This window comes from Sarcophilus harrisii, chromosome 4 (assembly GCF_902635505.1).
Source record: "Sarcophilus harrisii chromosome 4, mSarHar1.11, whole genome shotgun sequence".
NCBI lineage: Eukaryota > Metazoa > Chordata > Mammalia > Dasyuromorphia > Dasyuridae > Sarcophilus > Sarcophilus harrisii.
The window spans coordinates 428,077,184-428,149,272 of record NC_045429.1 but is presented as its reverse complement, the minus strand read 5'-3'; the positions used below and the strand labels follow the sequence as shown (position 1 = coordinate 428,149,272).

Here is a 72,089-nt window from a genome sequence, read left to right as displayed (position 1 = left end):
AGGGAAGTCCAGAGGACATACATTCATGTCAGTTTTTTTTTATTATGACTGATGAAAAGATTGCAGAACTTTTCAGATTCATTGAGAGGCTGGAAAAAATGCTTCAGGAACTGGTGATTAAAGATGCCATGCATACAAAGCATGCAAAATATGATAGACTGCTTTTAGTCATGGAAATTTTAAAGATGATTTTAATATGTGGCAACTATGGTTGCCTGAGAAATCAAGCCAACAGTATACATAGCTGCTAAGTGTTATGTAGCAAAGGAAGAGTCAAGTTAAGACAAGAGAAGCAAATAAGAAAACTCCATCACCTTGGTCACTGATTACACTCAAGTAATAAGTTATCAGAGATGTTTAAGCCATGATAGAGTGTTTTCCAGCAGTTTACTCCTCACCTCCTTTTAATGAATTGAAAATTTGAGCTTTGAAGGTGACTGTCATTTACAGAAATCAGTCTTGGGGTACTTTGTATTCTTTATTTAAAAGTTTCGTGTTGGTTAAGCCAACGACTCTGTTTGGAAATAAGCTTTAGAAAGAGACAACCACTAATGATGGTAAGAAATGTAAAGATGGATATCACCTGCCAGGGATGGCAGCCACCCAGGTCAACAGAATTTTTTGTGTCCATTGCAGAATAGGAAAAATGTAATGTGGCTACAAATGTTCTGTTCCACAGACCCGTGGCACCAGTGACTAGGGAACTGTTCTACAGAATTAGCTAATGTGATAAATTAAGCAAGGGATCAAAACAATGACATAGCCATGAGGCAATGTTCTAGAATCCAGATGAATCCAAATGACTGCAAAGAAAGATCATTTGTAGGAGGATCATAGGAATTGTGATGCTGAACAATGGGTAGGAACTAAATCCCCTAAGAATTGAGCTTAAGTTAGTGGAAATCAATTCACTGTTTTGGGAAAGGTGTATATCAGAAGTCATTAAGCAGAGGAGTATTGTATCTGATAGTGACAAAATCCATTTAAAGTAGGTGAAAGCAGTAAGTGTTATTCGAGGTTTACAGATATGTCTAGAGATTCCTTTGCCCTTCAAGATGGTTCTGGACAACTAGACACAACAATAACCTGTGTTTCTGGCTTCCTGAATTTCTTAGGGTACAAAAAGAGGAATATTCAAAGGAAAGTACCACTTAACTGAATCTTTTTTTTAAAGGTTGTATATGTAGGTTTATTCCTTCTAAGAAGGCAGACATGTATACATGGCAGCACAGTTAGAACAGAGCTCAGGGTAGATATAAGTAGCAGGAATTATAAAGACAAAAATCAGTAGGGGTGAATTGTAATCATATAGTTAACAGGACAGAAAAAAGAAACCGTGAATGTGTCTTTTAAGCAGGCAAATTTAAAATTTTCCTCCTTTGTTTCAGGAGGAGGAGCAGAACCCAGCAGAGAAGAAAAGACAATTACTAACAGACAAAGAGGACTGTGAATGTAAATTTAATGTTGCATGTGGTCTCTGAACAAAAGAGAACAGTGGGAGGGAAGTTAGGCAGATGAGCCAAAGCTCACTGATCTGAGATCAATAAGTGTTTTTGAAGAACCATTTCTGTGCAGGCAAATTCCATGGCAGTTGCAGATGAGGTGGGTGATACATTGGTCCTGGGTTCCATTTCACTGATTCTTGGTGTAGAGAGAGCCAGATGATCAGCAGCAGCCCCCAGAGCTCCCACAGCAACCTCCAGAGCCACCACAGCAGCCTCCAGACTGCTGGCTGTGTCCACTGCCACTGTCACAGCAGTCATTCCTCTGGCGCCTGCTCCTGCGGGATCTCCTGTGATGGGAAAAAAGGCAGCAGCCTCCACCAGAGCCACAGCATCCTCCAGAGCTGCAGCATCCCCCAGAGCTGGACCCACAGCATCCCCCAGAGCTGCAGCATCCTCCAGAGCTAGAGCCACAGCAGGAAGAGACTGGAGGAGAGCATGGAGCCTGGGGAGGGCATTTAAGGGGACATTTAGGAGGACATTTGGGTGGGCACTTGGGTGTCTGGCACTTAGGAGGACACTTAGGGGGGCACTTAGGGGCCTGGCATTGCTGCTGGCTTTGTTGGCAGGACATCTTTTTGCAAGATCACTCTGAAAGATAATAAGAGAAGGTACATCAGAACAAGGCTAAGAATTTGCTTTCATTTGGGAACAATGCCCATTACAATGGCAACTAATTTCTAGGATTCATTTGTATCCAGAAAGAAAAGTCCTCCAACAAAAATTGCATGTGTTAGAGTATGAGTTCCAAGAGCAATTTTGGAAAAAAATCCAAGTCTAAGTCCATGCCACTCAAGTCAATAAAGTCTCACTGAGCCTGAGGGATAAAGATCCCACTTATAGATCCTTATTTCATGACACTCAGGATGCCCCAATCTGCTCCATGATACTGATAAATGGTTATTGCTTCCCTATTCTCTCTCTGGACATTTTCTTCCCTTGCTTTTTTTGTCTCAAGGTAACTATGGCTTTGGAAATCAACTATTTAAAAAATCTATAATATAAGAGAACATATTTGGAAAGCTTGAGGGGGCTAAATGTTCAAAACAAGATAGAAAAAAAGATCTTCTCTAGAATCACCATCATCATTCAACCTTACTCCAAAACATATACCATATGCAAATATCAAACTTATAGAGCTGATCTGCAAAAATGTTTCTGTTTCAGTGAAAAATGATGCATTTTTCATCTGGGACAGGGGATCTAACTGCTTCTTTTTGGCTCAGGTATCTGGAATAGGGGAGCTATCACACATATTATGATTCACATCACATCCCTTTTCTCAGTCCTTTTAATCTTCTTCCTCTAAGGACTATCTCAAAAGCCTTTGAGTTCATCTGTCTTTTGTTTAGTCCCACCCAATTTATTGGTTGGGTTTTTAGAACAGATGCATTTATAGAATAATATAAATAAGTTGTATGAGATACTGAGTTTAAGTGAATACAAGGTCATGTAGCCAGGATGTACTAAGGGGATAGACTTGAACCTGTATCTCCCTACCTTAAAGGATACTGTCTATCTACTGCCCTATGATACCAGACGACTATTATTAGAATATAAGCTAAATGATGCGGACAGTGCCATCCGTACATATACATGTATGTATATATGCACATATAAACATATACACATAAGATACATATGTTCATATATGCTTATATTATATTTATCACAATATACTATATTATTATAGTAAATGCTTAATAATTAAAAATATTCATTTTTTCATTCATATTCATTTTTACTAACAATATCTAACACCCAAAGTTTATAAAAAAAATCTTTACAACATTTTATGCCATTTCAATTGTAAATTTAACATTTTATTATTTTATATTATATGATTACATTATATTTATATATGTATATACATATACATAGATATAATATATATTTGCCTTATATATTATGCAGGATCTCCAATTATTCTTAAGAATATAGGTTATAGATTTCCCCCCAATTTCCTGGGTACATGTTTAAATATTCTGGTCATTTCCTAAGCTCTCTATTCCTCACTGGCCTCCCTTCTTACTCTGGTTGATTGAACCTTCCCCCTTTTCCCTAATTTCTTTATCTTTTTCTCATTTCCCCTGACCTCTCTTTTTTTTCCTTTTTTTTTTTTTCTTATAGCTTTTTATTTACAAGTTATATGCATAGGTAATTTTACAGCATTAACCAATTGCCAAACCTTTTGTTACAATTTTTCCCCTCCTTCCCCCCACTCCCTCCCTGAGATGGCAGGTTGACCAACACATGTTAAATATGTTAAAGTATAAATTAAATATAATATTAGTATACATGGCTGACCTCTCTCTTTATATCGTTAGGGCTTTTCTTGTTCAAAGTTCTCCCCGCTGAGATTTGAATCACTTACCTAATTACAGGTTCTGAAAGACTTCTCTCCCAGGAGGCAAATGGTGTGAAGAGCCAGTTCTAAAGACACCTTATATAAGGGATTCCCAGGCTCCACTGCTCCTAGAAGACAAGGTTCTGGTGGGAGGAGAATATACTCACAGTCATGTGCCAAGCAAGCCCCATGTGGCAGACAATTCTTGACATTTCCATCCCTCTTCCTTCATGATTTCAGATCAGGCCATCACCATTCTAAAACTGCTTTTCTAACAAGTGGCACATCTGTATGGTGCCTACTGGTAGCTGAAATATTTGCTAGTTTGGAACTCACTCTTGCCTTTTCCCCACTGTACTATTTCCCTATCCAATTCCAAAGTGACTGGAAAGACTACCATGACAACATGATGGTGAAAGATCTCGTGTGTCTTGAGAATATGAAGGTTTTGTGTTTTTTTTGCCTCACTACCACCACCAGGCACCCATCTCTGGGATTATGGCTGATTCCTCCCTGAGGGAACCAAGTCCTTCATGCTTTCACATGTGTAAGATGAAGCTGTATTTTTAGGTAGAGTTTACACAACAGAGCTGTATTGGTACCAAGAGCTGCCAGTACTAAGGTAACTACATTATAATTACTTGTCAGAGTCCTATTCCTCCCCTCATCCATCTTGAAAATTTCAAGCTGTATTTCAGCATGGTTTATGATTCATTCATGGGCAGGTGGTGCAGTGGATAGAACACCAGACCTGTAGTCAGGATGAACTGGGTTCAAATTCAGATAATTACTAGCCGTGTAACCCTAGGGGACTCATTTAACCCCTATTTACTTCAGGTCCTCATCTGTAAAATGGGAACATATTGGAGAAAGAAATGACAAACCACTTCAGTATCATTGCCAAGAAAAACCATGGATAAGTCCATTTTGGACATGACTGAACAGCAATAAAGAAACTTTCACATGAAATCACAGATTACAAAAATTAGATGGGATCTCAATGATCATTTAGTTTAAAGCATACATAAAAAGAACTTTCTTTACCATGTAATAGAGGAGTAGTTATCCAGTCTTTGCTTGAACATTTACAACAGTAGGAAAGTCTTCTGCTTATCTAAGGAAGTTTTTTCTCCTTTTATATTAACAGTATGATTAGGAAATTGTTCTTTCTACCAAACCTAAATTGTTAACTTAAAAAAAAAAACTTATTTATCTATTTGCTTGTCTTATTTTTAATTTATGGACTAAAACAAAAATTTTCGTAATATAATCAAAAAATTGGTTGTACATGAAACTGCAAAACTATTATTTACAACTTGTTATTCCCTTAAAATATATAATAAAATTATCTAAATTTCTTATTTTTCTTTTTTTATCCCTCCCCCTATGAGATGCCTACCATTAAAAAAGTATGTATCTATACATATGTGCATATATGAATATATGTGTATATATACACACACATATATATGTATATACCACACATTTTTATACACACATACATATATCTATCTATATGTGAGATAATTCTATACATGCTTTTATTTGTCAGTTCTTTTTCTGGATACAGATAGTCCAAATTAACTACAAAGGATATATGAAGGAAGACACTAAATTGCTGTCTTTGGGGTTTTAACTTCTTACTTATTGTCTACTCTCGGACCAAACCAAATATGTCCAATTTACCATCCATCTAGCAGTTTGTAAAATATTTAAAGATAGCTATCAAGTTTGTTCTCCTTGAGTCTACATTTTTAAGGCTCCAATTCCAATTCACACCTCCAATTTCTTCAACTGATACTCATCTAGCATGAATTCATGGCCCTTTGTCAATCTCTAGGTCTTCCTCTAGGTAAATTCTTTCTAGATGTTAAAGCTCTTCCTAAAACTTGGTTTTCAGAACCAAGTTCTGACCAAGCCAAGAGGATAATGGGGCTATTACTTTCCTATTTTGAAAACTTGAATTGTAGTTAAATATGCCATTAACTTTTTTTTTGTATTATATGTCATAATAAATTCATTTGGAGCTTGTGGCCAATAGCAAATATAAACCAAACAGATCCTTGAATTCTCAATTGAAAACGTCTCTCTAAGGTGATTGTAAAACTTAATGACTAGATCTTGGATCAGACTATTTGGACCCTTCCAATTTTTTCAAATTGCACTACTGCTACTTCAAATTTCTCAATTTTTTACTCTGAAGAATACTACAAGGAATTTGTCAAATAATGATCTTAAATCTAGAACATTCCTAAAATTACATGTTTAGTAACCTTGTTTTTAAAAAAGGATATCAAATGATTTATGTAATGACTTATATAATGATCCTAATGGAACCATATGAGCTTTTTGCAATAACTTCTTTTTTCTAGGTTTTACGTCTTATCCTTTTAGTAATGCATTACAGAAATTTCCCAGGAATGAAATCATCTGATTTGGAATGGACCCTGGGTAACAGGACTTCATTCTCTTAAATATTTTGAAATTTGGGAGATTTTTCTCCTTTTGCAATCTGATGGTACCTCTTTGATTCTTCATGACATTTCAAAGATTACTCTCAGCATTCTGCCAGTTCTTCTTGTTACTCTGGCCATAAAGCTTTAAGTAGGTAAATTTACCCATTCTTAATTGTTGTGCTTTTCTTTTAAACCAAAGATTATTATCAGTGATAGAGCAAATAGAAACAAAATAATAGGCAATTCTTAATTTCTCATTATCATCAGTTATCAGCATCCGACCTACCCTAAACTGTGGTTCTATCTATTCTTTCATTATATTCTCTTCCCTAATAACATTCAAAGAAATTTAAATGATTGTGTTCAGTCCTCATCACTGCTTGACAACAAGTCTTCATACCTAAATGACATCATAACTCATAGATGTGGAACCCTGGAGTTGGTCATTTTTTTATTGTCTGAGTTTTCCTGAAATCTTGTATTTTATTAGTATGTAGTGCTCATCAGGACTTAATACACTATCTTAGGACTGAGGGAGGGGGCGGATAGTGTGTGTGTTTATATGTTATACCTAAATCTTTAGTTATGTGTTAATCTGGCTCTCTTCTATTCAAAGCCTTTACTGAAACTACATCACCCACGAATAGACAAACATATGAGTCAGTGACATAGAGGAGTACTTTTTAATCCACATGCAAAGAAGGTTGTTCTTTTTCTAAGTAGCTAACTTGGAAGATTTGGCATTTATTCATTGTCACTATTCCAAGCATTCTTAGAAATCCTCCGTTAGAATTGCCAAGATAATGATGATGGCAATTATGTCAGCAATGATGTAACTTATTTATATTCATATGGATGCTGAGAATATTGAGTATGTAGATAGTGAGGATGAGGATAAAGATGATGGCAATAAAATATTCAAGAAAAATTTTAATCTTCCACTGTGACCAATATGTGCCTCATGGACATTTTTTTTTTTAAGGCACATCCATGACCCCTACTGAAGATTATAGGAGTTTGTTGGTGGAATAGGGAGTTTTAGAAACATTACTCTACTCCTTTATCATATCTTAAATTCAAAGACACAAATAACGAAACACAGTGGCAATTACAGTACAGTGTCCTTGGAAAGTTTAACTCAGCTAATTAGTTAATAATACTTATTAGATACCTATTCTATGTAAGAATTCAGGTGAGTCACTAGGGTCAGGGCTGGGGACAACATTCACAAATAATTAATATTTATTCCCTGTTCACATGGAGCTCATATTCTAGTAAAACAGAGAAGATGTAAACCCAGGAGAAGATAAATAACCACATAAGGTAACAAAACATAGGAAATATCTCAGGATGGTAATAGTAGTTAGAGTTGCAAAAGATGGGAAATCACATGTGGGAGAGATCAATAAGTTCTGGAGTGATATATGGAAGACATAACATTTCTCAGCTAAGTGTTTGTAGTGTGGATTCTTTCTTTTTCTGCCCATCACTCTTCTTTCCTACTTTGGGATAAAGCTGGAGATTTGCCCTATGTGCTAGGTTCTGACTCCCATTATATGTCTTCTTGGGACCTTTATACAAATATGAAACAATTTAATATATACAGTACTGAACAAAAACCTCTTGGGCTGAAACTTTCTTTTAGAAACTTGTAAGATAGAGAAAGAAATGCTATAAATAGTAGTGAGTATGAAAGGTACTTTGTACAGTTTGCATGAGATATTATCAATGAAAAAGAAACATTTTTGTTTATACAATGTCTTCCCTTGATAAATGAATGGTCAAAGGACAAGGACAAATGGTTCTCCAAAGAAAAATCACAAGCTCTTAACAATCATATGAAAGAATGCTTCAAATCACTAATAATACAGGAATATAAATCAAAAATGCCTGTTTCATCTCACATCCAGCAAATTGAAAATATTGAGAAAAGATGGGATTACTAAATGTGGAAGGAGTATAGAAAGGCAAGTATACTAACTCTATAGATTGGTACAACTATTCTGAATAGCAATTTGGAATTTTAAATTAATTTGGATTGTAAATTAAATGATTAAAATCTTCATGCCCTTTGGCCCAGAAATACCCATGCCAGGTATACACTTCAAAGATGGCAAGAGAAAAAGAATGCAAATATTTACCACAATATTTTTGTAGCACTAAAGGACTAAAAAGTAAGTGAATGCCCATTGGTTGTGAACTGACTAAAATTGTGATACAAGAATGTCATGAAATATTAAGGTGTTCTAGGAAAAAAGAAACAAGATAGACACAGAAAAACCTGAAAACCCTTAATAACAACAACTAGTGTTTATATAGCACTTTTAGGATTGCAAAATGTTTTACAAATATTGTTTCATTTTATCCTCATAACAACTCTGATATGTAGATGATGTTGTTTCTACCTAATTAGTGAGGAAACTGAGCCAGGCAGAGGCAAATGACTTGTTCCTATAACTAATAAGTATCTAAGATGAAATTTGAACTCAGGTCTTCCTGATTCCAGTGCTGTATTCACTGTGCTACCTAGGCATCTCTTTGTTGGTGTTGAGGTATTTTGGTTGTGTCTTACTCTCCATGACCCATTTGGGATTTTCTTGGCAGAGATACTGGAGTGGTTTGTTATTTCATTCTCCAATTCATTTAACCAATTAGGAAATGATAAAGAATAAGTTTAATTCCCCCAAGAGATTTGGGTTCTTTAATAGGGAATATTACACATAATGTCAAATCTTTCAATTTGCTGATCGGCTATGATGGATATTTTTATCTTCCTTTTTTATAAAACTCTTTGATACTAAGAAGAGGGCAAGATATAGGGGAGATATTTTAATGCTGAAATGTATTTCATAGAAGCTGATTGACTATTTGGCTGTGATTATCTTAAAAGAGATGTTTGAGCCCTAAGCATTACTATTCGTCTGCTGTGTCACTCTAACCTAAGGATCATGGGATCTTTTCTAACTGACTTGGAGCTGAAACCATCCACATATATTATCTCTGGCATTAGAGTGAGAATAGGAACAGTCTTACTTTTCTCTATGTATTCCCAGAATTTATCATAGTGCTTGTACATAGTAAGCACTTAATAAATGCTTTCTTCATTCATTCATAAATCAGAAATTATTTATTGAAGAATAGATTAAAGATAAAAATTTAACTCAAGGGACCTTAGAGGTTATTTAGTTCAGTGTTCTCATTTTTTAGATGAGGAAATATTTTGCAGAGGGATACTCAGTGCCCAGACATCTCTCCTAGGATATACATCACCATCAAGTAACCAATCAACTACGGAATATATTTCAGCATTATAATTCAAACACTGATAAAACCATAAGACATTTTTCTCTAATCTCCAAGAAATCCCCAATATAAAACAAAACTAGTGACCTAGAGGAGTTAAATGACTTGCCTAGTGATAGCTAGGATTTGAACTCTGGTAGTAAGACTTTTTTTTGCAATCTTTCTACCACCCCAACCCTGCCTCCATGAATCCACATTAGAAGTATGAGAGCAGTTACTATTGCCCAAATCTTCGCACTTGGTAACATCATCTGCTCCTATCATTTCAATTAATATCTCTGCACCTGTGATTCCCAGATCTTTCTAAATAGCCCTAGTACATTACTTGGAGAAGGAAATAGCAAACCATTTCATCATTTTTGCCAAGATAATCCCAAATGGGATCACAAAGAGTAGGGCACAGCTGAAATGACTGAACAACAAATAACAATGATATCCTGACTCCTGGCTTCTGGCTTCTTATCATTAACTTCTTATTAGAATCTTCAAAATAGAATGGAAATCTCAAACTCAGCATATGCCTAAAAGAGAACTCTTTCCTCAAAACAACTCCTTTTGTCTATCTGTTGAACGCACTAATTAATCAGCCAATCAACAGGCACTTAGTAAATGACAGCCATATACCAAGTTCTGGATTGGGCAATAGGGATACAAAAATTGGATCATTCTTCTAGTCTTTCAGGTTTGTATCTCTGAGTTAACCCTTGACTTCATTCTCCCTCACTTCATTCATCCATTTGTTTCCTGAGTATTTTGTCATTTCCATCTCTACAATATTGTTAGTGTCTGTTTCTTCTGCCATCCTAGTTCTGACTTCAATCACCTATTACCTGGTATATCACAATAGCCCTCTAATTGATTCTTCCCTTTACAATCCAATTTTTTTTAAATAACTTTTTATTGACAGAACCCATGCCTGGGTAATTTTTTTTTTTTACAACATTATCCCTTGCACTCACTTCTGTTCCAACTTTTCCCTTCTCTCCCTTCAACTCCCTCCCCTAGATGTCAAGCAGTCCTATACATGTTAAATATGTTATAGTATATCCCAGATATAATATATGTGTGCATATATCTCTTGTTGCACAGGAAGAGTTGGATTCAGAAGGTAAAAATAATCTGAGAAGAAAAACAAAAATGCAAACAGTTCACACTCATTTTTCAGTGTTCCTTCTCTGGGTGTGGCTGATTCTGTCCATCATTGATCAATACAATCCAATTTCTCTCCAGCCAACAATGAGTTTTCTATCTGATCAGCAATTTTCCTTCATTTTAAAGTCTAGCCCTGCCCTATTACCTCCAAAATGTAAACTTTGCACTGATATTTCAAATCTTTCAGAATATAGTCCTAATCTTCCCTTTGAGATTTATTACATAAATCACTATCCTTTGTGCATTCTTTGATCCAGTCAAATAGGTTTTCTTATTTTTCCTCATCTCTGAACCTCCATCTCCTGTCCCCCATAGCTTTGGATGGGCTGTATCTTTCCTGAAACACACTCTCCCCTTAGCATACATTCTTCTCTCTAAGAATCAGCTCAAGAGTCATCTTCTACAGGAATCCTTTCCTGATTTCTCTGGTAGTTATTGTGCATCCCCCCAAATTACCTGTATTTATTCAACTCACTCTACATAATCTTACTTATGTACATGTTTTCCCCAGCAGGATTGAGTTCCTTGAGAATAGGGAGTGTTTCATTTTTGTTTTTGTATTCCCATTGCCTGATACAGTTCCTACAATGTAGTAGGAAAATGAAAATCCTGCTTAATTGATTAGAGATCCCATCACGCTGGTCTCAGACACTAAGGGATTGTAATAACTCTCTACCAGGGACAGAGCAGATTCTACTGGCCTCTTCAGTGAATCACAATTCCTATAGCATATCAAATATGAGATCAATTCCTGCTCTTTTGGAGACAAGAGCCGCCAACTTGGACAGCCTGGAGAGAAAAAAAAAATGTCTTAGTCTCTTAAACCAAAACACTTGAAACTTTAGATACTTGGCCAAAGAGCATGGTCCAGTTTTGGAGAAAAAAACTATCATCACCAAAAAAAGAAGATCAGGAGTTATGTTTTATTGTTGAAAATGTCAATCAAAAATTAGATCTGATGTCAGGTAGATTCAGGTGATAAAGTCAATAATGGCTTTGGGAGAGCAAGATGCATAATTGGAAAAGAAAGGCTACAACAATCTGAGGGAAGAACAGAGACTTTTGGTTCTACAATTTGGATTGTTGGTGTAGAGAGAAACATGATCAGCAGCATCCTCCAGAGCTTCCACAGCAGCCTCCAGAGCTCCCACAGCAGCCTCCAGAGCTCCCACAGGAACCTCCAGAGCTGCCACAACAGCCCCCAGACTGCTGGCTATGCTCACTGCCACTATCACAGCAGTCAGACCTCTGGCGCCTGCTCCTATGGGATCTCCTGTGATGGGAAAAGAGGGAGCAGCCACCACCAGAGCCACAGCATCCTCCAGAGCTGCAGCATCCCCCAGAGCTGGACCCACAGCATCCCCCGAAGCTGCAGCATCCTCCAGAACTAGAGCTACAGCAGGAAGACACTGGAGGAGGGCATGGAGCTTTGGGAGGACACTTGGGGGGACACTTTGGTGTCTGGCACTTGGGTGGACATTTAGGAGGGCACTTAGGAGCCTGGCACTGCTGCTGGCTTTGCTGGCAGGACATCTTGGTGGGAGTTTAGTCAACCTAAAAGATATAAAGAAATTCAACTATTCAATTAGATCTACGTTAAATATTTGTTCATATTAGGAATCAATGCTTAATATGATGGCAATTTGTATCTGCAAAAAGGAATTTCTTTTTTGTCTTGTAAAATTTATGTTAGAATTTGAGACTTGGGAATGACTATCTGCCAAGAAGAACCAGAATCATGGAACCTGAAGCACCTAGACAATGAAGGCCTATATTGACCCTGCTGGGAGAGGATCCCATAATTTTTTCTCTTGCAGGGCTCAGCCCTACAATACTTTCAGAACTCATTATTCCCTGTCAGGTTACTGCCAAATGGTCACTGTCTTCTGAAACCTGTATCTTTTCTCTATTGTAAACCTTCACCTTCTTTTCCTTTCCTTTGTCCCAAATCATTGACAATTTTAGTATCTATCAGTAATAGGATTCAGATTTATGGACCTATGAAAAAAATTTTTTAAAAAGGATAGAAAATTAGAGAAGGCTAAACTTTTATCCAAAACAAGATCGTTCAAAGCCATGTCCTCTCTAACATCATTGTCTCAATTTTAACATAACAATTCTTTAAAACATAATAGTATAAAGTTTTCTATCTCAGTGGAACATTGTTTCCGAACTATGAAAGGAACTTTTCTTACCTAGTCATGTATTAGTGATTCTAACATAAGGAACTGCCACACATTTTGTTTATTTCTTAATACCTGAACACTTTCCCCCCCAAGGACAATTCCATAAGGTGGTTGGTTACATTTTCTTGGTGGTCCAAATAATGATTGGATTTGAGAGCAGGCATATTACCATTCAATGGGGCCTTGCATCATTAGGCCCTTTCTATAATGCCATGCTCAAAAATCATGAAATATTTGCATCAGCAGCTACTTTAGATGCCCTCCACCCACTTCCACTTCATTATGTATTACCATCCATAATGCATGGATAATGCATCCATAATCCACCAAGCCCAACTCAACAATTTGTTAATTATCTTATCTCTTATATGTGAAGTCATGGGTATAGAAAACTCCTTCTAGCAATCCAGATTATCAATTATTTCAAAATTTACAAGATAAAATGTCTACACAGGATGCTCACAGGTTTTGTCTTGTCCAGGGACACATAGCCAGCATGGATGAAAGTAAGGGATTGAACCAATCACAAAATATGGCTGTCTTTTACATGTCAGTAACCAAAATTTCCAAGGAAAAGTTATTATTTATTAATAATAAATAAATAAATAATAAATAATAATAAATAATAATAATAATAAATAATAATAATAATAAGTTATTATTTATTAATCAAACCTCATAACATAAACATAAAGTTAAACTTAACAATTTGTCAACCTACATCTGTCATATACATATTTTGATGAAGGCAAATTTCCTAGAATTTCTATCAATATGTAAATATAAGTGACCTTCTTTCTTGAAATGGGACCAATTGCATTCTTAAATATCTCAATCTTTGGCAAAGTTTCCTGGAATTCAGAATACAACTACTTTCTCTCTTAGGAGATACTAGACCCATTCCTTCTGTCTCTAAATGAAAATCAGCTAGTTCTTGATCCAGAACAAATACAAAAGACAATACACTACTATTTCTCTTTGGTTCACTTATATACCTTCCTTACCCTTCCCTATTATTCTTGGATCTATAAAATTCACATCATCTCTCTTCTCTCCCTTCCTGCTCTTTTCCTCCTCCTTCTCTTGAGTGCTGTCAATTTTCTTGAAACCATTTGTTCAAAAGTCTACAACTAGTTTTTGAATCACTTACCCTGATCACAGACACTGTAGGATTTATCCTGATGAAGGTAGGTTATCTGAAGAGCCAGTGCCAGAGACAGGGCTCTCTAGACTTTTCTGATGTCATGAAACACAGCTCTAGTGGGAGGAGAAAACTCTTGCAAAATTCAAGGCATGTGCCAGGTAAGTTCATATGCCATGTACTTCCTCCATGGTAGTCAATTCTTGATGTTCCCCATTCCATGCCCTCACAACTCCCAATTAGATTATCATTATTCTGAGGTTGCTTTCCTACCATCAAGCTATCTCTCCATTCAGTGTTTTTTGATAGGTGAAGTCTTGGTCAAATTTGGAACACATTGTCCCAACCTCAAAATGCCTTAGAAACCTGTTATAGAGCTATGAAGTTGAGAGTTCATTATTTTTTTTTAATTTTATTATTTTTTAGCACAACTTTTTATTGACAGAACATATGCCTGGATAATTTTTTACAACATTATCCCTTGCACTCACTTCTGTTCCGACTTTTTCCTTCCCTCCCTCCACCCCCTCCCCTAGATGGCAGGAAGTCCTATACAAGTTAATATGTTATAGTATATCCTAGATACAATATATGTGTGCAGAACCGAATAGTTCTCTTGTTGCACAGGAAGAGTTGGATTCAATAGGTAAAAATAACCTGGGAAGAAAAACAAAAATGCAAACAGTTCACACTCATTTCCCAGTGTTCCTTCTCTGGGTGTAGCTGCTTCTGTCCATTGAGAGTTCATTATTTCCTAAAAATCTGGAGTTCAGAGTCTCTGACACTCAAATTTGTCTGTCTGTCTTTCTAGTCAGCAGGTGACTAGAGTAGTGAACTCTGCGTTTCAATCTTCCCTCATATACTTCCTAACTGTGTGATCTTGGTCAAGTCATTTAAGCTCAGCCACAGCATCCTAATCTATAAAAGAATAATAATAATGTCTACCTCCTAAGATTGTTGTATAGCACTTAGCATAACACCTGGCACATAGTAGGCACTATATAAATGTTAATTATTGTAATTATTTTTATTATTAAACAGTAAAACTAAAACCAGACAGAGCCAAAGAACAGGGTCAACAATGACTTCTGAAGCCCACAATCTATAAAACAAATATCTCAGGGAGATGGCAGATTAGTTAAAAAAAGGCACTTAACTTCAGCCTGATATAGGGTCATTAGCCTTTGGTTCCACCTTGCTACTTCTTAGGAGAGAACCAGATCAGTAACAACAGCAGCAATCACTGTCAGAGAGCTGGCTATAACCACTGCCACTTTTACTAGCGTGTGGACAAATCTTCCATGATGGGGGAAGGAGAAGCAGCAGCCCCCTCTAGACTATGAGCCAGAGCTATGGCCTAACCTCAAAATCCTCTGTTCATCTTGAGCTAGCACTGTAGCATTCTCTAGAGGCAGAATCACAACATGGACAGGGTGGAGGCAGGCACGGGGACTGTGGAGAACATTGGCACAGATACTTGGATAGATACTTGCTTTGTGTCATTTGCTTCCATCCATTTCTTTCTGTCCTCTAAGGTTTAAGATGTTATTCCAAGTCCTTTTTCTATTCCTTATTCCATGTGATAACCTATAAAATAACTGAAGACAAAAATCATATCTGAACTTTCCAAATTCTTTCCTTTTCTAGGCTAAACACCTTCAATTGCTCCAACTAATCCTCAGGAATCCATGATCCTTTATCAACTTCATGTCCGTACTCTGAACATTCTCTAGCTTATCAATGATTTTCCTAAATTGGGGTATTCAGAATCAAATAAATGATTTCTGACCAGGTTAACAGTATAGTGGGACTATCACCTCCTTATTTCTGGAAGCTCCATTTCTTTCACTGAATCTTAAGAGAGGATATGTTTCTTAATTGCTACATCTCATAATATGTTGAGCTTAAATCAACCCTCTGGATTTTTTGAAGATTAACCACCATTTGGCCATATCTTCTCTGCCTTCTTTTTTGGAAACTGACTTCTTGAACTCAAGTGAAAGACTTGACATTTATCCCTGTTAAATTTAGCCTTAATTGATTATAACTGTTGTTCTTATTCTTCGAAGTTGTTTCTGACTTCTGACTCTCTTCCAATAGGTTAGTTGTGCCTCCAAGCTTGATGTCAGCTGCAAATTTGATAAAAATGCCATTTTATCTAGTTCATTAATTTAAAATAGAAATGAGACAAAGAAGCTTTGTTGGGATACACTAGAACACACCTGAAACATATTTTCTAGTAAGTCTTTTCAAATTTCTTTTAGTTCTAGTGCCTTCCTTCCCTCTTAATTTGTTTTGTTGTTGTTTAGTCATTTCAGTTCTGCCCAACCCATTTGGGGTTTTCTTAGCAAAGGTAAGGTATTGGAATCATTTGCCATTTCTTTCTCCAGTTTATTTGACAGATGAGGAAACTGAGGCAAATATGGTTAAGTGACTTGCCCAGGATCACATGGTAATAAGTATCTAAAATTGGATTTGAATTTAGGTCTTCTTTACTCTAGGTCTGACATTCTATCCATTTTATCATCTAGTTACCTCAGTAGTCCTTATGCTTACATCTATGACAGTGATAATGAGGCCATAGATGATAAAGATGACGACAATATAATATTAAGAAGAACTTCTGACATATGGCTCATATATCTTCTTCTTTTTCAGGAACTTCTACTGATAACACCCAGGAAAAAACAATCTTTTTTTGAGATCCATGGTCCTAAAAATATCTGCCTATCTATCTACTTTGTCACCTCTATTATATAGAGTGAGCAATAGCAGAACTCAGTACCAATCAATGTTGACTATTACAGACATAAGGTCATAAGAGTTCAATTCTGTCATTTAGTCAATTAATAAGCATTTGCTGAATGTCTTCAGTCCCTGAAAATTCCTAGGCCAGACACTGTGGAGTTGGGAAGAGGGAGAGAGGGATCAAGGTATAAAGATAAAAAATATTTGATCCCTGAGAACATGGAGTTTAGACTCCCATGTAAAATAAGGCATGCACAGAAAAGAGAAATAGCTATACAAGGCAAAAAGAGGGAGAGATCATAAGATAGTAAATGATTTGTGGACAATTGGGAGGATGCTGGAATGGCTCATTGAGAGTAGGAAGATGTAACTAAGAAGTGAAATGTTTTATGATGACTTCCTGAAGGAAGTCTTAGGTTATGTTTTAGTAACATGGAACATTTTTCTTCTCAGCTCTTCTCTTTCCCATTTTGGGATAAGGATTGAGATTTGCCTATTTTGCTTGTGTAACAGATGCCTTCTTTGTTCCCTGCTTATATCAATTACATTAATATGAGAACCTCCAATATTTCAGCTAAGTGGTACCATAGATAGAGTATTAACCTTGAAGCTGGGACAACCTGAGTTCAAATTCAATTTCAGATGCTTGCTAACTCTGTGAGCTTGAGCAAGTCTCTTAATCTCTGCCTCATCAGTAAAATGGAGATAATAACACTTAATCCCAGAGTTTTAAGGACCAAATGAGATAATAATATTTGTAAAACTCTTTGCAAACCTTCAAGTGCCATCTCTATGTTACTTATTATTACTATTACTAAACAAAATTTCACACTCTATTTAAGTGAACATTTTCTTTTAGAAAACTGCTATACAAAGAGAAAGGAATCTCTACATACTTACTGTGTAGACAAGCATTTTTAAATATTTTTCTATGAGATGCTTTCAAATTAAAACGAATGAATGAATGGAAAAATATTTATGAAGTATTTATTTATGAAGTATTTATTATATACCAAACACTATGCTAAACACAGTAGATACAAATAGAAAAATGGTAAAAGTCCTTGGTCTAGAAAAGCTTACTCACTAGTGGGGGGAGGCAACAGCAATTTCATGATCATCATAATGATAATAGCTAATATTTCTATATAGCACTCACTATATACCAGGCACTGGGCTGAGCACTTTACAATTATCTCATTTAATCCTAAAAATAAGTCTAGGGAGTAGGAACTATTATCACTTCCCACCTTTTACAGAGGAAGAAAATGAAACTAATACTAGTAAAGTGATTTGCCTAGGGTTACATAGCTAATAAGTATCTGAGACCAGATTTGAACACATGAAGATGAGTTTCTTGGCTTCAGGCTTGACACTCTATCCACTGTACCACCTAATTACTCTCCTATAACTAATAGCTATTTATATCACTGCAATTAAATGGCACAGTGGATAGAATACTGGGCCTGGAGTCAAAAAAATTCCTACCTGAATCATTTATTAGCTGTGTGATCTTGAGCAAACTCCTCAACCTTTTTCTGTCTTAGTTTCCTTATCTGTAAAACAGAGTTATTAATTGCACCTATGTCACAGAGTTGTAGTGATCAAATATCAAATGAGATAACATACTCAAAGTTTGTTATAACATCAAAGTGTTATATAAATTTTTGCTATATGAAGATGTTACAGAAAGAGGGTTACTTAATGGTTTGGACAAATACATAGATAAGAGCATGTTGCATCCCCAAATCAAGGCCATTGACAACAAGTATCAAGCATACTCATATTGATTTCAGGAGTCTCATTTTAGATAGTTATTAATTTAAGACCTTCTTGATTTAGAATTAAAAAATAGATAGGCTATATATTTCAACACAATCCTGGGAAATATGTTTGGTTTCTAGGTTTTCTTTCCACTATTATGGAATCCTGGCAGACACAGCACATATTTAGTGAGTATGTGCTACTAAACGACAGTGGACCAGGTCACAGACGCACAAAATATTAGAATTGAAAGAAATTTCAGAAGTCAATTCTTCTTACTAATTTCATAAAGAGAATACTTATACCTGACAGGTGATCATGCAGATCCTGCTTGAAGACCTACCATGGAGAAAGAAAAAAAGCAATGCCTCCTAACACTGCTCATTCTATTTATGGATAAATCTAACTATTACTATTTCCCCCTGGAATCAAGTTTGTAGTTACCTCTTTATAATGTTGACTTTTTCTTTTTTCTCTGATTAATTTCTCAACTACATTAGCTATAACTTTTTCCCTTGATCCTTATATGATAAAATATACTCATATCATTCACCCATCCTCATAAGTCATGGCTCAAAGGATTTTTACCATCTTAGTTTTCTTACCCTAGGTATGTCTTAGCTAATTAAAGTTATTCCTTATTAGTGGCCCCTAGAACTGAACCCAATATTCCAGATGTGCTTTGATCAGAATGGATCCATCACTTCCTTATTCCAGATAAGTTATATCTCTCATGGTTTCTCATGACTGTGATAGTAGCTTTTAACTTCCATTTCACACTGTTGACTCATCGTGAAATGATTCATAAGGGAAGCCTGATCATATCTCCATCCTTCAAAGCTTATCCTATAAGTCCCTGAGTGCCCTGTGACACCTCCTAGCCTAAGTATTTTCAGAAGCAGCTCCAGCTAATTTCAATATCCTCATCCATTTGTCTCTAGGATGACTCATGAGAAGTTGAGAAATAAAACAAAGCAAAGGCCAAAGATGTTAGATCACAGGTCTTCCTTCTGATTTCATGAACACTGTTATGTTTTATTTGTTTTCTTCTTTTCTGGAAGATTTTTTCTTCTCCAATTCATGACTCTGCAAGGGAAGTTTGTGATAATACACTGATTGGTATTAGATAGAGATTCCCATATTTCCTGGTTGAGGACAATAACCAGACAGGGAAAAATTCCCCATATGTTACATAGGACCAAGGAGAGCTTCTGAAAACAGGACTAAATTAGAAGAGGGGGAACTTGTCCAGGATGACATCAATCAATCAATCAATAAGCCTTTATAAAGTGCCTACTATGTGTCAAGCACTATGCTAAGCTCTGCAGATACAAAAAGAGGCGAAAAAGTGTCCACCATTAAGGAAGTCAGCTAAGAGGTACATTAGATAGAGCTCAGGGTCAGGAATCAGGAGTCAGACATGTGCTAGCTGTATGCCCCAGTAAAATGAATTGAAGAAGGAAATGGAGAACTACTTCAGTATCTTTGACAAGAAAATCCCAAAAGGGGTTGCTAAGTCAGAAGTGAATGAAACAAGTGAACGACAACAAACCTTTAAGGAGAAGCATTACAATCTAATGGGAGAGACAACTTTCAAACAAATATATACAAAGCAAGCTGTATGCAGGATAAATGGGAAATAATTAAGAGATGGAAGGCACTGGACTTGAGGGGTTTGAAAAGTTTTCCCATAGAAGATGGGACTTAAAGGAACCCAGTGACATCCATGGTGGGAGTATATGAAGGAGAGTCATGGGAAACAGAAAGAGAAAATACCTGGAACTGAGAGATGGAAGGTCTTGTTTGTGGGACAGCTATAGTAAGTTTCACTTGGTCTTAAGGAGTAAATTATAAAATTGGAAAGGTACATGGAGGCTAAGTTATGAAAGACTTTCTATGCTGGACAGAAGCACTAATCTACTACATTTTCAGCCACCAATGAGTATATTCCCACTGTGATAGAAGTGGAACATGTAGGCATTAATGATTACCTTTTATTGTGTAAGAATGGACCATGAAAATGTTTTCTTTGATTTCAGACTTTGGGGACTGTTTGTATGCTATGAGATTATCAGTCACCTACTGCTGTTGACCTTCTGGGTCAGATGTCAAATACACAACTAGAGAGAGCACAATTCATTGGTTGCACCTGTAATCTAGTTGAGACTGTGGAGCCTTCCAACATCTATAGGGAGTTATCCAAAAGGGGAAGAGAGACATTCTAGGAGATTCATAACTGCTCATCCTACCTACACATGATTCCTTAAAAAAGATAATATTCTCTCTAGATAAGGAAGATACAGGGGTATGGGAAGAGACCTTCTGAATGTGAGACTTTCTATTAGTAACCCAATAAATTAACACAAGGAGGTCACATGGTATATAGTCCAGTCTGAATGTACACACTACAGAAAACTATAATTGTTTTCAGATGGCATTCTCAGGTCAAAGAGAAGAGCAATATTACTTAAAGTTGCTAAGGAAAAGTTAAAGGTTTGCAAAGAATATAGTGCCTCAGAGGCTCTGTTTTTGATGTTTTGTATGCCTGATTCTTTTTTTTTTAATTTGTGAGTGAGTGTGTATGTGTGTATGTGTGTGTGCCTTATTCTTAAAACATTTTCCCACTTACGACCCCTTTTTGCCCAAGACATTTTTACATGACTTGGGTATATACGTATATAAAATAGGTATAGAAATCAAACATTTACTTATAATAAATCATAATTTTGCAACCCTAATATTGAATTATAAGACTTCATATGGGGTCACAAACCACAGTTTAAGAAGATGGGTTATAGATCAACTGTCCCCTTGTGGATATTGCTTCTGCTTAAGGGCATTGAAGGCCTCCTTAGAGGTAGGGAGGGTGCAGAGAACATTCCCACACATCAAGTTCTGTGTGTGTTATATATTTTTAGTATTTTAAAAAATATTTCCCCCAGTTACATAATCAAGAAAAATTTAAGAATTCATTTAAAGGTTTTTTGAGTTATAGTTTTCTTTCTTCCTTCCTCACCTCCCCCCTCTCTGAGATGATAAAGCATTTTGATATAGATTAAAATTCCAGAATCCTTCACTATATGGAGAAGCAGTTGTAGAGATGGGAGCTGAAAGGTGTAATGAATATAAAGTATTAGGCTGACCCATGGAATAATAGATAATGAACTTTATTGTGACATCTTTGGGTGCCTCACCTCTGCTGATCAGGTTAAACACCTTAGGAGACAGAGGCAAAGAGGTAAAGCTAGAAACAAGGAAAGTGATTTGAGCAGGTTAGGGATCCTCTCTAATTGAATGAATGAAGCATTCATTAAATGCTTACCACATGCTGAGTATTATATGAAGTGCTGAGAATATGAATGGAAAAGTAAGACAGTCCTGTATTCCTGTTATAAATATGATCTTATCACGGTGGATAATCTTTAAAGATGGCATTGCTATTACTTTGTTGAATATTAATATAAAATACTCATTAGGGTTATGGGTCCAGAGTTTTCTCTCTTTGTTTTGTCTATCCCTCATTTAGAATAAGATCAAAATTCTATCTTTTTATGTTTTTATAGTTTGCTTAATATTGAAATTAATTATTCTTTGAATGTTTAATAGAAGTTAATTGTAAATCCACCTAGTTCTATGTCTTTTTCCCCTTTTAAAAATAATTTGTTTTATTATAAAAAAAACAGAATTGGGAAAAAGATAACCAAGAACAGGAATACAAAACAAAATGAAACAAAACAAAAGAGAACATTGTCATGTGTCCAGCAGAACATCAGAGAGGATTCAAAATATATGACAAAAAATTACCAGATAAAGAAAGTATAAATATTAGTAGAAGAAATTAGATTCATGAGAGTCCACCTTTTCTTTACTTCCTTGTAAATTGTTCTTTTATTTTCTATGGCTCACCTTTTTTAGTTTAGTCTTTTTTCCCCCTTTCATCCCACCCCTAAGCAGAATAGTAAAGGAAGAATATATTTGTGTTTACATATATAGATATAGACATAGACATATACACATATACCTCACCCCCATCCCTCACATACAGATACACATATCTTTCCTATCCCTCCTGACTCATTGCTTTAATTCTGCTCCTAACTTGCTTGCTATTACTTAACCTCCCGCCACCCATAGCTCCCTCCCTTGTCTTCCCACACCCTTTGCTTCCTGGTCTGCCCATCCTTCCCCCCCCTTAATTTTTTAAATAGATTTTGGAGGGTGCTATACCCTTTATGGTATATATTTAGTGTTACCTATTTAACCCATTCCTGATTATGAATAGATTTTCAGAACTACAAGCCCTCTTCCCCTTTCTACTGCCTCTGTGTCTATTCTTCCTCTGCACCTCATTTACAGAGTTACTATTTTTGCCTTAAAACTACTTTTGTACTGCTCTATTGTTGATGACAATCTTATACATTTCCCATTTATAAAAAATATAAAAAATTTGTGTTGAGTTCCTTGTAATTGATCTTTGATATTGCCTCTCATATGTTTAATTTTCTATTAAGTTCCACTTTGCTTGATAAAAAGTCCTGAATATTGGCAAGTTCACTCAATGACCATTTTTTTCTCATTCAACTTATGCATAATTTTGCTATAAAATTTACATATTTTTGGCTGCAGGCTTAATTCTTTTGATTGTATGTAGATATGATTCCAAGACTGGAATTCTTTTATTGTGACTGCTGATAAGTCCTATACAATTCTATTTGTAGCTCTGGTATATTAGAATTGTGGTTTTGTGTGTGTGTTTGTTTCTTGCAAAATTTTCTCTTTAATCTGGGATTTTTGAAATTTGGCAATAATGTTCCTATATGTTTTTCCATAAAGGATCTCATTGAGGTAGTGACTGGTGGATTTTTTTTTCTATTTCTACTTTTCCTTCCTGTTCTATCACTCTATGACAATTTCCTTGGATTATTCCTTGCATTATTGGGTAAAGGTCCTTTTTTTGGGGGGAGTCACAACTTTCAGGCAGTCCAATTATTCTTATATTTTCTCTTCTTGATCTGTTCTCCAGATCTATCATTTTTCTCATGTTTCATGTTTCTTATGTTTTTCTGATGTTCTATTTTTTCATTCTTTACAATCTGTTTTGTTATTTCTTGGTCTCTCAGAGTTTCACTGGCTTGCCCTTGCCAAATTCTAATCTTCAAAGAGTTATTTTTGTCTTTGATTTACCAACCTACTCTGTCATCCTCCCAGGCTCCTCCCTGGAGCTTGCATTCTAATGGAGGAAGGCAAAAGAGGAAAAAGCACTGCAGAGCTTTAAGGCAGGCAGGTGTTCTCCAGTCTGCTGTGACTTGTTTCATTCACAAAATGATAATTTGGGCTTTAAAGCTGGCTGTAACTGGTAATTTTCAAGATCACGTTTACAGAACTCAATTTTATATGTAGACAGACAACATCTTATTGTCCTGTATTCTAATAAGTGTTGAATTGTATACCAGCCAACCAGAACTGCCCTGGCCCAAATTGAGTTCAAGTGTACATATCACAATATGATTTAAAAATAAAAACAATCTGTGGTTTAGTATTCTCTAAGATCCAATTGCATCAGAGATAAGAATGAGTTCTGCAGTGAAAGTGAATGTGATAAATACTCAGAGTGATCAGGCTATTCATGATTTTTCTAAAATAATATAAAACTACCTAGCCAGGAAGCATTCACATAGACTTGGAGGGAAAAGACTGATTAAAGGAGGAATCAGTTTCAGGATCATGATTTAGAACTTGTGAAACTAGCTAAGGAAAGAGCCATCACCACAGAATTGATTCTAGGTTACAAGAAGCCAATCTACTCCTCTTTCTCCAGTACTAACCTTTATGTAGTGCTTATTATGTGCTAGGTACCATGCTAAATACTTAACAGTTTTAACTCATTTGATGATTAAAACAACTCTGAGGGGTAGGTGCCATTGTTGTTTAGTTATTTCAGTCCAGTCTGACTCTTTGTGTCTCATTTTGGCAAAGATACTGGAATAGTTTGTAATTTCCCTCTGCAGCTCATTTGTCAGTTGAGGAAACTGAGGCAAACAGGTTAAGTGATTTGCCCAGGGTCACAGAGCCAGTAAGTGTCCAAAGCCAGATTTAAACTCAGGGACAGCTCATTGGCCTTTGGGTCTACTTCACTGCTTCTTGGTAGAAAACCATATCGGCAGCCACTATCCCCAAAGCCAGAGCTATTACATTTCCTAGATCTGGACCCTCAGCATCTCCTAGAGCTCAGGTGAATACTTGGAAGGGCATTTAGATAGACATTTGGGCAAGTATACATTTGGCATTCAAACAATGTAGCCAGCCCAATGGAGTTGCTCTAGCTGCAGTAGAGTTGGAATGCTTGGCAGTTTAGTTTGAAAAAGGACTTCAGTGTTTGGTATCTTATTCTGCCAGGTGATCTTCAAAATCTTCCTAAGCCAATTCAAATGGAAGTGATTCAATTTCTTGGCATGGTGATGGTATACTGTCCAGGTTTCATAGGCATCCAGTAATGCAGAGCAAAATGGCTCTGAAGACCTTCAGCTTGGTAGTCAGTCTAATCCCTCTCCTCTCCCACACTTTCCTTCAGAGCTCCCAAACACTGAGCTAGTTCTGTTCTGGCAATGTGGGTATCAATCTCATTATCAATGTGGACATCTATGGTAAATATTCTGCCAAGGTAAGAGAACTTATTCACACATTCAACCGCCATTTTGAATGGTTTCACGTATGGATGGCGTGATGCTGGCTGATGGAGGACCTGTGTTTTATTAGTGTTGTTAGGTTAAAATTAGAACAAGCAGCAGAGAACTGATCCATACTCTATGTGTCTCAGTTTCAGAGGCTGCATTGAGCACACAATCATCTGCAAACAAAAAATCATATACCAATACTCCCTCAATTTTATTTTTCACTTGTAGTCTTTTCAAGTTGCAGAATTTGCCATAAGTATGGTAGCTGATTTTGATAGCATGTTTGTATGGAGCACTCTCACAGGGCAAGCACTCATAAGATGATCAGAAAAAGTGATACAAGAACACCCTCAAGGCCTCTCTTAAGAACTTTGGAATTGATTGTATCATATGGAAGACACTGGCAAAGAACCATCCAGCATGGGGTGCCCTTATCAGAGAAAGTGCGGTGCTCTATGAGCAAAGCAGAATTGAATTAGCTAAGAAGAAATGTGAAATGTGCAAAGTTAGAGACCCCACCCCCCTCCAAATGTTCATAGAAACTATTTGTGTCCAATCTGTGGCACAGCATTCTGAGCTCATAGTGGTCTGATCAGCCATAGTTGGGCACACTGTAACTCAGTTCTAATACAGTGATGTCATTTGGATCCTCTTTGAGAACAAAGGGCAACAACTTACTGTAAGACATTTGGGGAGATCCTTTGGTGGGGGGAGATTTGGAACTTGGCACTCCTGTCAGCAAAGCTGGTAGGATATCTCTGTCCAAGTTCACTTGGAAGGATAATAGAGTAGTTATATCAAACCAAGGCTAAGAACTTGTATCTATGTGGGCTCTATTTCTTGAGGAAAGTTTTGGGTTTGGGTTTTTTTTTCCCTCCAACAAAAATTGTTTGGACTAGAAAATGAGACCTATGGAATGAGTGTGTGACACTCAAGTAAACAAGGCCAGTACACAGAAAAGGAATCATCCCCAGACAAAGGTAACTGTGAATGTAGATTTATTGTTGTAAATAGTGATCAATGGCAAATTAGTTTAGTTAAAGCCAGGAAGATTCAGGACACAGGGTTAATAGAGATGAGGGAGAGCAGGGTGGATACAGGGCATTGTAGGGAGAAGTAGGTGAAACTGCAGACTGAAACAGCATCATTCTTGGCCTTGGATTCCACATTGGTGATTCTTGAGGTAGAGAGTAGTAAGCGATCAGCAGCAGTCCCCAGAGCTGCCACAGCAGCCTCCAGAACTTCCACAGCAACCTCCAGAGCTTCCAGAACTACCACAGCAGCCTCCTGAGCTACCACAGCAGCCTCCAGACTGCTGGCTGCGTCCACTGCCACTGTCACAGCAGTCGTTCCTCTGGCGCCTGCTCCTGCGGGATCTCCTGTGATGGGAAAAGAGGGAGCAGCCACCACCAGAGCCACAGCATCCTCCAGAGCTGCAGCATCCCCCAGAGCTGCAGCATCCCCCGGAGCTGGACCCACAGCATCCACCCAAGCTGCAACATCCTCCAGAGCTAGAACTGCAGCAGGAAGAGACTGGAGGAGGGCATGGAGCCTGGGGAGGGCACTTGGGGGGACATTTAGGTGGGCACTTGGGTGGGCATTTAGGAGTCTGGCATTTGGGAGGACACTTAGGGGGGCACTTAGGGGCCTGGCATTGCTGCTGGCTTTGTTGGCAGGACATTTCTGCAGAAGTTCAACCTGAAAGGCAATACAAAAGACATATCAAACCATGCTAAGCCTTTATTTCCACTTGGATCGATGCATGAAGTGATGGTGACTAATGGATAGAATCCATTTTTAACTAAAAAAGACAGACACAAAAAGATATTTCTTCTGGTAAAATATTTTTGGATTAGAATATGAAGCCAGGGACTGGCTATCACTGAAGAATATTTCATCGACTTCTCATTTTTGGATCTCAACCCCATAACATCCTTAGGCTTCACCCTATTTTATCATGTTGCTGCCAAATGATGACTGCCACTTGAAGCCCCACCTTCCTTCTTTTTTATTCATCTCTTTTCACCTTTCTCAGTCCCAAATCAACATTGTTTTTAGTATTCATCAGGAATGAATACAAAGCACAAATGTCTGAGGTTGTCTGATGTCATTTCAAATTAATTTGACATATTAGTGACAGATTAGTGGTATACACAAATCCACTTACATAATATATATACACACATGCATATATATATGCATCTCTATCTATCAATCTATCTATCTATCAATCTACTAGGCAAGGTATATCTCTATTCATACATATACATAATTATTCTAGATAGAAGGACAAGTTCCCCATGACTATGTGAGTATATTCTTAGGCCTCCAAATCTGGCAGTTTTTCCTGGAACAAACCACAGTTACTCACCTTTCCTCTAGGCTCTGGGTCCATCCATACTAAACTTAGACTAACATAAACCCAAAGAACAACAAACTAATGCAATTTGTCATTCTGCTTATTCCTGGTCTTTCAGTTTTTATTTGCCTTGATCCTTTTTACATCTCTCCTCATTCTAATCTCTCTCTTCCCCTTTGTTTCTCCTGTCTTTTCCTAAAATGCCCCACTTTGAAGCATTGCCTTGAATTTTGAAATACTTACCAGATCACAGAAGCTGACTAGTTGATCCTTGAGGAGACAGATTGTATGAGGAGCCAGTGCCAGAGATCCCTTTTATAGTGACTCTCAGACTCTTCTGGTGTCATGGGAGGAGAGGGCTCTTTCACAACCCAAGGAATGTGCCAGGTAATTTCCACATGCCAGATAATTCTTCACATTCTTCAAGCCCATTCCCTCATGACTTCCAGTGGATGATCATCATTTTGAATTTTCTTCTCAATGATCAAGTGGTCTGTCTGTCTATCTATTTATCTGTCTTTTAGGGACCATCATATAAATGAAGTTGGCCCCCATTGGGACATGAGTCTCTCTCTCCTACTGTCTTGGATCTCTCCTCTAGCCCCGAAATGACTTGGGAACCTCCGATGAAGTCAAGAATGTGGTGAGATTCATTCTTTTCAAAGAATCCAAAGATCCCATTCACTATCCTATCATCACCCATCCCTTCCTTGAATATGCATCTGATTACCCTTGTGGCAACCGGAATTCCTGTTATTTCAGATGTCTAAGTCAACTGATCTATTTTTAGATAATGTCTACACAATAGAGACCTTCAAGAATTTAGCAGTCCACTATGGCTATCTTTCAGTAGTGCTCCCTAGGAACACTCAAGTATGAGTTTCAGAGGAAGCTCTGATTCACTCATGATAAGTCATAGAATTAAGGGAGTCCCCAGTGATTATCTAGTTCAAAGTATGCCTGGAAAAGAATTCCATGTACTAGACAAGTGTTTTGTTTTGTTTTCCTGCTTTTGCTTAAAGATCTTTATTTAATATGCCAGATGGGATGGCTCAAGCATGCAATTTTTTTTTTTTTTTTTTACTACTGGGGATGCTGAAGCTGATAGACTGCTTAAGCACAGGAATTTTGAACTATAGATGTGCTAAAGCTAATCAGATATTTGCACTAAGTCTGGAACCAAGGAGAATATCCCTGGTAATGGGAGGCCAACAGGCTATCTATGGAGGGGTAAAACAAGTCAATTCAGATTTAGTTAATTACCCATGCCAATCAATAATTGACCGGTGAGTTGATCAATGGCTGCTAGTCTCGGTGAGATAGGGAGATCTAGCCTTAAAACAAACGAAGACCTCTATTGAGAGTTGAGTAACCTACTCAAGACCATTTATTCTAATTTGAGAGCGTTTTGATTGCTAGAAAGATTTTTCTTATATGAAACCTATATTGGAATCTTAGCGATTTCTACTTCTAGGCCTGTCCTATTGATTAAACCTAGCATTTAGCCATTTCTTTAGAAGACAGCAATTTAAATCCCTGAAGAGCTGTCATCTTCTCTCTTCTCTGATTATTCACCTATTGTTCCTCTAATTAATCCTCATATTACATGAATTTCAGATCCTTTACCAACCTTATTCTTCTCCTTTGAACACCATCAATATTTTAAAATTTGATGCTAAGAATCATACATAATACTCTAGATGTGTTCTGACCATAAAGATTACTAAATTTGTATGATGTCTCTGTTGGTTTGAGGAGATTTTAATTTGAAGACTTGATCAGTTTCTCCCACTATTTAATACCTTCATTTGGTGACAAGCTGTTTCAGACTTCAGTTCTGTCCATCTCTTCATGGGTCTTTCTTTCTTTTATTTCTTCCTCCCTCCATTTCTCCCTCCTTCCTTCTCTCTCTCCCTTCTTCCCTCCTTCTCGCCTTCTTTCCTTCTTTCTTTCTTTGTAAATTTTAAAATTCATTTTAAATTTAACTATCAAATAAGAAAAGAATAAAAAGAACATTTCCATGTACATGGAAGAACATAGAAGAAAATGTAATATAAAACAATAAATTTCCACTTCAAGAAAATGAATATAATAAACATGACTTTTTTTAAAGCTAGCCAGCTTTTTTTTTTTCTTTTTGCTTTCTTTTAGGTTCTTTTGTTTTCTGTTATGTATTTTCTGTATTATTTTTCTCCCCTCACTCTCCTTTCCCCCCCTAAAGATATTTATAAACATATGCACGTATACACTCATATGTACATATGTAAAACCATTTTGTTCTTAGTTCCATTTTTCATCTCTTTCTCTGAAGTTAGTCTACATCTTCCTTCATTGGTCCATATCTTTCCATGTTTTTCTGAAACAGCCAGCTCATCATTTTCTACACCATTAGCAATATTTGAACACAATCACATCTTATCTGAGAGAGTGTCTAGGAAAATTTCTTTCTAATTTTCTGTATTCCTTATACTTTTGACTAGATTGATTTTATTTATGCAAGAAAATTTTAATTTAAAGGAATTTAAATGATCCATTTTATACTTCAACAATGCTGTCACTTTATTATATAGTTTAATGTCTGATACTGCTGAATCCTTTACATCTTTTCCCCCTTGGTTTTTTTGAAGTTCTTGACCTTTTGTTCTTCCAAAATAACTTTGTTATTATTATTTTTTCTAATGCAGTAAGATAATTTTCAAGTAACTTAATTGGAATGGCATTGAGTAAATAGATTAGATAAAATTGTCTGTTTTTATTATATTGGCTTTATCTACTCATGAACAATAAATATTATTCCAATTATTTCAATCTGACTTTACTTGTATAAAAAGCATTTTATGTTTATGTTTATATAGTTCCTTTGTCAATTTAGCAGGTATACTCTCAGATATTTCATACTCTCTTTTAAATGGTCTAAAATAATACTGAACAATATTGGTGCCACATCGTGTAGTTTCCCTATTTTTCTCTTAATTAATTCTATTTTAGCTTTAACTTTGAGATCATGATTTCTACATCTACTATTTTTTACACAATAAATTCAACTTTAGTCCTTACTTTTATATTTATATGTATTTTTTTCATTTTTATCATGTTTTCTGAAAGCAACATATTATTGAATTTAAAATTTCAATCAGCTACCATTTGGGGTTTTCTTGGCTGATAGTGGAGTGATTTGCTATTTCTTTCTCTAGCTCATTTTATAGATATGGAAAGGTTAAGTACCTGCCCAAGATTGCACAGCTAGTAAATGTCTGAAGCTGAATTTCAAATTAGGTCTTCCTGACTCCAAGTCCTGAGCTCTATATACTGGACCACCTAGTTGTCTGAATGAATGATTGTATAATTCAGTTTCTTCTGTAGAGAATGGAAAAAAGAGAAAACCCTTATTTAAATTTATTTATTCACTTAAATTAATTTAATAAATTAATGCTTTATTAATATTATAATAATTATAATGTTATATATTAAATATATAATAATAAATTAAATTAATTTAAATTAAGATTATTTAAATATTTAAATCAAGACATCTTTCATTTTCTAGTTTTCCTGGATTCACAATTTGTTGCCATGTGGGTATACTTGACATGATTTAATGGGTTTCATAGATAAAGCATTGCAGAGCAAAGATGAATTTATCTCTATAAAACTGAGACTAATTATGTGTTAATTTAGTTACCTTCCTCTCTGTAGCCGAGAGAGAGAGAGAGAGAGAGAGAGAGAGAGAGAGAGAGAGAGAGAGAGAGAGAGAGATTAAGGGATAAGAAGGGTGCTACTCTGATTTCATCAGTGTTTGGAACTCCCTGGGAAGGAAACTTAAATTAAATAACTGATGAATTTCAGTTAATCAACAGGTATTTATTAAGTGATCTACTATTTGATGCTTAAGGGCTTTAGAATCCATTTTAGAGATAGGGAGAGCACAAAAGACATTTATCATTTTAGGTTCCTCACTGTAACCCATTGGAAAGTTGAAAAAGTCTCTGTATACATTAACTGCTTGATGAAGGAGGTACAGAGAGAGATTAAATGTATAATGAATATAAAGAACCAGATTGATCCAAGTGCTTAGGAGAGTCTTAGATAATGAATGGTAATGGTAATGATGATTATCTGAAAGGCAGGAACAACATTGTTGCCATTGATCTGGAAGATTATCTAAGCAAAAAAGTAGTAAAGAGTTATAGAAACAACAAGAGAAATCAATCAAGCAGGTCTTTAATTGATCCCCTCAGATTTTGACTAACATCATTTTATGTCTGAGAAAAACTGGGGCCCAGAGAAGTGAACTGATTCATTTAAGTTCACATAGGAAAAAGTGACAGAGCTGGGATGGAACCCAAGTTTTCTTTTTTAAAACTCAGGACTCTCCACTGTACAGTGTAGTACATCATAGTGACTGATGGCATAACAGACACCTTCCAAGTTGCTCTTCAAATGCTCTTTCCCTTTTATAAGTTGGAGATTTTGGTTTGGAAGCAGTGCCTTTATGGTAGGTGCTAACACTATGATTATGAAGCTCAGGTTTAGACATAGACAGACAACAATTTATTGTCCCATAGTATGACAAGAGACAATTAGGATGCCACCAGACATAGTAGCTCTGACTAAAGATGAGTTCAGTGTATGTTCTAATGCGAAAACTCTATTCCCAAGGCCCATGGTAGGAGAGATCTAGGTAACATGGGTATTATAGTGTGATCGAAGGGGATATTGAATTCTAAGCAAGATTGAACTGACCCAATTTATCATCAGTGGAATTGAGCAAAATAGTCATAGGGGGCAATCTTCCAGACCCAAAATCAATAGGGATGACTTGGTGGCAGAACAGGCATTTGGGGATTGTGATGCTAACCAAAAAGGGGAAGCTCAATCCCTAAAGATTCAAATCTAGGTCACCAGAAATCAATTTATTTTTTTATGAAAATGTCATGTTCTTAGACATCCTAAGGAAAGCTTAAAATGGCAGTTAAGTATTGCCAATACCAGAGACTTGAAAATCTTCCACAATGGTTTTGAGAAGTGAGACTCAGGGATAATTCTTTATGTGTTGAAGGAGAGATTCTACTGGCCTCATAAGTGGCTTCTGATCAACATAAGCTAGTAATCTAGCACTCAGGATAAAGGACTTAGATTGAAATCCAACTTTTTTTATTACTTTTTTGACTTTGGACAAATCATTCTAAACTCCCTGGGTATCCATGTTTTCATCTTTAAAATGAGGAAATTGGGTTAAAAGGTCTCTAAGTTCCCTTTCAGGTCTTGATCTATGGTTCTACTATCTCAAGTACAAGATCTGTGTCAGACATGTTCAAAGTAAAGCACTGCCAATACAAGCTATTTATTTGGAGAACAAAGAACAGTGAATTTATCTCTTTAAAAGTACATTGGAATTTCTAGGCATCTAACTATGAAGAAAGATCAGAAAGATGCAGAAGACAATTATGAATAAACAAAGAATTTCATAAATGTCTATTTATTGTTGAAAATAGTCAATGACCACAAGAAGTAGAGAATGAAACTGAAGCTAGGAAAGTGCAAGGATTAGAGTCAATGAAGGTTTTGGGAGAGTAAAATCCACAAAGACCATCTCAGCAAGGTAAAAAGTAAATGATGAGGTAGAACAACTGCAAGGTTGGGTAGAGTCATTGGTTTTTGGTTCCACGTCAATGTTTCTTGATGTAAAGAGAGCCAGATGATCAGCAGCAGCCCCCAGAGCTACCACAGCACCCTCCAGAGCTTTCACAGCAGCCACCAGACTGCTGGCTGCGCCCACTACCACTATCACAGCAGTCAGATCTCTGGTGTCTTCTCCTGTGGGATCTCCTGTGATGGGAAAAGAGACAGCAGCCACCTCCAGAGCCAGAGCTGCAGCATCCTCCAGAGCTGCAGCATCTCCCAGAGTTGGACCCACAGCATCCCCCAAGACTGCAACATCCTCCAGAGCTAGAACCACAGCAGGAAGAGACTGGAGGAGGACATGGAGCCTTGGGAGGACATTTGGGGGGACACTTTGGTGGGCACTTGGGTGGGCACTTAGGAGTCTGGCACTTGGGAGGACACTTAGGAGGGCACTTAGGGGTCTGGCACTGCTGTTGACTTTGTTGGCAAGACATTTTTGTGTGATTTCAACCTGAAAGACAATACAGGAAAAAAATCAATCCTTTGTCAAGGATTTTCTTCCATTTGGCATTAGTGCCCTAAGTGATGGTAACTAGGGACAAGAACTCACTCATATCAAGAAGGAAAAAAAAACCAAAGTTTTTCTTCTTGTAAAGTTTGTTTGAATAGGAATATGGCACCAGAAAAAGAACATTTGTATAGCTTGAATGTATAACCCACAGGGAAAACACAACTCAATATACTTCTGAGATATCCTGGGAACTAGCAGTTTCCTGATATCTTCTCTTACAAAACCCATCTGCTCAACCCCTGCCTACAAGAGCCTCCAAGTATTATTGACATTTGCCCTCATCTTCCATGCTATTGCCACTTGACCCACTTTCAATGCCTTTCTCAATTTTGAATCACTTATTGGTTGGAGGATGAACTTCTATAAATATATACAAAGAAAACACAGCAAGATAGAGAAGGCTAAATTATGATTAATATCAAGAATTCAGAGCTGAAGCTTTGTCAGTTCTACTGACTAGTCATTCAAGTCAAACACATTCCATCAAAAATGTTAATGTCTAGAGACCAGACTCAACCTAATGACAAATGTATCAATTGCCTTACTTTCACAAAGACGTCATATGTGGAACTCATAATAACCTGGATCTCAGTCCCTTCCAAACTCAAAAAACACCCTTGGAGAGTTCTTGGTTCCATTCCCCTGACCCCACTTGGCTCTTTGGTTCCATCATGAAAATGGACTTGTCTTTTAGCCAATCGGTCTATATTCTAGGCTCACCCCTTCCAAGATTCTCTTCCCACACTCTCTTCTTGGATATCTCCATCAATGGTTGTTTCAATGGATGCCCTAACTCAGAATCATTACCCAAACATATCCATAACATGTGCCTGAGTTATCTTAGACAATAGCCATCACCAAAAGTTTATTAGAAATATTTGCCAATTAAGCTACTTCAAATGGAAACTAAGATTCAATGCTTTATCAGCCTAGATCTTTCTTATGGGTAATACCAGGAGGAAAATTGGGTAAATTTTTAAACATGTAAATATGCATATTTCTCAAGTGCTATAAAGGGCAACCTCTTCATAACAGCCTGGACAGATCCTTAGGCATCCAGATAATTGGTAATTTCCTGGAACTCAGACTCACTATTTACAGCTCTTTTCCTTTCTCCCCTCCCAGAAACAAGCTATTCTGTGGCTTTCTGAAGAGAACTAGACTAGTTTTTTTTATTTAATCTAGAATAAATCTAAACAATAAGGCTATATTTTTTACTAACTTACTTTCTCATTCTGATTGACTTTGTTCTGTTATTCTTGACCATTCTACCACAATATATTTTTATCTTTCTTTGTCTTTCCTTCCTATTTTCTTCTTTCCACCTCCTTTTTGATTCTATAGTTCTGAAACTTTCTGTTTGAAGGGCTTCAGTTGAGTCCAGGAACACTTACCTTGATCACAGACACCAGGTGACTTTTTCCTTGGAAGGCTGATTGTGTGAGGAGCCAGTGCCAAGAATACCTTTTATAAAGACTCTTCAGGCTCTACTGCTGCCATGAAACATGGCCCTTGTGGGAGGAGAAGTCCATTCATAACCTGAGACATGTAAGTTCCTTGTGCCAGATAATTCTTGACATTCTCCAGCTTCATTTTACCATTCCTCCCAGGCATCAATCATTCAATCAATCATCAGCATTTATTAAGTGGATGCTAAGTTACAATGACAAAGAAGGAATAATCCTTGACTAAAAAGAGCCAAATGGTACATATGTAATGTATGTAAGAATTTGTAAGGGGAAGACACTAGAAACTGGGAAGCTTAATAAGGAATTCATGTAGAAGATTATAAAAGTTGAACTGTAAAAGAAACTAGGGATTCTAAGAAGCAGAGATAAGAGAGAATACATTCTAGATATGGGGTACTGTTGCAAAGGCATGGAGGTCGAGAATGGATTGTACCACATAAGGAACATTAAAAAAAGTCAGTTTGACTTCATAATAGAATGCACTGTGGCACATTATATAATAATCTTGGAATGATAGGTTGGAAGAAGACTTTGAAAAAATTTTAATTACAAATAAAAGAGTTTATATATTAGTAGACTTGAGATATTAGGGAGCTACTAGACTTTATTGAATAGGAGAACAAGAGGTTTAGATCTATGGTTAAAGAAAATCACTTTAGTAAGTTTTTGGAATGTAGGTTGGAGAGAAATTTGAAGCAGAGACAACAATGAGAAAGTTAGTACCATATTGCAAGTGACAAGTGATGAAGATCTAAACTAGGGTGGTAGCTGTATGGGTAGAAAGGAGACATTCAAAAGCTGATGTTGGATAGAAATGATAATACTGGACAATTGACTGAATGTAGAAAATATAGGAGAGGGGGCAGCTAGATGGTACAGTAGATAGAGCACCAGCCCTGAAGTCAGGAGGACCTGAGTTCAAAATCTGGCCTCAGACACTTAATACTTCCTAGCTATGTGACCTTAGATAAATGACTTGCCCAATTTCCTCAGGAAAAAAAATATAGGAGAGTGAACATATCAATTGGGTAAGAATCTATGTCATTGGAAGGGTGGCTATACACTTGATAGAAATGAGGTATTTGGAAGATTAGTGAGTTTAATGAGGAAATAAGTTAGTTTATGGACATGCTAATTTTGAGAAATTTGTAGGATATTTAGTTTGAAATTTCTAATAGGGTAGTTGGTAATGTGTTCCTGGCACTCTGGAGGGGCATTAAAGCTGGATAGACTAGAATAGAAAAGGAAATTTTAAGTTCTTCCTATGTGTCAAGCACCATGCTAAACACTGGAAATACATCTTTTTAATCAGAAGAGACAATAATTATCGTAGAGTCTAGGTACAGAGTGGATGGTCCTTAGGACTCAGTGGAAGGACAAATGATAAGATCTAATGATCCTCTATCTCCTGGAATATTTTGGCTGTGACTACTTGGCCCCTGAAGTGGTGTGTTAGACTATGTTTCAGCCTGGGGCTGGTTGTGTGAAGAAGGTCCATGATCATTGAGAAGGGGAGATCTTGGTGTATCTGAACAGAAGACAAACTAGTACAGGAGGGCAAAAGTCCCATTCCAGCCTGGTTAACTCCACCTGTTGGCATCTAATTGTGGGCTTTGGGATATCTGGGGACCGTCTGGGACAGTTGAAGGAACTGTACTGGTCTGCTCTGCCTAGAAATGATAAAATCACACACAGAGTATGCAGAGAGAAAGAAGAGAACCAGGCCCAGGACAAACATACTCATGGTTAGGATGTAGATCACCTAACCTCTGCTTCAGCTTTCTTATTGTAAAAGGGAGGTCATAATAACCCCTATGTGTAACCCCTATGTCTATTTGTGATGTATTTAGCACAAAACCTACCAAAGAATAGGTGTTTATTCTCTTCTCTCCTAGAGTGGGAGGTAGTGAGGTAGCACAGTGCACAGAATGAGAAATCTGGAATCAGAAAGACCTGAGTTCAAATTCATCCTCAGACACGTACCAACTCAACTCACTTAACCCTCTTTGTTTTACTTTTCTCATCTGTCAAATGAGCTGGAGAAGGAAATGATAAACGATTCCCATATCTTTGCCAAGGAAAACCCCAAAAGTGGTCTTGAGGACTCAGATACAACTCAAAACAACATAGCAATAAAAAGAGATGAGGAGATAGGATCAAGAATTGATGTGGTAGGATTGGCTTTGGTAAGAAAGAAACCAGAATAAGGCAGAGAATGAGAGATGATGTCACTGAGAATTGAGATGTAGAAAAACAGAGGAGAAAGAGGAGAGGTGCCTTAATCTGGGCAAAGACTTCAACTTTTTGATGATACCATTTGGATAAGGAGTTCTAGTTATAGAAGGGCTATCTCAGAACAATCAGAGTCCCATAGTTGAACACTTCTCCTCTTTCTCCTCTCTATCCCCATTGTTCTGCTTAACCACTTCACAACCAAAGTCAAACGGGCCACTTTCATAAAACACTGGCCCTGAGAGTTCTACTCCCCTAAAAAACTGAATGCCTTCTTTCCTGCTCTTCTTTACCCTAAATGCCTCATTCCCTAGGAAAATATCTGATTCCTTCCTAAGGGAGACAAATTCTGGTTGTCCATTTTTGCATGTCTCTAAATCAGTCCATCTATAGAATTATATATTTATAGTTGGGAGGTACCTTAGAGACTATTGAATTCAACCCTTCATTTTATAGATGAAGAAAATCAGCCACAAAGAAATTAAATTACTTTTCCAGAGTAACACAGCTAATAAATGTTTGAGGGAGATTCCAATACACTCTATCAGCTGTCTAGTTTTCTCTACACAAGAGATCCCCTCAGGCACTGAGGTGATTCCACTCCAACTTTATATTTACCCTTCTAGGAACACCCCAATGCAGAGTTCAGAGGGAGCTCTCATTTCTTCATATGGAGTCACTGGATTTTTAACTTAGAAGGGACCCAATGACCATCTAATCTAAACCTTACCTCCCTCCCTCCCATATTCCTGTTACCACACATTTGAAAGATAGTCTTCCAGATTTTGCCTGAAGACCTCTTCTAAAGGGGAATCCATGAATCTTTTTCAGGAAACCTTTTCTATTCTGGATGGACCTAATCCATTCAGAATTTTTTCCTTGTATCAAATTAAAATCTATCTCCTCATAAATTTTACATATATAATGTTCCTAGATCTATTCTCTGAAGACAAATAGAATGAATCTAAACCCTTTCCCAAATAAGAACTCTTCACATCCATGTAGATATTGACCATACTCCCCCTGCCCTTTTGAAAAGCTGCTCTTCCTCAGGCTATCTATCCCTAGTTCCTTCAATTAATTAATTGCTCATTAAACTGAGGTACTTCACCAAGATGGGTTTTTGTTAGTTCGTTTGTTTATTGCTGTTCTTCCCAAAATATATCATCCAGAATTAAACACAGTACATTATATCTGGCCTAAGGCAGGACACAGCAATACTATTTATTAACGATTTTTCCCCCTCTCCAGAGATTATGCTTCTCTTATTAAAGTGTCCAATGTTATATTACCTTTTTAGCTGCCATATTACACTATAACTTATATCAAGCTTTATTGAATTTAAAACCCTAGAAACTTTTTCAAAGTGCTGTATAGTCACATTTTCCATATTCTTCAAGTTGATTTTTTGAATCTCAACATAGCACTTTATATTTACCTTCATCAAATCTCATGTTTTTAAAGTTGGGTTAATTTTTCAAGCTTTTAAGAATTTTCTTGATTCCTGCCTCTGTTATTCAAGATGTTAGATATTCATTTTATTTTTGTACCAACTGCAGATTTCACATACATGCCATATATTATTTTATTTAAGTCATAATGACAGATAGAAGGTGTTTAAGCAAAGATCTCTGATATATTTTACTGGAGACTTCCTAAGTGATCATAAAATCATCAGTGAGTTCCCTTGGGATTTTTTTTAATGTGTTCTATCAAATATTATTGTCTAGTATATATTTCTCCATTTTTTTCGACAAAAAGAACATGAAGAAAGCTTAGTTATATTCTAGATAAACTATAAATACAACTAGATCCAAATCAGGATAAATAATGAACCTCTGAAGTGGTTACAAACATTCAAATTTACCTTTTCAAAGTTATAATTATGTAAAATATGGTGATTGATTCCATCCCAATGGAGTATGATTTTGAATAATGTGACCACTTCAGGGAATTCATTATTTGCATTAATTGGGACCCAGTATTCCCCTGATCTCTATGAAAGCAACTATCATAAGAGGAAATAAAAATGATCTGACAAAATCTGTTCTATATGAAGTCATGCTTATTCTTTGTCATCCCCATTTTCTAGTTTTTCATTGAGCTTCCATTTTTAAACATTTTTACAGAATTTTGCTAGGAATCAAAATCCATTGTCTTGATCTAAAGTTGAGATATTCTATTTTCTTTCCTTTCTTGAGCATTTGAATGAATATATCATTCTCCAAATCTCAGACTCTTGAGGATCATTCAAAGACCATGAACCTTGGCTCAGGAATCACACCAGTCAGTTCTTTAAGTATTCAAAGATATTGTTTATCTGACCATATGACTTCAACTCAACAAGTAGATGCTCTTATAGTATCTCCTTTTGTATCTCGAATATCAAGTCACCATGGAATATAAATCCTCTTTGGAAGAAAAAAACAAGCAATATAGTTAACCACTCTGCCTCTACACTTCAATCATTTATCATGATCCCATCTACCAGAAGTCAGATTCTTAACCATGCTTTCATCCTATTCTTCTCCTAAATATAGTGCTTTAAAAACACCTTTTTGGCATTCTTTATCCTGCTTGACACCATGTCCATTTGATACTACAGCATAGATATGGGACCATAAAGTCAACAATTTTTCATTAATAAAAGTTTTTGAAAATGTTTCTTTTTTTCTTTTTCTTTTTCTTCTTTTTTTTTTTTTTTTTTTTTGATGTGTGTACCCCTACCAGAACATGGGAGTAGGAGGTAAAGGGTGGGAAGGAACTTGAGACCCAGAAGGAACAAAGACAAAGACAGAACAAGAAACACTTTACCTCCCTAAATTTATGATAGGTCACATGACTATCTTTGTATCCACTGCTTCCACTCATCCTGCTTTACATACATAATTGTGTGTAATACCTGGATTTAAAGCAAAAGTTCTAATTGTTAATCAGTAAGTCAGAAATTACAGCTTCCAAGATATTTTAGCCCTTTATAAGTGATTAACTTAGAAGACAATGCATTTATTCATTATTACTTCTCCACACATTCCTGAAAATCCTCTCTATGTGATAACGTTAGTGATGTGGACAATGATGTAACTAACGTGGCTGCTGATACAGAAATTGAATATGTAGATGATGAAAATGAGGAGAACCACAACTATACACTGAGGAGGAGAATTTGTACCCGTTCCATGTGACCAACCCATGGTTCATGTGTAAGCCTTACTAACCATATCTATTCTACCACCTAAGGATCCAAAGAACATCAAATTAAATGATGTGACCCAGGGAGTGTCTCATTATGTCCTTGATAATTTCCTCATTTGTAATATAGGGACAACAGTTCAGTCCGGATATATGTTTACAATAGCAGATAGAGTACCACCGAAGAGTTTGACTTTTTGTCAGTCAATCAATCAGCAGAGATTTACTAAGCATCTATTCAAGACTGTGATGTCCTTGGTATCAGTAACATGGGACAGGAGTTTGCGGGCAGAGGAGGGCATTCTGTACAAATGAGTAAGGTTTGGTTGCTACTCCTGTGGTGCTTATAGTATAATAGGGGAAACAGAACACCATACAGAAGAATATAACCATACAAGGCAATGATAAAATGAATGATTGGCAAATGAGGGGCATATGTCATAAGTTCATGACAATAATAATCATAACAACATATTGCACTTAAAAGTTTGGAAAGATTTTCTGGAAGACTTGAGTTTCCAGGTAAATTTTTGTAATACAGGCTTTTATTTTCATTTTTTCATTCTTCTATCCTGAAATCTGGAGCTACAGCTGCTTGCCTTTGTTTATTATGCACATCATATATGAAAAAATGGCTCCCTGCCATATGTCTGTTTGGATCCATTTTCACAGATGCAAGGCACCTCTGTTTGTGAAGTACTAAACAGAAACAATTCTTTTGCTTGAACCTTTTCTTTAAGAATATACTATGGAAGAGAAAAACCTGCTCCAGAAGTTATTGGATAAACATACTCCTACCTTTTTCCAAAAGATGATTTCCAGTATATTAAAAATATATATTTTTGGTGTCTTTTGGAGGATGGGAGTTTGTAGGAGCAGGGCCTGGGGGGGGGGGACCAAGCCTTATAACTTCATTAGTGTTTGGAGATATCTCAGGCTGTTGATGATGATGATAGTAAACAATACAATACTTTACAATTTATAAAGCATGTGACACATATGACCTCATTTGAACCTCATAGTAACCTGAGAGGTAGGTAATATTATTATCTCTATTTTACATATGAAGAAACTGAAACCAAAAAGATCTTAAGTGCTTGGTCCAGGGTTACATAAGTATTGCAAGTGACTTAGCAAGATTTGAACTTCAGAAAACAATTCTAGCATTCTGTCCACTACACTAGCTAAAACACCACCAGAGTGATGGAAAATATCCCAGCAGGAGATTCCATCAGTGATGAGTGACCTGGGAGGGAGGTGGGGTGGTTCTTCTAGCTCCCAGCTCCCAGGCAAATGTGTATTTTGCCAACAGTGAGCAGCAACACAAGAGAGAAACTTCAGAGAACAGTTTGCTTTTTCTGAGGTTGTGTTTGAACAATTTTTCGAGAACTATTTCTCGGGCCAAAACAAGGATGTTCTAGGAGACAGGTAAATGTCAGAGAAATATTTCCTTTGACAAAAGTTCATTGATTCCAAAGTCATTTGCAGAGAGCTTCAGGAAGAGGGACCACAAGGAGTGACAATAGGAGGCAGCATCTGCTGTATCTGGTGTATGGATTTAATGTCTAAATTAGATGTTAATTGTGTGTGGGGGGTAATTTTTAATCAGCAAGCTAGATATTGCTGATTATTGGAAGAGTTAGTGGAGGGGTTCTTCATCTGGGATTTGTGAGCTTAAAATATTTTGATAATTTCAATGTCAATAATAGTAATATTATTATTAATTGTATTATTAATATATTATCAATATCATTAATTTCCTTTGAAATCATATATTTTCTATTTTATGCTTTTAAAACATTATCCCAAGGTTCTAGGATTCATCAGATTGATTGTCTAAGGGACCTATGACATCCAAAATTTAAGAAATTCTAAAGGGAAAGGAATAAAAACACATCTAAGTCAATTCATCAAAATAATATGTTACAATAGCATTTTCACTTATTTTGTTGTTGTTTGTTTTAATTTTATTTTCTTTCTCATTTTTATTTCATTTTGGATCTGATTCTTCTTGTGCAGCAAGATAATTGTATAAATACATATACCTATATTGGATTTACATAAAAGAATAGTATATTATAAGAGCTAGGCATGTCTCTGGGAAGGGAAGGGAATAAACTAGTACCTACTAATCTTCCTGGATCTGGGTTGAGTGCTTTATAAAAATAGTAACTCATTTCATCTTCACAATAAAGAAGTAGGTGCTATTATTATTCCTGTTTTATAAATGAGGAAACAAACAGAAGCAAGTAACTTGTCCAGGATCATATAGTAAGTGTCTAAGATCACATTTGAATTAAAGTCTTTCTGATTCCAGATGCAGTGCTCCACTGCACCATCAATTACATCCTTAGAAAGATTGTTAAAAGTCTGTGAGCTGATGAATTTTGTTTGTTTTGTTTGGTCCATAAATAAAGCTTGTCATCTTTGATTTATGTCCTTGCAAAGGAAATTCGTGACAGCACATTGATGAGTGTTATATGGAAAGGCTCCCAGATTTCCTGGGAGAGAACAATATGCCAGATTCAAGAATACCCTCCCTCCCCACCCCATATAGTAGAAGAACCCTGAGAATTTGTGAGATAAGGATGACATTTGGAGAGTTTATCCAGAATAACATTAAGGTGCTGACCTTCTTCACTGACAGTAGTCATATCAAGTTCATGTCTCTTAAAAGCCAGGAATCTTATTGTGTGTGGGAAAAGTAGAAGAATGAAATTAGGGGAGGCAGGACAGACAAGAGGAAGAAGGGAATAGAGAACCAAGGAAATAACTGTTTCTGGTATTAGAGGATTACTAGTCAGGGATATGGAAAGAATTTTTAAAAGCCTCTCAGTTTTTAGAATTGATAGATCTGGTTCTTTTCAACAATGAGGTGATTCAGGCCATTTCCGATAGACTTGTGACGGAGAAAGCCATCTGCACCCACATAAAGGACTATGGGGATTGAGTGTGGATCACAACATAGTATTTTCACTTTTTTGTTGTTGCTTAACTCCTTTATATTTTTCTTTCTCATTTCCCTCCCTCTTTTTGATCTTATGTTTCTTGTGCAGCATGATAAATGTAGAAATATGTGTAGAAGAATCGCACAAGTTTAATATCTATTGGATTATTTGCTGTCTTGGGGAAAGAGTGAAGGGAAGGGAGGGAGAAAAATTTGGAACACAAGGTTTTGCAAGGGTGAATGTTGAAAACTATCTTTGCAAGTATTCTGGGGGGAAAAGTATTGTTTTAAAAAGATCAAATCAGACCAGGCCACTCCCTATGTAATAAAACCAAGCAGTTCCATCTTTTTTTTTTTTTAATATTTTTCCAATAACATGGAAAAACTATTTTTAATGTTTGCTTTTTATGTTTGGGGTAGTTAACATACTAGTGTTACTAGTAACACAGTGAGAATCCAGAAAGATTTTGATACATTTAAATATCCGGTCAAAATTAATAAAGTGAAATTGAAGAGGGATAAAATTCTTATACTTGAATTAAAAAAAAATCAACTTCCAAAGTAGAAAGGTTAGGTCCAGAAAGTAGTTTGTCTGAACAACATCTGGGTGTTTTAGTAAGCTGCCAGTTCAACACAAGATATTGTGTTACATTGAAATTAAGAAAGAAAATATAATTGTAAACTCTATCACAGAAGAAACAGTCTCCAGAAATAAGAAACTTTCAGACCTACAGAATTCTGCTCTGATCAGATTATATCTGGAGTATTCTGTTCAGATTGATAAACTGGAGAGAGTCTATAAAAGTGTATCAGTTTGGTAAAATGATCTTAATTCATACCATGTGAGAATTAGTTGAAATAAATATATTTAGAAGGTAAAGGAAAATGAAAGCTGCTTCAAATTTTTGAAAGGCAATCATCTGAAAGGGGAGATTATTGTTGCTGTTCAGTCATGTCCAACACTTTGTGATCCCATTTAGGGTTCATTTAGCAAAGACATTGGAGCATTTTGTCATTTCTTTTTGTAGCTTTTTTTTTTTTTTAACAGATGAGGAAACTGAAGCAAACAAGGCTAAGTGACTTATTCAAGATCACATAGCTAGTAGATGTCAAGGCTGTATTTTAACTCAGGAAGATGAAACTTCTTATTTCCCAACTCAGTGCTCCATCCATTTGTTTTATTTGTCCTCAGAGGACAGAATTGAGTGTGTTGGTGTTGGGGGGATGGAGAGGGTAGGGAAATGTGTGGTATGGTAAAAGAAATAGCTATTAGCATCTCTTGTCATGTGGGCTAAGCTAATTCTTTTACTTAAAAGAATCAAAATCAGAGAAATGCCAATTAAAACAATTATGTAATACCACTTCATGCCTATTAGATTGAGTAATAAGACAGAAAAGGAAAATGATAAATGTTGGAAGGGATGTGGGAAAATGAGACAATGCATTGTCGACAAAATTATGAACTGACTCAACTAATCTGTAAAGCAATTTAGAACTTTCCTCAAAGTGCTATAAAATCATTTCCTTTGAATTATCAATAGTACTACTTGGTCTTTATCCTAAAAGAGATTTTTAAAAAAGAAGAAAAAGGAAAAATATTTATAGCAGCTTTTTTCTGAGGGCAAAGAATTGGAAACTGAAGGGAGGCTCATCCAATTGGGGAATGGCTGAAAAAATTGTGGTATGTGATTATGACAGAATGTTACTATGCTATAAGATGATGAGTAGGATACTTTCAGAAATAGCTGGAAAGACTTCCATGAGCTGATGGAAAATGAAATGTACTTTGTGCAAAGTAAAACGATATTGTAAGATGATCAGTTGTGAATGACTTAGCTTTTCTCAGCAATACAATGATCTAAGACAACTCTGAAGGACATATAATGAAAAATGCTATCCATACTCAAAGAACTGTTGGTGTGTGAATAGCATGAAACATATTGTTTCAAATTTTATTTTTCTGAGGTTTTATTTCTTTCACAACATGATTATTATGGAAGTGCTTTACATGATTACACATGTATAACCTATATAGAATTGCTTCCCTTCTCAATGGGAATCAGGGTGGGGAGGGCAGAAAGGAGATAATTGGGAACTCAAAGTTTTAAAAATGAATCTTAAAAATTTCACATATAACTGGGGGAAAATGCTAAATAAGTAAAAAAATAATATTAGAATCATCTTCAAGATGATATTTCGACTCAGAAGACTAAAAGGTTCTGGCCATTATGTAACTTTCTGTTTACTATGTACAAAATGTCTAGGGCATGAGTAGTTTAGGCTACTCCTGAGGCTTCTGACTGAAAAACAAGCAGCATAATCAAGAATGGCACAGAGTAGCTGTGCTTAGCTGAATTAGTGCCATATCCTCTTCGAGTATCCTTTCCCTTCTATGGCCAAATAAATTGCCTTGTGACCCTTTTATTTCATTCCAATCTTGAACCTGAGATATCTCAACTGTTTCAATCCTTCCCAACTTACCGAAGATGAAAATTTCGAGGAGGATGTCAGACTTCTTTAGAGGAAAAACTTTAAAAAAATGAGAGTTCTAAAATAAACATCCTACAGGAGCTCTCAGTGGTCATCTTTAAATTAAGTGGGGTGATCTTTTCAGGTTCCTTCTTAGTGGTGATCTTTAAACTAAGTCATCTGGTGGGTGACAGTAGAAATTCTTTGTCAGACATGGTTTAAACCAGATGACTATTGAGTCCCTCCTAATTCTAAAAATTGACTACTGTTTGAATAAATCCATAGCATTTCTGAAATCCAACATAGATTGTTCCTACAGAAGCACCCTGAAAAGGTTCTCTGTATCTGGGGGCTCTTTGTCTAGACGCTACTAAAGAATCAACCTACTGGCTTAGACAAATAAAATCAAAGGCCACCAGTTCTGGGACTCCTCAGAGAAAAATCATATTTTTCCCCCAAGAAATGAGGGATTGGGAGTAGAGAAAGACAGGAGACAAAAACTCTGGATTATTAGGAAAAAGGAGAACTCTCAGAATTAGGTTTCCACAGGAATATTCAAAGACACTCTAGGTGTTGTCTGGAAAAGAACACTGGGAAAAGAGGAAAGGTGAATCCAATGCTAGGAAAAGACTTCAGTTTCTGAAGACATTATTTGCATAGAAACTTTGGTTGTAGAAGAGTGTTATCAAGAACCATCATGACCCATTAGTCAGGGATCCCCAAATGAACCTGAGGAATGCCAAAAATTGATGGGCATGTGGAAATTGCAGAGTAGATGCCTTCAGTTGTGAAAGAATCCTATCCTCCCAATAGAGTCATGTTCTATGGAATCAGTGAAGAATGGAGATCCTCTATAAAAGGTGTCCCTAGCATGAGCTTTTTACCCAATCTGTCTCCTCAAGGACAAGTTGACCAGTGCTTGTGATCTGGGTAAGTGATTCAAAAGACTTTGAATGGGAGCTTTGAGGGACCAAAAACACTTAAATGGGAGGCAGACGGGACAGGGCAGGAAAAGCAGAGAAGTTCAAAGACAGATAATAGTAAAGAAACAAAGAACAATGAGGAAGGATTAAATGAAGTTAAAAAAAAAAAGAGTATCATGATCTTGATCTGTATACAGATCAAGAACCAGTCTGGGTGTTTCCCCAACACAAGCTATAGGTCTAAAATTGAAAGAGAGAGAGAGAGAGAGAGAGAGAGAGAGAGAGAGAGAGAGAAATCAAGGTTCAAGAAATTATGTCAATGACTTGTATTCTTAAGGATGTGCTCAGTCAGTTTTGGGAGAAGTTGTTCTGGTATCAAGAATATCCATATTTAAATGAATCTACAGAATCTATACAACTTAATTTTCCTTCCAGAAATTTCCTTCCAGAATAAGAAAGAAATATGTTGATAAAATATTTATGCCTTGGTTTATATTTGAAGTGGCAAAACCGAATGTAAGAAAACATTGTTTTTCTGGTAGTTCTTGGGTAATAGGTAATGTTTGAGATAACTCAGAAGTGTGTATCTTGATGGTAGTGTCCCAGGGTATTATGTAGGCAGAAATACCAAGGAAAGTGTAGGATAAGGCTTAAGGGACTAATCTGCTGGGAGGCATGTTCATTTCTGTGACCCAATCTTTATGAGTTGGGAATCATTCAGAAAGGGGATAGAATAAAGAGTTCTACATAGAAGGTTTTGAGCAGAAGAAATTTGGAAGAACTTTGAATCAGGAAGGAAGAGAGGCAAATGAAGCCACTTCCTAAAACCAAATTGGCTGATGACAATGTCATTTAGGAAGGCTACTTTCCCAGGTGGCAAATAGATCTAGTAAAAAAATGTTGAGTCAAATAGTTTGATTTGCCAATTAAACTGAGATGAAAGGAGTAGTTACAGATGACCACTGGTTCTGAAATTCTCTTTGACTCACTCTTTTGTTTTACTTCTAACTTTTTAAATGTGTTTGTAAGAGCTTATTTTCTACTGATAAATACTAAAAATCCTTGCCAAATTGGGATTAAAAAAAGAGAGAGAGGGCAAATGCAAGTGGCAATATCCATTTTACAGCAACATGAGACAGGATGGTGAAAATTGATTTAGGAATCTGTTTCAGAGGTAAGGATAAACATATATAGAAGGAATCGGGCAGGTCAAAGTGCTCTGGAGCACACTGGGATATTCTGTTCTTGGGTGCTGTGAACTTAGTGCATACTAGCTTTAATATTCACAGATTTCCATATAAACAAATTTAACTTGATTAAAATCTTCCTTTGGTGATGAAAATGGTTTTTAGATGTTAGGTACCATAATAGTGGCTGTTGATTTTAAATGTAAATAAATTCTTAGCTTGATTTTTATGTATCTGCATTATCTTTCAGGCTGAATATACACAAAGATGTCCTGCCAACAAAGCCAGCAGCAGTGCCAGGCCCCTAAGTGCCCACCTAAGTGTCCTCCCAAGTGCCAGACTCCTAAGTGCCCACCCAAGTGTCCACCAAAGTGTCCCCCCAAGTGCCCTCCCCAGGCTCCATGCCCTCCTCCTGCCTCTTCCTGCTGTGGTTCTAGTTCTGGAGGATGCTGCAGCTCTGGGGGATGCTGTGGGTCCAGTTCTGGGGGATGCTGCAGCTCTGGAGGATGCTGTGGTTCTGGGGGTGGTTGCTGCCTCTTTTCCCATCACAGGAGATCCCACAGGAGTAGGCGCCAGAGATCTGACTGCTGTGACAGTGGCAGTGGGCATGGCCAACAGTCCGGGAGCTGCTGTGGGAGCTCTGGAGGCTGCTGCGGCAGCTCAGGAGGTGGTTGTGGTAGCTCTGGGGGTTGCTGTGGCAGCTCTGGGGGCTGCTGCTGATCACTGTTCTCTCTGCACCACGAATCAGCAATGTGTAACCTTAGGCAAACAAGGACCCTACTTCAGTCTGCATTTGCCCCTCCTCTTCCTCACTTAGCTCTCCTAGTTCCTTCCTAAGATTATCTGTATTGATGTGGCTTCCCATCAGCCCTTAATGACCCTCTACCTTGAATTTACCTGACCATGGTTACACTACATCCCCTTGATCATTTGCAACAATAAATATATGTTCACAATGACTTTGTCTGGACATGATTTTCTTTATATATATCATTATTGAGTCCTGCTCTTCATCTTTGGTCAAGTTACTGGGATCACAGCTTTGATTTTTAGAAGATAATTTAATGTATTTTTTTAAATCTCCACAAGCACATGAATTGTTAAATTATTTTTCCTTAGATTCTATATAATTTTTTTCTGAATATGATATTTGCAATTCTTTCAATATTTCAATACTACCTCCTAGTCATATTACTTCTTTCTCAGACAGATTGGAAAAGGCCCTTAAAAGTAACCTTTCTCTATTGAATTGAATCAGGGATGGCTGTAGTATATACCTCATTGTCTAGACTCAGGCTTCTGATGACATTAGGTAATTGACAGAAGGGAAAGAAGCTTCATTTTCCACCAGCATTTTCATATACTCTTTTCTAAGGAATGAGCCTATCTTTCCAAAGAAGGAGCTCTTCTTTTGAAGAAATCCTATTTTCGAGGAAAGAAGTAGAATTATTATTTTCAAAGTATCCAAGTTTGCACATGTGGGTCTCTTTCTCTCCTTTAAGATCTCTTTGGGATATAAACTCAGTAGAAACACTTCTGAGGTCATAGGTCATTTTGCATACTTTGGTAGCTCTTTGGACATAGTTCAAAATTGCTCTCCAGAATGGTTGGATCCCTTCACAACTCCATCAACAATGATACAACAGTAACCAAGTAACTATCATTGGCCTTGCATGGCTTCATACCTTCAGCCAGACCATAAAGGGGTCCTCTGCAGCACATTCCCCATTATTCTATAATTGTTCAGAGAATCCACAGTAATCTATAGTCCATCAATGGTAATCTTGTCATAATTCAAAAGTACTCAACAACTTTTTGTCAACAAATATTGTCAACCAATAAACATGTATTAAGTTCCTCCCATGGAACAGACGTCTATTTTGCTATTGATTGGGTCTACAAAAATTGTGTGCCCTTAAGGAGTTCACAATATAATCCATATGTCCTCATTTCCCCACAAGAATAGTATGAGGGACTTTATCATGATGCTTAAATAAAGTGTAAACGCACTGTGTCCACATCATTCTTCCATTAATCCACCATTTGAAGAATTTGATCAAAGAAGAGATGTAAAAGTATGTCTCGATCTGTTTTTGATAAAGCCATCATGGTCACTTGTGATAAATACTTCCTTTTTCTAATTGCTCTCTAATTACCATTTAATAAGATATTATAGAATGTTACCAGGAAGAAAAATCATGGTCTCTGATCTCATAATTTATAGAATCCATTTTCTTCCCTTTTTTGAAAGTTGGATCAAATGTTATTCCCTCTAATTTTTGTGGTGCCTTTCTTCTTACTGTGATTCTTTAAAGATTGCTGGCAATGGCTCTATAATCACACCTTTCTGTTCTTCTAATACCTCATTCATTTGAGGTATATGAGTTGAACTCAGTAAGGTAAGTTTGGTGCTACTTATTTTGGATATCAAGATCCTATTATTCATATTTACAATGTATTTTCTGGATCAAAGATCATTCTCTGGGTAATAGAAAGCAGAAGCCAGATGAAAAGCAAACTTTTCCTTCTAATTTTACTGTTCAATCACTCAAAGCAGGAGTCCCATACTTGCTTATATTCTGTCCTTTACCCCATAACAACTTCTTTTTTTAAGTGTTGTTTGTTTTCATTCTTCAATCTGATTTGACCAGGCAAGACTAGACAAATGGATGGAGCATGGACAAACCATGAAGTTAGAATTATAGAGTTAGATATTTTTCATTTTCTAGTTTATTTTTAATTTTACACTTTTCTGACATGTATGACCCTCGTAGGACAAAGAAAACTGTGGATCCATTCATAAATGGAATTGGGGAAAAGTTTAGGAAGGCTTTAGCATTCTAATATTGTGACTATCCATGTGCCAATCCCATCATCTTTTCATCAAATCCTTTGTTCACACCTCTCTCTCTCTCTCTCTCTCTCTCTCACACACACACACAGAGAAGTATCAGTATAAGATCAAAAGAAGACTTTGACTTTGACAAGGCAGTGTCTATATAGCCAACCAATTTTTTTCCCCATATTAAAGGATCAGTTTATGAGACTTCACATTTCTTCATTGTCACTGTTTCAGAAATCTCTGTTTCAGACTTCCATCAGGTTGATGATGGATGATGTGGCTGGTGTTGATGCAGGTATTATTGTAGATTTGATGCAGAGACTAGAGATGTGGAAAATGCAGATAGTAAGGATGAATAGGATGACAGCTTGTCTACAGGAAAACTTGTGACCTTCCACTATGACCAGACCTGGTTTTTCATCCGCCACCACCCAAAGACAGTGAAGGCTCCTTCCTGGGAAATATGGCTTTGGGAATGCTACTCTGTCCCTTGGATCATGTTGATGATAGATGAATTTGGCTTAAATGGATGCTAGCAATTACAGATGATAGTTTCAATGAAACTTTATTAGTCAATCACTCATTAAATACATATTTATTTCATGTGAAGCTCTATTCAGTGGGAATCCGCATATAAGCTACTGGCAGGACAGGCTATAATAACAAGTGTGAACTAATCCTTGCTCAGGAGGAGCGTTACAATCTCTAGGGAAGATAAATTCACATAGAAGCAAATACTAAAGAAATGGGATTGGCCACTAAATGATTAAAGTCCAAATGAGAAAGAGGAGTGATGGTATCAGAGGTTTCAGAGGAGGGAAAGATCAGTGAGGATTGAAATATTCAGGGTGTTTTCTAGAAGAGCTAGGAATTGGTTAAAGCTTTTGCAATATGCAATCTTTCTTCCCTTCTTCCCTCTTTTTTATCTTATGATAGTTCTGGAGAATTCTCTGGTTCTCCCTGCATAATGGATACTGCCTCTAACTCCCTGTCAATATCTTCTTAGTTCCATCACAAATGCAAGGTTCCCCAGTCTATGAAGTCCTAAACAAAAGTCTATAATTCCTATGCTTGGTTGACCATGTTCTTTCAGATATTTCTAAGATAGAGAAAGGGATTCTCCAAAGGTATTGGGTAACATCCTCTATAACCTTTCCAATGCATGATTTAAAATAGAAAGAAATGCCTTTATTAAAACAAACATCATCCTATATATATGTGTGTATGTTTGTTTATTGTATATGTATGTACTTATTAACACAATACCTACATATGTGCATACATGTGTGGTCTCTGTGCACACTTGCATGTCTGCTTATGTGTGCACATACCCATGTGTATGTATGTGTGTGTAGATATTTGTATCTACACACACATATATGTATATATACATATACATATGTTCAAGTTAGGCCTATAATTTCATTAGTATACAGGAGAAAACTCATAGGTAAGGGTAATATTACTAACAAATAAGTTTGAAACTTTTTCCATCTATAGTTTAGTGTTTTAGAGAGTTATTTCAAGTTTTAAGGTTCAAAAAAGTACTGTACTTTCTTACATCTCCTTTCTTAGTACAGTTAGTACAGATAACCGTGAGTTATCACGGTACATTTCCTTTTGGAGGAAAAAAAATCAACTTCATTAATCAAGAATGTAATGATGAAACTGCCTGTTGAGATGAAAACTCGCAGATATGAGCATGTCAGGCTCACTGCTGAATTGCTGCTCAATGGAATAGGTACCTTGATCCAGATTAATAATGGATGTGGGAATTAATTCACAATCTCTACTGTTCTTATAAGAACATCATTTTAATTATTAAATTCAGAGTAGGGCATATTATGCCCTGATGAGCACTAACATTCTTTACAAACACCTGTATACAATGGGAAGAATTAACTAAATTCCTAATCTCAAAGAGGGGTGACTTTAAAGTTCACTGTTCTGTTTTTGCCAGATCCTGGATCTTTCATCCAGCTTAATGGAATCAGTAAAAATAAAATTTCCACAGCCCCATTATTTGAGTCTTTGTTATATCCAAACATGCACCTGATTGCTTAGTCCACTGGGAACCACTTGCAAAGTTGTCCATTTTCCTTTACTGGCATAATAGCTGTCACAAGCATCAGGACAGTGCTGACTCTCAAGTACTCATACTATCCATGATGGTGATACAACCCCACCCCTAGTCATCAGGTATTACAAATGTGACTCAAATAGGAGTAGGAAGAGTCTTCTGCCCATTTCACCTAGGCTAGAGTACCACTTCTATCAGTGATCTTCTTCCAAACCAAATTTATTGTTGAGAGAGTGTCAGAAATAAAAATTTAATGAAGTACTATAGATGGTGATATAGCTGGAGAGGCAGCATGGTGTATCAAGAGTGGCCTTAGGGTCAGGAAGATGTGAATCCAAATCAAGCCTTTGATACTTTGGCCAAGATACAATCTCTCAGTATCCCAAGGAGTTCTCTAAAATAATAAGTTGTAAAATGGTGGCTGATCTGATCTGATTTGGAAAAGGAAGTTTGCTCACGAGGAGTTACTTATGCTTATAAGATCATAACATTGCCGGGGGGGGGGGGAGAGAGAGAGAGAGAGAGAGAGAGAGAGGAGGGGGAAGGGGGAAGGGGGAGGAAGGGAGATGAGATGAGTGGAAGAATGGATATACAGGCAGACAGATTAGGTATATGGAGTAGTAAGTAGTAGTAAGGGGAGTTACAAGATATTTCCTGTGAGGTGTATAGAGGGAATTAATGTAATCCAACTTTTGAAATATTTTAATGGTGGTTTTGAATTGCACAGGGGTCACACAGCCAGGAAGTGTTAAGTGTCTGAGGCCAAATTTGAACTCGGATCCTCCTGAATTCAGAGCTGGTGCTCTATTCCCTGTACCATCTAGCTGCCCCTTTCAAATATTATTGAAAATGTATGCAGTCATACTAACCAGGTCTTCTGGTATTTAAGGATGCAGTTCTTTTGCCCTATGTGACTTCAATTCAAAGGCAATTAGATGCTTTTTTTTTTTTGGTACTAGCTTTCTAGTTTTCTATTTATCTTAGGCATCAACTATTAGCCATTTTCCCCCGTTTCACTAATTTTTCTTTGACTCCTGAATAATTAGAAAGCCACCAAATATTCTTTAAGAGTATATGTTGCTTTTTGTTTTCTCTCATTTTTCCTCCTTTTTTGATCTGATTTTTCTTGTGCAGCATAAACATGGAAATAGAAGAATTGCACATGTTTAACATATTGGATTGCTTACCATCTAGGAGAGAGAGTGGGGGGAAGGAAATGAAAAAAAAATTGGAACAAGGGTTTTACAAGGGTGAATGCTAAAAACTATTTTTACATATATTTTGAAAATAAAAACTATTATTTAAAAAAAAAGGATACGATCACATTTGTGCTTTAGGAAGATTAGGGTAGCTGGTTAGAATACGGTTTGGAAGGCAGAAAAAATATAAGTAGTGAGACTAGTTACAAGGATTGTAATGATTCAGATGAGAGAGGTCCTGAACTAAGATGGTGGCTCGTCAAGCAGAGAGGAGTAAGGTATGAGAGACATTGTAGAGGCAGAACAACAAAGATTGGTAGAAATAGAGAATAAATGAGAGGGAAGAGTTGTGGATACAAAGTCAGTAGAAAGGGTGTTTTTTGGTTCATAAATTTTCCTTTGGACATTGCAGAAAAAGGAGAATTTCAGAAGAGCTAGAATGGCAAGGGACTAAATCACAGACCAACTCAATCAACTTATAGATGAAAACAACAATGCTCAGAGAAGTTAGGTGACTTAGCCATTGAGGAACACAACTAGTAAGGAGATGTACCAGCACCTGAAATCAGGTACCCTGACTCCCAAAATTCAGTGTTTTTTCTACTACTCCACACTGCCCTTTATAGGATTGGGATAATCTAAAAATGAATTGTGGATATGCAGGGAAGAGACACTTTGGTAAGGTTTTTCCCCCCTTTTAAGTTTCCCTATCAAAAAGAATCCACTTTGGAACAACATGTTAATCCTAAATGTTTGTTCCATAGACATTTGTCACATATTATAAACTCATCTATTAAAAGCTAGTTTAAGAGACAAGGAGTCTTATCCATAGGAAATTCTCAGAAAGTGTGTGTGTGTGTGTGTGTGTGTGTGTGTGTGTGTGTGTGTTTGTGTATGTGTGTGTGTGTGTGTAGATAAGATTTGGGAAGAACATGAGAGCTGAAAGTATCCCACAAAACAAGTTTGGACTCAATGCTGCAGAGAGCTAAAAACACACCAAAGAGAAATTATTTTAATTGTTTTCTAAGAAGAAAATGTGAAATAAAGTAGATTCCTTAAATAAATGACAGGGACATTTATAGAGCACAGCTTTAAGAAGGCTGCCCCTCCTAGACACATACAACTAGAGATAATTATACAACTAAGAATTCCTCAAAGTCATACTAATGTCAGAAAATTTTAGACACATATAAGACTAACAAGCACAATAAATAAGCAATTATGGGAAAATTAGGGGTAGATTTATAAAACAAAGGGGAAAAAAGTAAACACCTTGATTTTTTAAAAAAAGACAAACCACTGCTTAATAACAGAAACATTTTCACAACAGAGTTAGGCAAATGAAAAATACAGATAGGAGAATACTCAAATACCTTACTTTCCACTTATAATACAGTACTTAAATTTTTTACAAAGGCAGCATGGCGTAATGCACAGAGGGGCCAGCCTTAGACCTAGGAAGTCTTTGATTGATATCTTGCCTCTGAAACATACTAATTGTGTGATTCTAGGCAAATCACATAACTTCCCAGTACCCCATGCAAAGCTCTCTAGGATTAAAAATACAGGAAACTGCTGTTTTACATCCATGTAGGAAGCTTCCACACACATTAGGAGTTCCCTACACTGACAAAATAACTCTAGGGATACACAAAACCTTTCTGGAGGTAGGTTTTTCCCTGGCAATATTTTCTGATTTTGAAAAACCAAATCAATTTTAGTTAGGTATATTCTATAGTTTGTCATCATTTACAGAAATGCACTAAAATTATTTAATTAAACTTTTAGAAACATAATCAGGGATTCACAAACTATGGCATTTTATTTCAGAGCCTTTGCTTACATTTGTACAATATATTACATAATTCTTCATTGTCTGCATAACCTAATATATGCTCTATAGCTTTTTTCTATAAGCTTTTCCTTCAATGTTTGTCAACAAATTTTTACAGTCCTGTACAAATCTGAGTATTTTGAAACCATTTTCCAAAAAATCAGTTACTGTGAGCACACACTACAAAGACTGAAAATGCTTTTCTTAGAAAAGTTGAATGTAAAGGATTCTGACACGTAAGCATCTACAAACAAAACATTTCAAAATTCCCACATGTTGTATTGCCATCTAGGCACAGGCCCAACAATAACTATTTATCTGCCCTACTGGATGGCCTCTAGAAGTAGATATGTGTCAGATATGTTTAAAAGAAAGTACCATCAACTCACACGGTTCATTTAGAACAAAAACTAGTGCATTTGTCTCTTAAACATGCAAAGATGAGATCGAAGACTCTTGACCAGGGAGGAAGAGCAGGGCCCAGTAATAAGACACAGAAAAAAAGACAATCACCACAGAATACTATGAAAGTGAATTTAATTTTGCAAATAATAATTGAAAAAATAGAATTGAGGTCAGACAGGTTCAAAGCACAGAATCAGTAAAAGACTTCAGAAGACCAAGATCCACACAGATCTTCTTAGGGAGATGTAAGGTAAATAAGGAGGGAAGATAAAGTTAGATTGAGGCAAGGTCATTGTTAGCTTTTGTTAGGTTCCATATTGTTAATCCTTGGTGTAGAGAGAATCATGCTGATCAGCAGCAGCCCCCAGAGCTTCCACAGCAGCCCCCAGAGCTGCCACAGCAGCCTCCAGACTGCTGGCTACGCCCACTACCACTGTCACAGCAGTCAGACCTCTGGCGCCTGCTCCTATGGGATCTCCTGTGATGGGAAAAGAGGCAGCAGCCACCCCCAGACCCAGAGCTGCAGCATCCCCCAGAGCTGCAGCATCCCCCGGAGCTGCAGCATCCCCCAGAGCTGCAGCATCCTCCAGAGCTAGAGCCGCAGCAGGAAGAGACTGGTGGAGGGCATGGAGCCTGGGGAGGGCACTTGGGGGGACACTTGGGAGGACATTTGGGAGGGCATTTAGGAGGACATTTTGGTGTCTGGCACTTGGGTGGGCATTTAGGGGCCTGGCACTGCTGTTGACTTTGCTGGCAGGACATTTCCGTGTTAGAGTTCAACCTGAAAGACAATATAGAAGAGATATTAAACTTAAGCTAGTAATTTATTTTCATTTGGGAATCAACTTCTGTTGTCAATTATAGATTAGAACCAAGTAGCAGGTGAAAAAGAAAGCTCTATTCTACAATGGAAAAATCACAGGCTCTGGAGTCAAATGGGTTCAAATCTCCCCCTTAGCCATTTACTATTCATATGACATTGGACAAGTTTTTTGCCATTTCTGTACCTCATTTGATACCTCACCTATAAAATGAAGGGGTCACATTAGATCCAAGCTCCTTCTAACTCTCTCTTATTACTACAATTAAATTTGTTTAGATTAGAATTTGTAATCAGGGATGAGCACATATGAAGAAAATGCAGGACTCATTGAATCCCAAACATTCAGGGAAGGCATATCCCAATGTATCCATGGGGACTGAGATCCTCTTGTTGCTTTTTCTTATCTCACCCATCTGACCAACTCCATTCTGAGAAAATTCCATATCACCCACCATTCATCCATCTCTCTTCTTTCCCTTGTAAAACTTCATTGTAATTTGAAGTTCCCTCTTTCTGAGTGTTTACTCTTTATTTTCTTACTACCATGACAACAACAACATAATTATATGCCAGGGAAAGAGTAAATATCTAACATGCATATAAAATCTAACATGCATATAAATGATTCAGAAAATAATTCAAATCAAGAAAGTACATAATAATCAAGAAAAACCAATTGAAAGAAAGCCCTCAAGGAGCTTGCATTTGACTAGGAGAAGTCATCAGAGAAGAATGTCCATGATATTTTGACAAAGAAGGAAGCACTAAGAACTAGGGAAATGATGAAAGAGTCAAGGCAAGAAGTGTTATATGAATTAAACCTTTAAGAGGGAGAGATTAGAAGCAAATGTATTCCAGACATGAAGGACTGGCAACTTGTGCATAAATACAAGAAAATAAAGGACAATCTTCCTTCCTGGTTGCTGTGTGTCACAGCCATCTTATTTTCATAGAGCTGACAATTGTGATTAAATTCAATTTGAACACATTTGTTCCTATCTCAAACTTCTTACCCCCAGGAAGCTTTGGGAGGACCCTTGGCCTTCTTTTTCTGGTTGATTTGACCCACCTCATTACTAGAGCCATTGAAATGGATATGTCCCCCATCAATCAGGCCCAACAGTTTTGGCTAGCCACTTCCCTAATATTCTGACCACAGACCTTTGACATGAATATTAACAGTTCTATGACCCAGTATTTCTGTAACCAAGACTATATTACTAAGTCCTACCTACACCATGTATATTTCTTAGCATTGTCAATACTGAATACTAAAATTTGTCAGAAACTAAAATTTCCTTACAATGAGTTGTACTATTTCAAAGGTAAGCTTACATTAATCAGTTAATAAATATTAAATTTGCATATGAAAGACTTTACTAAAACATTGCAATGACAATAATGAAGTAGTCCCTGTCCTCAAGGAACTTAAGTCTTATCGGTCTTCTATCGACATGGATTTATCTATATGTAATTCAAAGCTAGCTAAATTGTACAGAATAGATGTTTGTTGAATATCTACCTACAAGTGACTGAATGAATGAAAAAATAAGCATTTATTAAGCACTTGCTATGGCATTATTGTGATTAGACACTGTGCCAGATGCTAGAGATACACATGCAAAAGAGAGGTAATCTCTCTCCTCAAGGAATTTATATTCTAGTAGTAGGAGTCAACAAACAAAGGAATGTATTAGCCTGTTTTGCACAAGTTTGCTACTCCTATCATTGGCAAAGTTTGTGGAAATGCAAGCCCCAGATCCTCTCTTCCTCTCTACACACTAGGCTAATATCTTATGGCTCTCTAAAGAGACGCAGACTTTTCCTTGATTGATCTAGTAAAGTCTAGACTCTAAGACAATCCACAATACAAGCTTCCAACTTTCCTTTCTCATTCTGGTTAACCATGCTCTATTTTTTCTCATTTCTCTGGCTTTCAGCTTTATCTTTATTCCTTCTCCCTTCTCTCCTTTCCTATTCCCTCATTTCTTGCCTTCACTCCCAATTCAGAAATATAATGTTCAAAGCAAATTCCTCCCCACCAATGAGCATCTGCACAGGGTTTTGAAACACTTACCTTGATCACCGATGGACTTGTCCTTGAAGATACAGATTGTGTGAAGAGCCAATGGCAGGTACATCTTTTATAGGAGATCCTTAGATGAGTCTGTGCCATGAGACGTAATCTGGTGGGAGGAGAAGGTTCTTTCACAACCCAAGGCATGTGCCAGCTAAATCCCACATGACACACAATTCTTGACATTCCTTAGCTCTTCTGTTCTTTCCAGGTAGATCACGGTAGCTTGCTTTTTTTTTAAACAATCAAAGGGTCTCTCTAGATGTCACATCAAGAAATTTGAAGTTGTTCCTCAGGACAGGAGGCTCTCCTCTTTCTTGTTGAGAATCCTTTTCTCATTCTCTTCTTCATCAAAACAGGCTAGGGGACTTCTGTGAAATTCTGTCATACATAGTTCTATTCCATCTTGATTGTCTGAATCTTCAGTTCCTCATCCTAGAGGAGATACCTGGAAAAGTGTTTGATTACTGTCCTTCCCTAGAGACCCTTTTCCTTATGCCCTTTGTTTCCTAGCTTTTCCTAGAACTTCTTATGTGTAGCTTTGTTCAAATACCTAAGCTTCACTTTTGCTCACCATTGCCTTGTTCAGCCCTTCAGGGTGAAATTCTGTCCATCCTCTTCCTGAGAAGCATCAGTAATAGAACTTCTTCTAAATTTAAGGACAGACAAATGATTTAGGGATAGGTCCTTTCCCACTCCCATATCTAAATCAAGTATTTCTTTTTAAGTGCTGTATAAAGAACAAAAAGAACTCATCAAATAGTGTTTATTGTACTCAGTCATCTTTTTGGGATGCCCCTCTAGAAGAATTCCAAAATGGGCGTCAGAAGGATCTCAGTAATGGTTCTGAGAAGGACCTCAGAACCATTACTTAAAATGGCTGCATAGACTGGTTAAAATATGACAAGTTGGAATCATAATCTAGTTAAGTGGTACCATATTGACAACTATTAATTTTCTAGTAGTTCTTTATTTTTTGACATTCTGTTGGCATTTGTGACCTTGCTAGGTGCAAAGAAACTTGCAAGGTCACACTGGACAAAAGTTGGGGGTATAGTAGGGCAGGAAATATTTTATCTCCTTGACCCTGTGAGTACCCATCTGATGATTCAGTTATTTTCTCATAAAGCCTTCACCCAAACCACACCATAAAGACTTTCACAGACATATGAGGAATGATTTTAAAATCAAAGGACAAATTTTAATTAATAAACCAAATCTTGTATCTCCAAAATTAATTTCTTCCCTTTTTAAATAATTACCTTAAAAACCAGCATACTTATTTATTGACATTGATCCAAACATTTCTGGGAATCCTTATTTGGAAGTGCCAAGATGATGATGATGTGCATGATGGCATCAGTGGTATGACTAATGCTAATATAGCTGTAGATGTTGAGGATGCTGGGGCATTGAGGTGATGGAGGTTAGGGTGATGAAAACCAAGCATCCAGTATAGCTTATGAGTAACCCTCGTGACCTCTACAAGGTTCATGCACTATGAGACACTTCTGTGCCTACTATCCACAGATATGAGGTCTGTCTTGGAAACCTTGCTACCCTTTCTCCTTTTTACATTCCTAGTTGTTTTTTCTCTTTGTCAAAAGTTAAATTATTCAGAAGAAGAGATTACAGGCAAAATGAAGAGGTAAAATGGATACCAGGAGTGATAAATATGAAATTGATTTGGGAGAACAATAGAGTTACCAAGGAAAAGAGTTTGGAAGAATCCATGAAAGGAATATGCCATGAGGCCTGAGTATGCCATTGACTGGCAGATTAAATCCAGAGAAGACTTCAGCAGGTAACCAGAGTTAGCAATAAGGAGAAAGATGCCATTAAAGGGAAGGCACTATGAGGAGGGAAGGAAAGAGTACCTCATAAGTAGGCTTAGACCTAAAAACTTACCTTTCTAGTTGTAAGGCTTCCATGACAGTTATTGGTTCAGCTCAGTTACAGATTGACATTTATAGACAATGCCATTATAGACTTCAGTTCTATTATTTGATCAATTAACAAATATTTACTGTTCATCTATTGAATGCAAAGCTCAAGGTCAGCCCTTATGGGGTACCAACATGAGGAAAATTCGATCCATGTTCTCATAGAATTTACAATCTAATATGTATGGCATGAGACCTATATGAGACACAGAAAAGTTAATTACAATTGAGGCAACAAGATGAAAGATGACACAGCACAGAAAATTAGTAATGGCTAGCCAGAAGGTATAAAAGGAAATCTGGAATTTTAGAAGAGTACACTGAGGGACACCCTCAGATATCTTTATGGAACGGGCGAAACTATAATAAACTTGTGAATTGGCCCTCTTATTTGTCTCCTCATTCCTTCTACCTATTCTTAATTGATAATTCCAGAGTTTTACAGGAAATGCTGCCAATCCCTCCCATTTTTGATCTTCTAGGAAGCATCTCAAGCTAATTTGAGCATTGTTGTTCAGTCATTTTTCCAACTGAGTCCAATTGTTTGTGACTCTATTCAGAGTTTTCCTGGCAAAGATACAGGAGTGGTTTATCATTTCCTTTTCCAGATCATTTTTCAGATGAGGAACTGAAGCAAACAGGGTTAAGTGATTTACCAGGGTTGTACAGCTAACTCAGGGAGATGAGTCTTCCTGATTCCAAACCCAGTGCTCTATGCACCATGGCTTCATCTAGCTCTCCCTATCTGCTGTGTCCTGAAAAGGAAGATCATTCTTCACCCATCATATGAGTGCCATGAACTGAATGAGTGTGAGAGGAAGTGCTTCCCTTCCTACGATCCTTTTTAAAACCTTCTGTTCTGTGTTGTTTGTCCACTTCATGTGTAGGACATGATCCCACCTACCCAGAAGTTTGAGCCATAATAAACTAAGATTATAAGAGGAATAGTGCAGCCAGCCAGACCTGGTGAAAGCCCTGAGAAGCCAAGGGATTGGGATTTAAACCCACATGTTTTGGACTTGAAACTGGCACCAGGTTCTCGCTGAACTAAACTGAGCCTGACCCTTTTCCCTTCCCAGAGACTGTGGTACAAAGAAGCTAGAGGATTGTGTTTCACATGGTAGGGAGGAGAAAGTATGTTATTTGTGATTATTCCTCCTGAAATAGATTCTTTTGGTCTGAATTAGATGCATTCACATCATAGGAGATGCAGGTCACTACATTAAGCAATGTGGACATGCTCCAAGGTCCCTCAAGGATGTCTACATTTTAGGTGAACTAGATATGCTCAGACCAACCTGGATCACATATGTAATACAATTTATTTATCTATTTTCCAATAAAGGGACTTCTAGATTTCCAGTTCTTTGCTACCACAAAAAGGGCTGCTAATATTTTGATTGTATGGATGCTTTCTCTCAGTCTTTGATCTTCTTGAGTGTACAAGCTTAGTAGTGGAATCTGTGTTAAAAGATATGAACATTTAACTCTTAAAAAAAAACCCAAACATAATCTGACTTGCTTTGATCACATTTTAAGACTATTTTTCTCTCCAGAATAGTTAGAAGAATTCATGGCACTACCATCAGCATTATGTGTCTATCTTCTCACATCCCTTCCAAAATTGCTTATTTCTTTTATTAGTTCTTCAATTTTCTAGACAAAATATATTGAAATAGTTTGGTTTCTATATCTCTTAATGATTTAGAACTTTCACATATACATTAAGAATTTTTAAATCTACTTTTGAGTATCCTTTGTTCACATCCTTTTGATTACTTATCCATTGGGAAATGAAATGTAATCTTATATATTTGTATCTATCCCCTATATATTGTCTATATAAGACCCTTTTGGAGAGATTTGATGGACCATTCACCCTCTCTCTCAAAATGAGGCTTTCTCTTCTTATCTTCACTGTTTCACTTTTGTTCATGGAAAAGCTTTTTCCATTTCATATAATAGAAACTATTGAATCTTTTGTGATCTTTTCTTTTCTTTGCTTAGTTAAAATTACATGTGAGGACAGTCTTCAACATCCACTTTTGTAAGATTTTGAGTTCCATTTTTTTCTTCTTCCATTTCCTTCCCTCGCTCCTCCTTAAGGCAGCAAGCAATCTGATATAGTTTATACATGTACATTTTAAACACATTTCCATATTAGTCATGCTGTGGCATATGAATTCTCAGTCTAGTCAATGGTTAAAGGTGGAAAAAAGCTGTAGCTTCTCACTGAAGAGCAGAGACACTGGGTCCAGAGATGACCCTTTGACCACCCAAGCCAGCCAGAATATGGCAGAAGCCAGCAGAGCCACCAAAGAACCTGCTTGACCCAGCTCAGTCCCATATAAGCCCTTCTGGTTTAGATCTTTCCCAGAGAGGAATCGTCCAGTTGGGTCACCAGTCCAGGATGATATCATGCCCTGTAAAAAACCAATCCAACTGAATAGGGAAAATTTTTGAGGACCTTCTGGAGAGAAGAATATCAAGGCCCACCTAAAGTATTAGAGTTGGAAGTTGATTTTCTTTTTATTTTGAATTCATGCATACACTTTCCCCATTCTGGATTCTAGGGTTTTTTTTTATTTGAGTAAATTAATGAATTATTTTTGCTGAGGCAATTGGGGTTAAATGACTTGCCCAGGGTCACACAGCTAGGAAGTATTAAGTGTATGAGATCAATTTGAACTCAGGTCCTCCTGACTTCAGGGTTGGCTCCCTATCCACTGCACCACATAGCCATCCCAATTAATCCCTTTCTTAAAGAACTAACTGAATCACTGGTAGGGCTTTGTGAGTCAACAATTAAGAGAATAGACACCTAGGGGGTTATCCCTAGAATGTTGGAAGTACTGAAGCCTTCCAGTGACTATGTCCTTAGGTATGTTAAGTGGGAGTGTTTATATTGCACGAGCAATGTTCACTATAGTGTGAATTAACTTACTATTTTCTTAAAGTGAAATGAATGCTAACTATTATGTCAGTGAAGAGTGTTTCCCCATGGGTATTCCATATATTAATGATGTCTTGACTGGAGTATGAATTGTATTTAGGTAAGGAAGAATTGTGCAAAATTGTCAGCCTTGCTCTTCCAGAATTATCAACATCTAAAGACAAGACATAAGTCAAGACAACTAGTGATGGCCCAAAATGTACTGGATAATATTGGTAATGGTATCTTTGATGTCTGATCAAGCTCTATGCACTTCACACCATTGCTTCAGCCACATTCATAACCTTTGAAACAAGTTATTTTTAAACACCCATTTTGTTGAGGAAAATCTTCACATACTTGACAGTTACAAGGCCTGTTGATTATCTTCTACCTGGTTTAGCAAGTTTGCTAGAATGGTTTACTGAAATGTGGTCAATATATATATATTATAGATTCTCAGAGCCATGGATGAGAGTTGGATCGTAGGTAGACACCCAAGATGGATAAACAGCCTGAAAAGGACTTGGCAAGCTCAAACACCAGAAGTGATAATCCAACTTGAGCACCACAGTTGGCAGAGTGTCACTACATGGAAGGAGGATGCTAAGCAGTAGATAGAGAGAATTCATGAACACCTCAGTTTTGTGAGGAAGGATGGGGAAAGAGAGATATCAAGCAGCAGTGATTGGGGAGAATGTGGTATTTCTCCAGTCAGAGGATGAGAGGGAGGTGGTTCTTCAAAATCTAAGTGCTTTTTCTATTTTGGAACCACCTGAACAAACAAAAACTCATATGGAACTAACCATCCTAATCTGGCCTTTTAATAGAATAAAGAGAAATTCTGGGGGACCATTGACAATAAGAAAAACCTTTAGTTTATAGCATAGAAAAATTGTAGAAAGCTAGGTGGCATAGTGAATAGAGTGCTAGGCTTAGACTCAAGAAGACTAATTTTCCTGAGTTCAAATCCCAGTTCAGATACTAGGTGTGTGACTCTGGACAAATCATTTAACCCTATTTGCCTCAGTTTCCTCATCTGTAAATGAGTTGGAGAAGGAAATGGAAAAGTACTTCTGTATCTTTACCAAGAAAACCCCTAATAGGGTCATGAAGAGTTGGACAGCAGTACAAGAGTGTGAATAACAAATAGAAAAGTTGAGACCAGGAAGCAATTGTGACCAGAAACAGGGAGGTTTATTGTTGTAAAAGATAAATAAGGTGAGGTTTGGGTCCAGCTTTGAAATCTAAGGTTTTGAGATAAGATCAAATATCTTCTTGAACTTTGTAAGTCCTTTCAGGGTATTTCAGCTACCCATGATCCTGAAGAGGGGGGTAATGAAGATAAAATGAGAGTGAGGGATCAGTGTCAGGACCATTTTTTCATTTCTAAGACACTACTCTTCTTAGTCAAAGGGATTCGATTAACAGCAGCCCCCAGAGCTACCACAACAGCCTCCAGAACTCCCACAGCAGTCCCCAGATTGCTGGCTGTGCCCACTACCACTGTCACAGCAGTCAGATCTCTGGTGTCTTCTCCTGTGGGATCTCCTGTGATGGGAAAAGAGGCAGCAGCCACCCCCAGAGCCAGAGCTGCAGCATCCCCCAGAACTGGATCCACAGCATCCCCCAGAGCTGCAGCATCCTCCAGAGCTAGAGCCACAGCAGGAAGACACTGGAGGAGGACATGGAGCCTGAGGAGGACACTTAGGGGGACACTTGGGAGGGCATTTGGGTGGACATTTAGGAGTCTGGCACTTGGGAGGACATTTAGGGGGGCACTTAGGGGCCTGGCACTGCTGCTGGCTTTGCTGGCAGGACATCTTGATGGGAGTTCAATAAATCTGAAAGACAGTAAACAATGTGTTTAAATGGATGAAATCAAGCCTTAAAAGCATTCTTCACTATAATTGATCCACAGTGTGATGGTGAATTTTGCCTAGAAGACATCAGTATCCAGAAAGAAAAGACTTAACAAAATAATTCCTGTGTCAAATGGGTTGGAATTTGGGAAGAGGGAATGTTTATTTTATATCAATTTGGGAGATCAGTAACATTTTCTCCCTCTCTCCCTGTCTGTCTGTCTGTCTGTCAGTTTTCCCCTCTTTCTGTTTCTCTTTGTGTTTGTGTGTGTGTGTATATAAATACATAAACATATATATACACATATGCACATATACATGTATATACATACATATGCACATATACATATATATATGTATATGTACACACACACATATATATATATACACACACACACACACACACACACACACACATATATATATATATATATAGACTTCATGGATACTGCAGAATGAGGGAAAATATGTAAACTCATAAGGGTTAAGCAGTGATATTTGTGTTCCACAGGACAAAGGAAGACTTCCCCTGACATCTTGAGGACATCCTTTGAATTCTAGTACCTTGCAGTTTCTGGTACCTCAGACTACTGCTGCTGCTTCCTGTCCTAACCCCTTTGCCCAGGAACCAGTCCCTTTTCAGCTTGTTTTCTGGGGATATCAAAATTAGACATCAATCTAAAACAAATCCAAAGTATAAGCTTCTATTTTTCACCAGCTGCTGTACTTCTCACACAGTTTAACTCTCCTCTTCAGCCCCTCTATCCATCTTCCTTCATTTCCTCAGCTGTCTTCCCTCCCACTTCTCTCTTCTGCTTTCTGTTCTCCTCTCTCCACAAATATTGCACCCCAAGCCTCCCCCTGGGATCTCATGCAGACACTTACCAATTCACAGACACGGACAGGAGCTTTCTGCTGAAGAACCAGAATGAGTGAGGAGCCAAGGGCAGGGACATCTTTTATAGCCGTCTCAGGCTGAGTTGTTAGCATGAGATCTAGCTCTCCAGGAGGAAGAGCATCTTTCACAACTCCCGGAATGTGGCAGATGATTCCTGACATTCTCCAAACTCACATACACTGACATGTGTCAGCTCATGGATCCTTAAGGTATTGGGGGATATTAGAAATCCTTTAATCTGACTACCTCATTCTATGGATGAAGACACTGATGTTCAGAGTGACAATAAGGTCAAAGAAGCAATGAATAGATTAAGCAGATTAAACCAGAGTCCCTCAAAATGAAGTCCATACCCTTTTTATTATAACAGGCCAAGGCATAGCCAAGACAACTTTTTTAGTAAGTTGGGATCCAGATGCTGTTTTCACGTTCTTTGTAAAGACTGAGAGCCCTCCATTCACATAGCAATTTAGGGAACTGCTATGAATTCTTGTCATTGGGCAAAAAGAGGTTTCAGTCACTGAGTCTCTGTTCATTCCTAGAAATTTCTACATGGCCCCATGACCCATGGGCCTGTATAACATGCAGTGGGGGAAAGTTCTTAAATTGGAATTAAGGGATCTCAATTCAGTTCTTTCTTCTCCCTTTTAGTACCTGTATGAGTTAGGAAAAGTCACCTCAACTCTCAGGTGCTGAATTTTTCATCTCTAAAATGAAGTAAATAGAATACGCAACTTCCAATATCCTTCTAATATCTAATGTAATTCCACAGTTGAGCCTGGACCATTTCACTTTGTCTTTATCTTCATATGGACTTGTTCCAGTGGGTTTTTACCTTTATAGCTCTATTCCTATACAAAACATCCCTCAACTCTGACTTTTGAATCTATCCTTCCATCTTGGAGACAATGAACAGTGACTCAAGTAAAAGACCTACTTTTTCTCACATTCCCACCAGTCCTTTTTGCAGACAGCTGGTAGTAAGTGACCATCCATCCATTTATCCATTATATTCATTCAGCAATTTGTTGAGTACATGATTTTGTACTAAGAGTTTCTGAGGAGAAAAAAGTGAATAACACGGTTATTGTCCTTAAAATTATTACTGCAAATAGTAGCTAAAGTTTATCTAGCCCAGTGAGGTTAAGTCAGAACTCTTTTAATCCTCAGTCCAATCCTGGGAGACAGTTGCTATGGACTTTCCTAGTTGTACAGCTGAGAAAACCGAGTTTGAGAGAAATTGAGTAACTTGCCCAGGGTTATACAACTAAGAAACATCTGAGGCAAGATATTAATCCTAAATCTGTACCTTTATCAAGAGATATCAAATTCACAAATGACTATAATTCAGTGTAAGATAGAGAAATACCTAAAGAATTATACTGACTCCAGGATATAGAAGGGTAAAGCAGTGAGTGATTATTTCTCTCTGGGGACACCCCGATCATCTGCATAGATGAGGTGCTATCTGATGAATTTGGATAAGAATGGTTTGTACTTTGCTTTTTGTCTTCCCAAAATATCAATAATTTCCTCATCATAACACGCTGCCTCCCATCCCATTAACATGTGTTTCTTAATGTTTACTTGTTCATGACACACTTGTCACTCTGCCAAGACCTTGGAACACCTTGGGATAAATTTTTCTTCTTTTCTTGCCAACATAAAGTCATCCTTCAGGTTAATCACTTGTTCGTTCTCTCTTTTTGTCTCTTTCTATCTGATACACAACCACATGAAAATTCATGTACTCTGTCAAAAATGAATAAGACAGAAATCATCCATCCCCTTTCCTTTACAGTCCCTGGAGAATATTTCTCTGCCTAAAGGAAGATAGAAAAGAAAGGCCAGGACATGAGGCAGTGTTTCATTGTACAGCATATCACATCCCAGTTGCCAGTCCTGTCCCAAAGCTGTCATTGATGTTTTGTCTCATGTGTATATAAATAGTCTTCAAATATTGTTTTTGAATAAAACAACTGATCTGACAGTCCTATAGAGGGAGTTTAATGGAAAAAGGTATATCCATGCCTGGGATTTGGCTGGTTGGGGTGGGGGCATGTATTTTAAGGAAAAATGATTCCACAAAACCCCAAATTTGCCATACATGTGTACTGAAGAGAGCAAAAAAAATACATTTTTATATATTTAACATATATTTAAAATTAAAATAAAAAGTTACTTTATGGAAGAATTATCAGCCTGATTACTTTAAAAAGAACTTTCCTTGTTCACCAAAATGAAAATTCATTTAAAACACTTTTTGTTTTTTAATTTAATGTGGTATGATACAGTGACAAAAGTCCTAGAGATAAAATTAGAGCATCTGGGTGAGATTCAGATTCTGCCATTTTATTCCCTGCGAGACTTTGTTTAAATCACTTCCACTGTTAGAGTCTCAATACATTCACCAGTAAAGTGAGAGATTGACTTAGATAAACTCTAAACTCTATTCTGGCTCTAAATCAATTATTCGAAGTTGCCCCTGGAGATATATGAGTCTAGAGATCCTTGCATGCCTGTTGACTTTAGTAATGATGATGGCATAGATGGTGATAAAGGTGGTGAGGATCATATGAGATAAAGGCGGTACCTGGGCTTGGCCAACTTGAAAGTACTTAGGTGCCTTTCTATGATGAAGAAGATTGCAATGGCAATGATGAGAGCAGGAAAGGATCCAGAACTGCTCATTACCTACTCCCCACCCAAGTAGTCAGCTACAATTTTATTTTTGAAAGCTTTTTATTTTCAAAACATATGCATAGATAATTTTCAACATTCATCTTTGCAAAACCTTGTGTTCCAAATTTTTTCTCTTTCCTTTTCCCTCCACCCCCTCCCATAGATGGCAGGAAATCCAATCTATATTAAACATGTACAATTGTCTACAGTTCTAGACACTTAACACAAAGTTTATGGTTTAGAGCCTTAAGGAAGGAATGAGACCTGTCTCTATACTTACCCTCTCCCATGAAAAACTAGAACTGGGAGAAAAGTTGAGAGATTATATCAACCTTAAGTGCATTCTATCAGTAAGGAGACAAGAGGATGGTTCAGGTGATTTCTCTGGATTCCCATTTTGTCAGGAGTAAGAAAGGAGTTCTGATTTGGGATATGGAGACAAGGGACTCCAAAGAGATTAGGGTAGCAAAGGGAAAGAGCTGAGGATGCAGTGTTGGATTTTGCAAAAACAAACAGTTGTCAATAATGGAAGAGTTTGAGCAGTCTATATAAGGGGAAATAGAAAGCTTCTAATTCAATAGCCAGGAGAGCTAGGAAGAATGGTTCATTTTAATTAATTCTTTTTCCCACCTGCTGGTTGGAGTAAAGTTGACCTCATCAAATGTAGTTTCAAAGGCTTAGTGGGGAAAGTGCTGAATTTAGGATCAAAAAGACCTGAGGTTGCACCCTGTCTCAATCATTGTGTGAATTTAGCTAAATAATTGACTTTTCTCAGTTGCAGTGTTCTCATCTGTGAAATGGGCATAATGATTCTTACTTTATAGAGTTGTTGTGAGGATTATTTGAGATCATGGAGGTAGAATGCTTTCAACTTTAATTCACTATAGAAATGGTGGGAAGATGATGATGTGAGATCATTGTGGAGGAACCATGCAACATGGTCAGCTTCCTCTTTCTGTTCAGGACTCTGTAATTGGGAGATGACCTTTCCTTCAGCATTCTCCATTCAGAAGAGGGGCAGCTGACCAGCTTGACCATTTTTCCCCAATCCACACACAACAATGAGAATCCTATAATCTTAATCACAGAATTGTCTTTTTGCACATTTTCTAGTCATTTTTATCTCACAAGCACTACCTCTTCTTTTGACTACTTGAGATCTCTCTTGGAATCTCTGGATATTTCTTTTTTGTTTCTTCCTGGTATCATTCTTCTTTCTTCCAAGTCTTCCATCTTCTTAGTCTTTGGCTTTTCTGGTGAGAATTGCTTTCTTATTGTTCATTTTCTCTAGAGCTGGTCATCCCTCTAGTTATAGGGATTTTTTGTTGGTGGTGACTCCATTTTCTTCAGGAAACAATCGTGATTTACAATAAATTTAACGTTAAATTTAATTATAAATTAAATAACCCCCAAACTTATAACTTTTCCCTTCACTTACCTCACATTGGAAAAAAGGAAAGATTTAATACATTTAATACAAAATCTCAATATAAATGCTAATTAAAAAATCATTCTAGTAGAGCAGTCTGAGTGCTGTCCTGTGGAGAGAATAGAGATATAGGTCGCTTTGGGGCGAGGGCGAATTCTGTGATCATTTACAAAGGACTAGGAAATTGTGACCAGCATTTGAAGGCTACATCTAAGATACCTTTATTTCTCACTGATACATTTCTCTCCACTCTCCACTGGCTTCACAGCATCATATGATCACAGAATGCTGGGGTTCCAAAGGGCCCCAGTGACCATCCTGGCCACTTCACATGCAAAAGAAATCCCTACTCTAGCACACCTGACTGGTGATCACCCAGTCTGCTTCCAATTTCATCTTTTGAGATATGATACTTTTAAGTGAAAGCTGAATCTTTTAGTGCTGTATTTGTGCTGGCTTTGGATTAAAGGGACTTGGGTTTAACTATAGATTCTGACACTGACATTGGAGAGTTAGAAATTTAATGTCTAAAATCATAATTGACTAGTGGTATGGGGTTAAAGAGACATGGTCCATGATAGATGTTGTAGACAGCCATGTGTCATAAAAAGCAAAGTCCAGCTTAGCTCCAAGGTATCTAAGAAAACCATAAGAAAGGAGCTATAATTCATTCATCAACAATGTAATACTAAAAAGTGAATTTGATGAGGATGAATAAGCTTTGTAGCAACTACTTTACAGATGAGTTCACTCTCTTCAGGGGCCTAGAGATTATAGGGATGAGTATGTTCCAGATTTTGGTGTGGGGGAAAATGTTTATCTTTCTTATCTTGATA

General features: G+C 37.0%; 2 protein-coding genes and 1 long non-coding RNA gene across 3 annotated transcripts; all 3 read right to left on the bottom strand.

The window, feature by feature from the left end:
• Positions 1-1,442: 1,442 nt before the first annotated feature.
• LOC116423763 lies at positions 1,443-3,942 on the bottom strand. Its single transcript, XR_004234290.1, has 2 exons — positions 3,877-3,942; positions 1,443-2,093 (listed from the first exon to the last, which is right to left on the bottom strand). It is a non-coding gene; the product is annotated as an uncharacterized LOC116423763 (long non-coding RNA).
• A 22,312-nt stretch (positions 3,943-26,254) lies between these two features.
• Positions 26,255-28,335, bottom strand: LOC116423654. The gene is made up of 3 exons (XM_031968727.1): positions 28,213-28,335; positions 27,876-27,944; positions 26,255-26,971 (listed from the first exon to the last, which is right to left on the bottom strand). Exons 1-3 carry the CDS (start codon positions 28,333-28,335, stop codon positions 26,327-26,329), a joined length of 837 nt encoding a protein of 278 aa, XP_031824587.1. The 3' UTR covers positions 26,255-26,326.
• A 4,625-nt stretch (positions 28,336-32,960) lies between these two features.
• LOC116423440 (late cornified envelope protein 5A-like) lies at positions 32,961-35,297 on the bottom strand. Its single transcript, XM_031967564.1, has 2 exons — positions 35,223-35,297; positions 32,961-33,768 (listed from the first exon to the last, which is right to left on the bottom strand). Exon 2 carries the CDS (start codon positions 33,749-33,751, stop codon positions 33,335-33,337), a length of 417 nt encoding a protein of 138 aa, XP_031823424.1. The 5' UTR covers positions 33,752-33,768; positions 35,223-35,297; the 3' UTR covers positions 32,961-33,334.
• Positions 35,298-72,089: the final 36,792 nt, after the last annotated feature.

What these genes read in the sequence shown, in the direction of transcription:
- LOC116423440 (XM_031967564.1), bottom strand. Translation starts at nt 33,751, where the DNA reads ATGTCTTGCCAACAAAGTCAACAGCAGTGCCAGACCCCTAAGTGCCCT.
- LOC116423654 (XM_031968727.1), bottom strand. Translation starts at nt 28,335, where the DNA reads ATGGGTGATGATAGGATAGTGAATGGGATCTTTGGATTCTTTGAAAAG. An exon ending in TAGAGGAGAGATCCAAGACA is followed by an intron (nt 27,945 to 28,212) that starts GTAGGAGAGAGA and finishes TCACTATAAAAG; the next exon opens with GGATCTCTGGCACTGGCTCC. An exon ending in TAGTCAGCTTCTGTGATCTG is followed by an intron (nt 26,972 to 27,875) that starts GTAAGTATTTCA and finishes ATTGCCTTTCAG; the next exon opens with GTTGAACTTCTGCAGAAATG.